This window comes from Haemaphysalis longicornis, unplaced genomic scaffold (assembly GCF_048455015.1).
Source record: "Haemaphysalis longicornis isolate Haplotype H1 unplaced genomic scaffold, Haemaphysalis longicornis Haplotype H1 scaffold_168, whole genome shotgun sequence".
Taxonomy (NCBI): domain Eukaryota; kingdom Metazoa; phylum Arthropoda; class Arachnida; order Ixodida; family Ixodidae; genus Haemaphysalis; species Haemaphysalis longicornis.
In genome coordinates, this window is record NW_027526274.1 from 191923 (window position 1) to 264011 (window position 72089).

A 72089-nucleotide genomic window follows, 5' to 3' on the forward strand; every position below is an offset into this window, starting at 1 on the left:
CAGTGTGCAGTGTGCAGTGTGCAAAATCTACCTGACACTACGTACTGCACACCGTGTATCACTTCCCGAAAATCTACCTGACGGGTGTCCGCGCGTACGACGGGACGGCGCGTTCACGATATCTGCACTTCAATAGGCGCGTCGTGATCGCGACCGGAACAAAAGCTTGACGCGGTACCAGGTGCACTTGCAAGTAGAAATTAAATGACATATTCACATCGGCACAGCTGTCGCAACTCGCAGCATCCTTTTCGAGTTCCGCAAGACCACAGCGCAGCAAAGCGAAGCAGCAATCTTCGCAATCGGACGACAAGGCAGGCGCTGCCTTTCCTCCATGACTGGCGGACGGCGGGCGGGCCGTTGCTAGGACGCCGTTGCTAACGCGACTTCCAATGGCCGCCGAAAACACGTGACTTCCTCCACACTTTTGCTAATGCACGGGGATAGCTGGGGGCCTCTCCTAAGCTTTTTTTAGATGCAGAGCATCTGATTCACTCGCCTTGTCCCTCCGGCGTCGTCGTCGTTGTTGTCGGCGTTGTCCACCCCTCTGCCATTCTCCTCGCCGCGCGAGCTGCGCTCTCCGCCGCTCTCCGCCGCTCACCCCCTCTCCTCTCCGATAACGAACACTCTCTCGCGAGGGGCATTGGATTGGATTTGATTTGATTGGATTGGATTGGATTGGATTGGCTTGGCTTGGCTTGGCTTGGCTTGGATTCGGTTGGATTGGATTTGGATTGGATTGGATTAAAGTGGATTGTGTTGGATTGTGTTGCGTCATAGCCGCGGCACGTTGCGTCATAGCCTCTGCAGACGCGCTGGGGCCGGCGCATGTGCAGTACTCTCTCTTCCGAAGTTTCCTCTCCTTCGGGCGCGCTGCGCATATAACCGGTGTGCCGTTCTCCGGCGAAGCAACATCCACGCTTGGCTCAAACACCTAGAGTCCACGCCGCTTTACAAGTACGCCAACGTCGTCATCGACTCAAACCAGCTTACGCAGTCCCCTCAACGTTATTTGCGCTATAAAACGCGTTCCCTTCGCCGCTCCGCCTATGCGTCGCATCTACACAGGGGTTCCCGCGAGGGGAGGTGGGAGTTTTTTCCTCCATGGCGCCACTGCCGGATGCGGCCATTTTGAACTGGCTTGCCAGGCGCGTCGCTGCACTGGCATTATCTATACTTGACAGAGGGCGCTAGTAGTTGGTCAAAAAAACTAAAAAGCAGTTTTCAACTCAAAATATGGCAGGCAGCTAAGCCCTTCCACGATAATGGCTCGATGGTTCACTTGAGCTTCGACCACGCGTTTATTGATAAAGTTCGGTACAACTGGGACGACAATACTGACACCCTCGTCAGGGTTCCTTCTCGCCCTCTAAAAGCCCCATCCAACTCTGCTACTGTAACCCCCTGACGCTTAAGTAACATACAAGAGCCATTGCGCGTCCTTAATGTTAATGCCCAGACCCGCCGCGGTGGCTCAGTGGCTAAGGCGTTGCGCTGCTGAGCACGAGGTCACGGGTTCGATTCCCGGCCGCGGCGGCCGCTTTTCTGATGGCGGCGAAAAGCAAAAACGCCCGTGTGTACGAGATTTCGGCGCACGATAAAGATCCCCAGGTGGTCGAAATTAATCCGGAGTCCTCCACTACGGCGCGCCTCATCGCCTGCGTTGCGTCGGCGCGTTAAACCCTAGAATCAATCAATCAATTAATGTTAGTGCCCAGAGCTTAGTTAATAAATTTCCAAATTTTCTTTCACTTGTCGCCACACAATCACCTCATATTGTTGGCGTGACTGAGTCATGGTTACACGATAACGTTTACGACAGCGAGGTAACACCACCAGGTTTCACTGTTCTTAGAACTGATCGGCGACGTGGGAGAGGGGGCGGTGTTGCACGTTATTTTTACGGTCTGACCTTCCATTTTCAGTTCTCTCCAGCCCGCCTGACACAGAATCCGTTTGGTGCAACGTCTTTTTCGGGAACTTTTCTATTACCTTTGGTGTTATCTATCGTCCGCCGTCATCGAACGTTGCTCAGATGCTCGCCTTAACTACGTTCATGCACGAGCGTATCTCGTCTTCAAACTTGATCTGTCTCGGCGATTTCAACGCTCCCGGTATTCTGTGGCCTTCTTTATCTCTCACCGGTTATGACGTGGAAATAAGCAAAGTTCTTTTAGGTTTTTCTTTGTCTTTTGGTTTGAAACAAATAGTCGAAGCAAACACGAGAGGTGCCGCAGTTTTGGATTTAGTATTTGTTAGTCCCCATTTATTAGATAATGGCTATGAATGCGAGGTTACTGATGGCATTTCAGATCACATGGCTGTTCTCGTTTCCATACCCGTTCCGGTTCGCAACAATTGCTTTGTTTATTCTACATTTCCTGATTTTTCACGCGCCGACGATTCCTCCATTAACGATTATTTAAGCGATTCTTTTGACGATTTTGAAGAACTCAGTTTATCGAATGATGTCAATTCCTTGGTGACTTCTTTCGAAAATATTGTTGCAACCTATCTACAGCGCTTTGCCCCGCTTAAAACAAAAAAAGAAAAATCCTCGCCTCCCTTGGATCTCGCGTGATATGCTTTACCTGTCGCGTCGTGTTGCGAGGTTAAGGCGAGCAAAACGAAAAGGTGATCCCCTTAAAAACGCCGAATTTATCGAAGCTAAAGAAAAGCTCCGCCTCAAAATGAATTCATCCAAAGATTTTTACTTTCAGGTTACATTACAAGGTTTACTGAAAACTAACCCTAGAAAATTTTGGAGTTCAATTATACCCTCTTCAGCCTCTACTAATACTATCCTAGTTAACAATGTCCCGTGTAGTGACCAAATAACTATCGCCACTGCCTTAAATGAGTACTTCCAGTCAGTATTCATAACAGACAACTTCGAAATACCCGATTTCCCACACGAGTCGTATTACTCAATTGGCGATATAACCGTGTCTGTGGAGGGGGTTCTAAATTTAATTTTGCACCTAGACAATAAGAAATCCTGCGGTCCTGATGAAATTAACAATGCTTTTCTGGTTAGATATTGTTTTTGGACGAGCCGGTACTTGACTGTAATTTTTAATAAATCTTGATCTACTGCGACTGTACCGTTAGTATGGAAATTAGCAAAAATATTTCCCATGTTTAAATCCGGCAACAAGCAGTCACCTTTGAACTATCGTCCGATTTAATTAACGTCTCAATCATGTAAACTTCTCGAACATATAATTTTCAGTCATATTATGGAGTTTCTTGAAGGTAATAACATTTTGTGTAACGTCCAGCATGGTTTTCGTCGCGGCTTTAGTACAATAACTCAGCTTGTTGAATTTACCTATGACATTGCCCACGCTAAATCAAATTGACGCAATTTTTATATACTTATCTAAGGCTTTCGACACCGTTACCCACTCAAAACTTCTTCATAAACTTCGCGTTATACTTAACAACCCGGCCTTAGTTGATTGGATTGCTAGCTTTTTACATGATCGCTCCCAGTATGTTTCGTTTAACTCCACAAACTCGTCGGTAGTACACGTGTCATCCGGAGTTCCCCAGGGTTCGGTCCTGGGGCCACTTTTGTTCTTATTGTATGTAAATGATCTGCCTAATCATATATCCACAAACATCCGCGTCTATGCTGATGATTGCGTGTTATACAATGTAATTAACAAGAATGATGATCATATTTTACTAAATGATTCTTTTGCTCAATTTTGCAGGTGGTGCCAGACATGGCAAATGAATATTAACTTTACGAAAACAGTCACTTTCTCTTTCAGTACACGCAATTCCGTTTCTTTGTTTAATTATTCTTTCAACGGCTCTTCCCTACAGCGGGTGAACGAATATAAGTACCTGGGCGTCATCTTCACGCCTACCTTGTCTTGGTCAAGGCCCATTGATTATACATGCAAAGCTGTAAAAAAGTTAGGCTACCTAAACCGTACATTGCGGGAAGCTCCACTCGAAATGAAATTAATAACATATAAAACGCTCATCCGACCCATCTTAGAATATCCCTGTGCCATCTGGAATCCTTATAAAGTATCTGAAATTAACACACTCTAATCTGTTCAGAAAAAATCCATTCGTTTTATTTTTCGCCGCTTCGATTGGAGCTTTTCGCCGTCATCCCACCTTGCTACACTAGAATTACCACCGCTGTCGGAGCGCCGTGAACGGGAATGTCTTAAACTTTTACATATTCTTACGAATACTCCGCGCTACTCATTACAGAACAGCTATTTGTCGCCCGATAAACTTAAACCTACTAGAAATAGCCACAAACTCAACCTTGCAACTTTTCATCCACGAACTAATCTATTTAGGTACAGCTTCTTCCCGCGAACAATTGAAAAATGGAATCTACTACCAGGTGAAATTAGGGCATTGCCTTTGGAAAAATTTCTGCAGAATTTAAATTGATTGCGTTATGTCAGTTTTGCATAATTTCAATGTCTTGCTGTACTTATTATCTATTATGTCTATACTTTATGAATAAGTGAATTTCAATGTGTTGTGTTTTTATCTGCGTTATTCTGTGCAGAAAATTGTTTTGCATTCTATGTACCAACCCACTCCTGCGATAGCCCAATTGGGCTGCAGTATGTATAAATAAATAAATAAATAAATAAATAAATAAATAAATAAATAAATAAATAAATAAATAAATAGCTAGTCTGCAACCAGCTGTATTAAGAAGTTGCTTGGCAGCCATTGCATAGCTGATGTTTCAGCCAAGGCAATCCAAAGACGCTGTGCATGTTTTTACCAAATTTGTGCTTCAAAGCCGCGCACGAAAAAATGTCTTTGTTGGGCTTCACACTCTCAAGATTGCAACATTGGGTGCTGCTCTTTCATTCAGTAATGGTAGCATCGCAAAAGCCAGCATCGAAATAATTCGGATTGAACCCTGAGTGCAGCAGTGCCAACAAGAGGCTAAAAGAGGTTGACTCTGTTATCAAAGATACTTTGCGAACAGAGCTGCACAACAGCCGACTAAATAGACAGGGCAGGACAGACGACTGGCTGAAAAGCGAAAACATGATTTCTACCGTGATTACGAAGCTGGTGCTTACTAAATAAATGACTTGACTGGTGTTTGTGGCAAAAAAGTTGTTTTTCATTTCATTTCTTATTTTAAACTCAATTGCCTCAAAACTATTTTTACGTAGGTAGCATTATTTCCTGTATTTTCCAGGATAACCGGCTGATCATTTTTTCATTTCACCTCTATGTTGTGACGTCTACTGTGCCAGAATTGAAAATGTGCACCCAATGGTTTTCTTGTTACAAATTTTTTCAATATGTACAGTAAGCCAAAATTTAGATACTGGTGCAAAAACAATTATAAAAATTGTAATTTTAGTCTGATTTCAATAATTCTGGTACAGTTAAAACAGCCCCAAATTTAAAAGAAAATTATACACGCATTATGCAGATGCCTTTGGTAGATGCCGAGAAAAATGAACCTCGAAATCGCCAAAAATGCATGGGGGAGTGACCTTAAATCGCCTTTATTCTTCACAGGGGTAAGAAAGATGAGAACAGGGCTGCTTTCGGAATAGGTCCCTTAGTTACAGCACTCTTCACTCAGCACAAAGGAAAAACTAAACACAAAGTTTCGTTTCAGGCTGCTATAAAAGAACCATTGCCTCGTTCATAATTTTGTAATGAAAAGGGAAATAGGTGACATCGGTGCCAGAGCAAGGTGCTGTAAGGTCCACCTATGGGGTCAGTGGCCAGGCGCCCAGGCCACGCATGTGAAAGGAAAGATCCGCGGTGCTCGGTCTAGCGGCACAGCACTGCCGACACTACGCCGTGGTCGACGCCAATACGACACGGCGCGTTCGGGAGCTGGCCTGTCTGGACGGAGGAATGCCGCGGGGATAGTCCCCCTTTGGGAATGCAGATGGCCCCGCTAAGTTCTTAGGATTGTTGACATATCGAACAACGGAGGGGGGGATCGTCGTCTGACCGCGCGGCGCGGCTGCTTATCCGTGGGTCACCATTATTAGACAGATTTAGTTGGGCGTTCCGGGCGTTAGCGTATTGCTGGGCGTAAAGCGGAGCGTACGCTCGTCGCGACGCGCCCATGGATAGTTTTAGTACAGCGTTTTTCGTAGCGTGCGCTAACGCTTGTGGCGTCACCTGTTGAACCCAACGCGAAGTACCCAAATTTAACGTTTTTTACATGGCTAACCAAGGCAAACTGTAGCTGGGCGGTGTTTCTTTTTTTTTTAATGCGTTGACGCTGGTTTCGATTGTAAAAATCTTGCAAGTACGATAAAAAATACCCTCTTACCTTGATTCAGTATTAGGGGAAAATATGATACACCCGTCGCGATTGTTTTGCTCAACCGCGCGACGCCGAAGTTTTGAAGCAACACGCAGTGCTCGGGATACTCACTTTATTCAGCTCTGAAATATGGCAGGACCATGCGACAAATACAACTGAGCATGGCATGCGACGCTAATGCGACGCGCAAAATGAAACAGCGGTTAGGCTGGCACGGCGGTTTGGTGATACACTTCACCCGGGTGTAGCAACTCAATAAGATACACGATGCGTTCCTATTACTCACTTCCTCTTATTCGTGGAGTCCAACTACAAATCCTTCACGTTTCACACGGTAGCGCAACGTCCCCGGCTCGCACCCGAGGGCGCGACGACGGCGCAGGCGAAAATTCTTGAATTCCCTAAATGGAGGGCGCCGATCTGCACCAACACTGCGCGCATTCCACCGCTGCGACACGTACACAAACACCGCCGCCCGCTTCGGGAGCCATCCAGGTTGTCCTTGGTCGCTCATTTCTGGTCTGCATGCCTGTTGGAACTGAAACGTTGCCGCCTAACGAGAAAAACACGCGACGGTCCGTGTTTTCAATCGGGGAACCTCCTGCCACGACCGGCCGCCGAGCCCAAAAACGTTGGCCGAGCCGACATCGCCTAGGCAGCAGCCATTTTGAAAGCAAGGGGCCTCCCAGCAGGTCCGCAGCGCCCCGCAAGCGCCCCGGAGCATACGCTCCCAGCCGTTGCGTGCGTAGCACCGCATCGCCGGGGCGTTTACGTAGCGTACTGCGCATGCGCAGTCGCGAGCCGCCCCGCCGGGGCGTACGCTCGTCCGGAGCGCGCGCCCAACTAAATCTGTCTATTACGCGCCCACGTCGCCACGTCGCCACGGCGTATAGCCGCCGCCCTTCATCCCCCACCCCTCGCCGCCGTGTGCTTTCTCGCCCACGGGCCGGCTTTTCACCCGAAGGTGGTGGCGCCTTAATGAATACTCCGAAGATGGCGGAGTGACAGCTGTCTACGTCAATTTGGGCCCTCCCTAACGCGTGTACGAAAGCTAGACGGGCGTGCCGGAGAGAGAGAAAGTAATACCTAAGTGTTATAAGGCCGAACTTGGCCGAAAAACAGCGTTCTTGTCTGAGCTCTCAGCTGGGCAGTTCTCGGTGAGACAAGGAGTCTCAACCACTGAAGCTAGGTTGGGATTTGTGAGCCCCCTAAGCGAGAGGTAGACTGGAGGATAGCGTCGGAAGTTTAGGGTACAGCTGTGTATCGGGTAGCTTTCCACTCAGCTTTCCACTTGTCAAGCCCAGAACGCTTGGCCTTTTTGTGGGCGCTGTCCTTAAGTTTAAGCGAACTTCGAAGTTCTTTAGAGAACCCTGGGGAAATTTGAAATGAACAGGCTTGTAAAGAGGGGTGTACTTTTTCATGCCACTCCTGACAAGGTCGGTAAAACGTCGAACCTGTTCGTCAACATCATTGCCATCAGACACTTGACCATTCGGCGGATGAATAAAAGTGATACAGCCCAGCATAATCTCCACGCTTGAAAGCATATCGCGAGAGTTCACAATCGTCAACACCACCATCGCGATGCTGGGCAGTGACCGAGACAGAGACAATAAGAGGGGGCGTGTAACTTGTCCGGGTGCACAAGAGATATTTCAGAGGCACACACTTGTACGTTTTTTAAGTTTGAGAAGCACACATCTAGAACATTACCACAAGAGTTTTCTATGCGGCAAAACTCCTGCATGGAGGTGAACGATTGAAAATCTAATAACATACTGCATTTCTGAGCTGCATAATTGTTGTTGTGCTCAAAGGAAAGGCTGTTCCAGCGAATACCTGGGGTGTTGAAGTCCCCAAGTATAATGAGCTTATGATTGGAGTGTGCATTTGAGACATTTTTTATGGATGTGAGTGTTCGATTAAATTCAGACGGTAATAATAATAATAATAATAATAATAATAATAATAATAATAATAATAATAATAATAATCAATCAATCAACCAACCTTTATTTTCGGTGCCCAGGAACAACCCTAAGGTCTTGGTGATGGCACACCATATACAAAAGATTATTAAAAGAAACGTAGAACAGCCCGGCACAACACACAAAATCCTCGATATGACAAAAAAATAACGATGTGCTGGTGCGGAAAGAAACGTGCATATCTCAGAAAAATATATAAAAAAGCATTGTTTAGTCTGAACGAGAATGAGACACTTTGAGATACACACGCGCCGACACACCCACATGGCCCGCGCACCTATGCAAACAAGGCAAGTGTAAGACAACAAGACATTATTAAAACTCTGTACACTGAAACATGTAAACCGGAAAAAGATATTAGCTAAAAATCACGCCACAATGAAGGTGTTGAGTAGTGTTTTCTTTGTCGAAAACAATACGGAAAACCGCAGGCGTGAACTTGCCTTTAGATATTAGCGAGTTCCCGCTCGACTGCGCGTAACTTAACTGGCGCCGCGCGCGCAGGAGATCTCCAAAGAACGATGCGAACAGTGTGGGGTTCACTTGAAGCTCTGTTTTATTATACGCACAGGTATACACTACAGAAAGGGGGTAAGGGCACGAACAAAGAGGAGAGTCTCGGTGCCTCAAATGGCGATGGTTGGCGTCGGTTCGTCTGCAAGCGCGCACACATATAAACACACGTCGCTCGCTGGCGCCGCACCGTCCGGGGGTCTGTGGCACTTCGGATGCGCCGCATGGTGTAAACAGCGGCCGCTTTTCGTTCCGATCCTCGTCTTCGGTTAATTGATCCGGGGCCTCCAAAGTCCTCCCGAGCTCTTCCGCGTCGGCGACGTGTTAACTTTAGACACGCCTTCTGAGAACGGAGGAATTCTTAACATCCTCCCCCCCAATGAGTCTCTGCTCATTCTTATTACAGCTCTAGAGGGTAAAGCGCTTGAACTGGCCGCCGCAATTCTTTCTTGTTAGGAAGAACTATTCTGCAGGCCCGAGCCTTTCCGTCTCGTCCGGGAAACGTCTCGACCACCCTGCAAAGTTTCCACAGCTGGCGAGGTGTTTTATCTTCGCCGAGCAAGACAATGTCTCCCTCCTTGACGCTCTTCTGCGGGAGCCCCGCTGCGAAGTTCGCCGAACGTAGCTCCAGCAGATATTCGCGTCTCCATCGTCTCCAGAACAAATCCATAAGGGCGCTGCGTCGCTGCGATTGCCTTGTGACTGTACTTTTCGTAGATGTCGTTACGATATTACCGCCGGGAGAGGGCAAACTTGTAAGCCTACGTCCGATGAGTAAGTGCGACGGGGTCAAAGGCGTGAGTTCTTCCGCCTGAGAGTGCACGTAGGTGAGCGGACGAGAATTGACAACCGCTTCCGCCTGAGTGAGAATGGTTACTATGCTATCGTAGTCGAGTGCACTTCTTCCAAGAACCTTTCGGAGAACGTTCTTGACTGTACGTACCATTCTCTCCTAGAAACCACCCCACCATGCTGCTCTTTTCACTATGAATTTCCAAGTTATTCGATGGTCACTTAGGTATGTCGGAGTGTCGCTTCCCTTGATGGCGTGGAAGATTTTGTTCATGTCCGCTGAGGCTCGCTTGAATGTGAGAGCGTTGCCCCAGTACACAGTTTTCGGTATTCCTCTTCTCGCAATAAATCTCCTCAACGCCATAAGAAATGTCTCAGTAGTGAGGTCTCTTACCAGCTCTAGGTGTACCGCCCTGGTTGTAGCGCAAGTAAAGAGCGCTATATAAGACTTCCGCATGCTTCCTTGGTCCGTGTAAAATATGGGGCCCGCGTAGTCTACACCCGTAACCTCAAAGGCGTCCGCCTGAGTCACCCTGTCAGCTGGTAGCGGGGCCTGAGCTTCCGCTGCAGGTCGACAACTCTGTCTTTGACACGGCACGCAGCGTCTTATGGCTGATTTCACGGCTTGTCTTGCACGAATGATCCAGTAGTTCTCACGGAGGTGGGATAACGTATCTCGTACTCCTGCGTGTAGAAGCCGCTTGTGTTCCCCGCGAATCAGAAGGCCAGTGTAAGGGTGCCTCGCAGACAGAATGATCGGATGTATTGTTCTCTCTTGCTCTGTACTGTTTTGCAGCCGACCTCCAACCCGTAGCAGTCCCTCGTTGTCTAGGAACGGGTTCAAATCTTTTATCGGGGATTTTCGGTCGAGCGGCTTGGATGCACTGAGGGTCCGTACTTCATTTCCGAATGTTTCCATCTGTGAAATCCTCAGCCAGTACCTCTCCGTCTCGGTCATCTCTTCGGCTGACAGGCTCCCCATCCTCTTCTCCGAAGAGGTTCGGCAGTTAGAGGAAGCGCTTGATCCACGCTGTTGTCCGAAGCACTCTAGTGAGGGAACTCTTTTCGCTTAGGTTTATCAGAACAGCTGGTTCGCCGTCTGTTATGGTGTTTAGCACCGGCGTTCTGATTTCTTCTTGCCAGAGTTGGGGATCAGCAAGGCAGGGTTCGAAGGCGGGGTACGTTTTGCTTTTGTTGAGCCACTCTGGCCCTTCCCACCATTGCTTAGCATTCACCAAAACTGATGGTAAGATTCCCCTGGTTAATATGTCTGCGGAGTTTTCCTTTCCGGGACAGTGCTTCCACACTGCGGGATTGGTCAGTTGTTGTATCTCTTGGACTCGGTTTGAAACAAAAGGCTTCCATTTGGAGGCGGAACTTTTGATCCAGCTTAAGGCTATCGTTGAGTCTGTCCAGCAGTGAACTGTCATGCCTTCAATTCCCAACTGTTTCGTCAGGTTTTTTGCCAGCCGTGCGCCGATAACGGCTCCCATCAATTCCAGTCGCGGTAGTGACAGGCGCTTGAGAGGAGCCACTCTCGCTTCAGCCATCAACAATGTCACCGTGGTGCATCCTTTTCTGTCCTTGCTTTAACATAAGCAACAGCGCCGTATGCCTTTGGGCTGGCATCACAGAACACATGGAGCTCCACTTCTGTGCACACATGGCTGAGGTCACGAGCGAGCAGCCTAGGTGTTGCGATCTGCCTCAGCATAGACAGCTGGTGCCACCACTTGTCCCACGTCTCAGCTATATCGGGCGGGAGACTTTCGTCCCAGTCTGTCCCTCGTTCCCACAGGCTCTGAAACATTACTTTCGCAGTAGTCGAAATTGGCGCGAGGAAGCCAAAGGGGTCAAACACGCGTGCAGATGCCTGCAGAAGAAATCGCTTCGTGTCCTGTCGCTTGCTCAAAAAGTCAATCAGCGTGTTCATCTCAAACACAAAATCGTCACTTTCTGGCCTCCACTCGACTCCAAGAATTTTTGTCATCGTCACGTCGGAAAATCCGCTTTGGGTGCGATCTGTTTCCGACAATGCCTCTTCGAGCTTGAATTCGTTCGATTTCCATTTACGGAGGTTCATGCCAGCTAGCTGCATGATTTCCTGTGATTCACCACAAATCTTTTCCGCCTCCTCCAGGTTGTCAGCTCCCGTTACAAGATCGTCCACGTACAAGTGGTCACGTAGCATCTCTGATGTTGCAGGAAACAAGTTATGCACAGAGTCGAGATGGTGCTTTAAGGTAGCTGCGAGCAGAAATGGACTAGAGGTAACTCCAAAGGGCACTCTTGTCATTCGATACTCCTTGATCGAAGGAAGAACTTCTCCCCGTCTGGGAACGCTTTCGTACCAAAGGAAGCGTAGTGCATCGCGATCCATTTCCGCAAGCCCAACCTGGAGAAAGGCCTTCTCAATGTCAGCCATGATGGCCACATTGTGCATCCTGAACCTAATGAGGATATCCGATAGGTTCGGATTTAGGTTCGTCCCAGCAGATAGTACCTCATTTAAAGACCTCGGACCTGGTGCGCTTGACGAAGCATCAAAAACTACTCTTAATGTGGTAGTTTCACTGCTCGGGCGCGTTACGCCGCGATGTGGCATGTAATAAACAGGCCCCCTCGGGGACTCACCCGCTTCGGGAACTTCCTCAGCGTGTCCGTTAAGGAGGTAGTCCCGCATCGCCCTGTCGTAGGCTTCAGCCGTGCCTTCACTGCGCAAAAGCTTTGTAGTCAGAGAGGAGAGCCTCGCAAGAGCCGTCGTCTTGTTATCCGCAAGCTCGTGTATGTTTTCTTGCCAGGGAAGGGCAACGCAGTAGCGACCGTCCTTGCAAGCGACGTTTTCTTTGAAGTCCTGTAGCACTTGCTTCTCGGTGTGGGTGTTATCTGGCTTGTCCGTAATGCCTATGTGCTCCAGTTCCCAGAATGATTTTAGCTGCTTGGAAAGATTGTCGTCATCCAGGTCGGCGCTTACCGTTACGCGCAAGACCCCGGTGCTGGCGTGATAGGCGACAGCGGATGACGAAGTTGACGCACTTCCCTGCAACGTCCATCCGAAAACCGTCTCCACGGCGACGAGCCCGCTTTGTAGGCGCTTGATGTTACCGGTGGCCACCTCCCAGTAATAATCGGCTCCTAGGAGGAGTCCTACTTCGTCGAGACGGGACCCATCGACCGAGCAGTCGGCGACCTCCATTCCTTGTTCATTAAGGTATGCCACGGTGGTCATTTCAGGAGCTGGTATCACGTCGCAGCAAATATGAGGGACCTCCAACGCCTCCACTCGGACTTCGTTTCCTCTGTGTTGGTTGCGCAGCCACAGCTCGACGCGGCGGCATTTTCTTTGCTCAGTGGGCCTCTCGTTGCCAAAGGTCATAATTGTCAGTTTTTCCTCTCCCAGGACGCGGAGTTTTAGCCGTCGCGATAGTTCTTGTTTCACAAATGTGCGCTGACTTCCGCCGTCGAGAAGGAGCCTCACTTTGGATCGCTCGTGAGGTTCCTCTGCCCAAACTTGAGCAGTTTGCAGCATAATGCGGACAGCGCCAACCGTTGCTGCTACCTGAAGTGACAACTCTGCGGTAGGCGCTGGCGGGGCCGCAACCTGGCTCGATGGCTCCTGGGCGGGTCTCTTGTTGAGGCCGCAAAGAGCAGTGGCGTGTCGAGCTGAGCACTTCGCGCAAGTGAGCCATTTTGCCGTACGACATTCAGCTGCTCGATGGTTTCGTTTGGTGCATTTGAAGCAACGTCTCTCTTGTTTCAGTATTTTGCTCTTTTGTTCAAGAGAAACACCCGCCTGGCAGTCAGCTGTCAGGTGATCACGTGCTTTCCAAAGGCGCATGCATTTTCCTTCTTATCCGCGAACGCTGACAGGACTGACGACGATGCCTGCTTTTGGTCGTTTCCAATGCGGTTCTGTTTGTTTCGTGGCGAATGAGACTCTTGAAACCGACAAGTACCGTACTCTGCTCTCTCTCTGCTCTCGATTTCATTTCGCAGGAAGTCTAGAAAACTCAGTAGCTCATCCACGGTTCCATCACTGCGAGCTGTCTTCCTGCGACTGTACTCCAAGCGAAGCTCCTTTGGAATGCTCTTTCGGAGGACCGTGAGCAGCAGCACTCCGTAGCCGCTCGGCGGCACGCCCAACGCCTCCAAAGTTCGGACACCAGCCTGAATTTCATCGTACAGCATCCTCAGCCTCCCTGTTTCCTCGACGTTCAGCACGGGTCGAATCGACAGCAACCGCGACATATGATCCTCGATGATCACTTCATCTTTGCCGAACCTCTCCAAAAGGGTTTTGACCGCGATCTCGTAGTTTCTGTCTGTCAACGTAAGGCCTTCGATTGCAGCGGCAGCTCGTATTGTCAGATAGCTTGAGAGATACTTAAATTTGTCAATGGCTGGAAGCGCTGAATTCTTGTGGATTGTCGACTCGAATTCGTTCCAGAATTTCGGCCATGAGCGCACGTCTCCGTTGAATTTTGCATTTTCGAGCTTCGGAAGTCTGGTGGTTGCCTCCTGTGATTGAAAAGACGTCGTACTTGACGCGGGAGCCGAGGACTGTGTGTTGCTCGTTGAACTGGTGTTAACGTGCGATGAAACCGCCGGGACAATGTCGCTAGCTGTTCCCATTTTGATAGCTCTTTTGAGGATTGTTTTCATCGAGCTTATTTTTGTGCTGTACGCACTACAGCTGGCCAATTCTTCATCAAGCTGGTCGATGTCTATCTTCTTTTCGACGTTCTCGTTAGCTACTCTAAGCTCTTCAGATTGTTGGATAAGCAAGTCAAACAATTCTTCCAGCTCACCGATCGCTGCTGGTGACGCTTGCAGTAGCTCGTTGGCGGTTGCCATGGTCTTGTCGATGCTGTTGCGAATTGCTGCTTGCTTTCTCTGGCGTCGATCCATGATGCTCTCGGTGTCGCTTGGTCGACTTCTCCCGGGTTTCGGCACCAAGCTGTTGAGTAGTGTTTTCTTTGTCGAAAACAGTACGGAAAACCGCAGGCGTGAACTTGCCTTCAGATATTAGCGAGTTCCCGCTCGACTGCGCGTAACTTAACTGGTGCCGCACGCGCAGGAGATCTCCAAAGAACGATGCGAACAGTGTGGGGTTCACTTGAAGCTCTGTTTTATTATACGCACAGGTATACACTACAGAAAGAGGGTAAGGGCACGAACGAAGAGGAGAGTCTCGGTGCCTCAAATGGCGATGGTTGGCGTCGGTTCGTCTGCAAGCGCGCACACATATAAACACACGTCGCTCGCTGGCGCCGCACCGTCCGGGGGTCTGTGGCACTTCGGATGCGCCGCATGGTGTAAACAGCGGCCGCTTTTCGTTCCGATCCTCGTCTTCGGTTACTTGATCCGGGGCCTCCAAAGTCCTCCCGAGCTCTTCCCCGTCAGCGACGTGTAAACTTTAGACACGCCTTCTGAGAACGGAGGAATTCTTAACAGAAGGCATAAAACTTACATACACAAGTGAATCATCGAAAAAATTAGCATACATACATGATAAACCTAACCCCGGCAGCGTAAAGTGTGTGAGTTGAATTAAGTTACATACTGGAGCGAGCAAACTACTGCTGGTTTGTCAAGCTACGCATTTCCTTACAAAAAGCTGGAAAGGGACGATGGAATACGTCCAAACTTTCTGCGTGCATATTTTATAGGTGCTGAATGCGTCCAACGGGACTCTTGACACGCGCGGGGACATGAAACGGTCTAGGTGCCCTGGTGTTGCCTGTCGGGGTTCTGAAATTTATGGCACCCAACAGCTCTGTACAATCAATGAGGCTGTGGACCAGTTTGTACAAGAATAAAAGGTCAGCCTTGGCCCTCAGGCTGTGTAGTGGGTCCATTACAAGCAAGCTGGCGGCATCAACACCAGGATAATCTTTAGCCTTCGCAGTAGCGTACCTATGTTTTAGAATTGAGAGAAATTTAGTTTGCACTCGCTCAATGGCCGCCGCGTTGGACCGACACGTTGCATTCCAGACCACGGATGCGCATTACAATAGAGGGCGACACATTGAGGTATAGAGCTGAAGAAATGTGTCTGGATAGTTGAATTCTCTGGAGACACGACATGTTGCACCTAGTGTTCGCAAAGCACGATGGGTAATCTCATTAGTATGGGCTGTAAAGGTGAGCTTAAAGTCAAACAAAACTCCCAAGTTTTTGATTTGACATACCCGATTCAGATCTTCTTCACTTATACGATAGGTGAAATTGATATGATCTGTTTTGCGGGTATACGACACCACTTTGGTTTTTGCACTGTTAAGTATCAACTTAATTCGGTTGCACCAGTCCGAAAACGCGGCGATATCACATTGCAGTTGTGCATAGTCTGAGATGTTGCCAACCACTTTGAATATTTTAATATCGTCTGCGTATAGCAAGAACGATGAGTACTGAATTGTTGTAGAAACATCGTTGACAAAGACTGAAAACAAAAGAGGTCCAAGGACAGAGCCTTGAGGCACCCCGCTGGTGGCTGAGTACGTTCCGGAGTGTAGCCCGTTACAGTGAACGTAGCAGTGACGACTGGTAAGGTAGTCACGTAGCAGATCTAGCAACAGATCAGGAATGTCAAGGTGGGAAAGTTTTTTACACAACAATGAATGGGAAACCACATCGAACGCCTTGCTAAGGTCACAGTATACCACGTCAATTTGGCCTCTGTCTTCCACTGCCTTTGACGCATGTTCCATAAAAGAAACTATGTTTGTAGTGGTCGAGCGGCCACGATAAAACCATGTTGATTTGGAATAATTTCATATCTTACTCTGGATGTAATGAGGGAATGAATTGTAGGTTCAAAAATTTTAGAAAGAAGAAGGACTGCACAGGAGGGAAATAGGTCTATAATTTTTTTGCATCTGTTTTCGACCCGGATTTGTGTACAGGTACAACTTTAGCAATTTTCCAACAATTAGGAAATGTGCCAGTACTAATACAGTTGTTAAACACACATACAAGCACTGGAGCAAGGATAGGACTGAAAGCCTTGAGTAGAGCCATGGGAATGCCATCTGGGCCACAGGCTAGCGAGGGCTTCGCGTCTCGTAGGCTTTTCATCACGATTTCCTCCCCTACAAATGCCGTGCTCGGTGCCGTACCGCGACAATTGGACATCGGAGCTGGCGGAACGTCGCAGGTATCTCTATACACCGTTTTAAACTGCTGAGCGAACGCGGCAGGGACGTCAGCAATGATTACTCCATCGGAGTTAAGAAGATTAATAATATCAATAATAATAATAATAATAATAAAATAATAATAATATAGCACTAATAATAATAATAATATTCACTATCATTACCATCATGAGGGGTGTGAAAATATATTTGCCATGAGCGCCGTCCTCTCTAGTTACGACACTGACTAACGCCTTCAGGCAGCTCATCCGCTCGGCCCCGGTGGCGGGGACGTCGGAACAACGCCTCCTACGGCCTTTGTGGTGTTTTGACGTCCGCACAAAACCATGAGGTCATTCCGTGATTCCGTCATAGGCGCCCTCCGTGCTGGAAGCCCGGGAATTCGAAACGGACGATTTTTAGGCCGTTCAGTGTAATTAATTATCGCGCGATCAATTCTCTAAAGTGCTCTTTCGGGTGGGCCAGCCCGTTAGGCAGTGATAAAATCAATAAAAAAGGAACAAAAGTTTTGGTGTCAGTAATCCTCAATAAACACGGCGTAATTATTGCATGCACCACGCGCCGCCATCAACAATTGAAGTTCAGCAGACAGCTACATGTGATATTATGTTTCAAGGTGAACCATCCTATAATGAATCGCTTTTTCTTCTGTATTTTATCTAGTACCTGTTTGGCAACGTCTACGTGGCCGAATGTGGTACACAAGACTTGCAACTCCAAAGACTGCCGGTGGAAGGACCAAAAAGTGGCATCGACAACTCTGGTAAGCACATAAAGAAATGGAAAATGCATTTGATTGGTATCTTTGCAAAGCTCACAAAACCACTTGACATCGCGGTTACTCATGATGCTTTATTTTTCATAGGCTACCTGGAGGACCATTTACCCGAAGAAGGGGGAGATTTCCCTGCGGATGTTCTGGGTACACAAGTGACCAGGCTGAAAATATGTAATATATGACACGACAATATAGTTTTAAATTTATAATCTCCCCCTGTGTTTCTGCTTTAGGGCAAAAAGCCCACACAGAAGAGTTGTTTTATTCAAAGATGCTGATGGTCTTTCGGTGTCTGCTGCAAATGACCTCCGGTGGGAATGGTGTACTTAAAAATTCCGTTTTGTAATGTCCGCTACTGCAAAACTTAGCCAAATAAAAGGATTTTTGGCTTGGAGTGGAGAGGAATGCAGCATGAAAAATAGGATTTCTGGCTGAAGCGTAGTACGAAATCCAGGCAGACAAAACATTTATGGCTGGGAATGGTGCAGAATGCAGCAAGAAAACAATCTATTTGCGGCTAGAAAGTGGTGCGTTAAACCAGCAAGAATAAAGCAATTTCCAGCTGGTAAGCTACACCATTCTTGCTGTAATAATAGCATTTCCAGAAAGAAAGGGGAATTTCCAGTTGTAAGTGCGCATTGTTCCAGCAGGAAATGGTGCGATTTCCAGCCAGAAGACGTGTCGTTTCCGGCAGGACACAAGCCTCAAAATTTCCATTTCCAGCCACTGCTTCCGGTTGACACCTGACTCCAGTGTAGGCTGGAAACTATTTCAGGCTGGAAAAGTTTCATAACACAGCCGGGTCTGGAAATAATTTCCATCTGGGACTTGTGAAGACCGGTAGTAGGCCTCCCGTTATCGTCGCTTCCCGCGCCATCCGGAGTGACAACAGCCCGGGGTATCTCGGGGAGTGGCTCGTCAGCGCGGGGAGGCGGCATGCGATCCGGTAGACGTTTCCACAAAGCATCATTTGAACTCTGCTCAGTCGCTGACAGGAACTAGCGAACGAACCAGAGCAGTTGGAAAACGAACGCCACCATGACGACCATTTCACGTTCTTTCTCCAACAACGTGACGACCCTGTTGACTTCTGGGGCCAGCGAAGTTGTTCAGACGACCACCGCAGTTCAGACTACAGTAGAAATCGAGCTCGGCACAGGAAGCACGAATGACAACACCTTCGCGGTGCTACGCTTAGTAGACTACCCGCGGCCGGTGTTGAACGGTGGCTTCGTTGCCCTCGTCTTCATGGCCTTCTTCGGCGTTATCTCGAACGCCGTGTCCATCGCCGCGCTGCTCCGGTCCTCGAAACTGCTGAAGAACGCCACTACAGCGCTCGTGATCAACCTGTGCTTCACCGACCTGGTATTTTCCACAGTGAACATCCCGCTTGCCGCGAGCGTGTTCTGGCACGCCCGCTGGGTGTACAGCGACGGCCTGTGCGTCGCACACGGCGTGAGCCGCTTCTTTAACACGGGCGCCTCCCTCTTCACCGTCATGGCCATCAGCATCAACCGCTACGTGGCGATCGTGAAGCCGGGCCTCTACGCTCGGGCCTTCACCGAGGGCAACAACCTGCTGGTGGTGACAGGGACGTGGCTGGCGAGTCTGTCGCTGATCTTCTTGCCTACGGCGGGCGTGTGGGGCCAGTTTGGCTGGAACGGCGAAGTCGGCACTTGCACCGTGGTGCCCAAAAACGGGCGCAGCAGCAAGGTGTTCATACTCACTGTGTCGTACTTCCTGCCGGCCACGTCGTTCGTGATCTGCTACAGCCGCATCTACTGGATCGTGCGCGAGACGCAGCGCAACCTGCGCCAGTACTGCTCCAACCCCAAGTCTGCCGCCTTCGTGGCGCGCCTGTTTGCCCAGCGCCAGGACGGGGGCACCGTGTCCGCGGAGAAGGTGCAGCGCCAGCAGAGGCGCATCGCCGAGGACTGGCGCCTGCTGAAGACGGTGTTCGTCCTCTTCGCCGGATTCATGCTCTACCTGCCGGTGTCCGTGCTCAAGGCCTTCCGCCTCCTGGACGACTACCCGGGCATCCAGGTGTTCGCGTACCTCGCCTACTACTTCTCAGTATGCGTGACGCCAGTCATCTACATCTGCATGAGCAGGGAGTACCGGCAGGCCTACAAGGAGCTCTGGCCCTGCGGCAAGACCAGCAAACTGTCCGAGAGCACGTGAAGCCAAGAGACACCCGTGTGATTATGATCCTTTTTTTCGGTGTTGCTCGGCATTATCGCTGCCACTTTCCGGCGACCCCAGGGCGTGTGAGACATGCAGAACATGTCTGTTTCTATTAATCTCACTATCGCTATTGCTTATCCCGCACACTTGTAATTGAAGCTACTCCTAAAGTAGCAAGAAAACATCAGAAGAACGTTATTTTTTTGTTTGGTCTTAATGTTAGAGCGATGTTCTTAAAGCACTTTTTTATGTTTAAAGGGACGGACAACCGATTTTTGTCGCGTATGTGTTCGCTAGCTGATATGAAAGCCAGCGTTTTATATAGCCCGGTAACCACAAGCAATATATGAACAAATTGGCGGAAATAATTTTACCTTGGCAGCAAACTTTCTGAAATTGGAAGGGTTGCGGTTCGTACTGTCGAAACTTCACACTACAATATGGGTCCCGGTCACGCGACAAGCAAACCTTGCAGCTACTGTAACTGCTGTAACGTTTATTCACTCATATTAAACCTTTGAACACATGTATCAGTATAAGTTTCAATTCTATATGTATTTTTATACATTATTTTGAAAAATTTTAAGACACGCGTCGCTGAGTTGCTCTCAGTGTGGCTAACTGAGCCTCCATGCCCGGAATCAACGGCAGCGTTCAGTAAACCGACCCCGTGGGGAAGCTTTGACGATTCTACCTGAGTCAGGGGCGTTTGTTCTGCCAAAATTTTTGATTTCAGTTTCCCAATACGCCTACGGCAGCTTTTTTTAAAAAAAGGTCGCGTCCGTGGAGAATCGAAATTCTGACATCCACAGCGTGAAGCCAGATTCTACCCATCGTCTATCCTAACAGATGGCGCATTCGTGCATATTAGACTGTTGAATTAAAAAAAAAACATATAAACGAAAAAGAAAGCCAGTGATTCACACTTTTTTAGCTGGGGACAAGTTTTTAAATATCGTTTTTCATTTCTGACACAGTCAGAAGTATGTTGCCACGTTACTGCATGTCATGGTTGCCAGCATTATTTTTGGGAGGACACATACGCTCGTAGATCTAAAAGTTTTGATTTGAGAAGTTCTAGGGCGTTATCAGAAAAACAGTTTTTCGTTAAGGTGCTTTAAGATGATGCGCTTTCATTTGGGATAGAGTATCTATACTCGACAGAAATCGGTTGTCGGTCTCTTTAACTAATGATAAAAAAATGCTGCATTAATGTTTTGGCAACCGTTATTTAAACGTCTAGAAAACATTTCTATAATATATTACTTAAGTTTGTGTTACATTTCACAAACTTTGCCGCGAACAAACTAATAACGTTAAAAAAAACATTAAAAAACAAAAAAAAATGTTACATGAAATTTCGCCAAAGGTAATTCGAACAGTAATAAAGCATTTCTACAACATATCAATTCTGTTGGAATTACGTTTATCTAACGTTGCAGAAACACGCTGAACCCTTGCAAAAAGGCGTCAACCGTGTGCACCAATGGTAACACTGCGCGCACCAGCCATGGTGAAGAAAAGTTTGAGTCTTCTCTCGCCTGCTCGCTCTCCGTCAGGTAGTATGGCAAGTTCTGGTGATATAGCTTTCCTAATCACCGGGTGGGAGAACATTTATCTCCTACCTCCGCTGAGGAAGGAAAAGCTCGTCAAGTTTTACTCGAGCAGGTCGGCAGCCGAAAGAAGCTTCGAAAGTTGTAACTTCAGCGTCGAATCGTACGTGCTTCCGTCGACGGGGAAGACTGACAGCTCCCAGCGAAGGTAAGGCTTTTTTTCTTCGCCTTTGCGACTGTCTTCCAGCCGCTGCCGCATAACTGCTTGTGAAAGATTGTTTAGCAGCATCGCGAGCTAGAATGGTGACCCGTCCTGCCACCTTTTTTTTTTCTCGTCGTGTTCACAGCGCGACAACTGAAGCATTCCTACGCGTGCCACAGGAAAATTCGTAGACCGTGAGCAGCCGAACGCCTGAGGGAAACACTGCGAGAGTTACTGCGCTTCCGTGCAATCGGGGAGATAAACTCCGGGGCGTGTTTTTGCCGTGCAAACATATGTACGTGACTACACGAGCGGGAGAGTCACGCGGAACTAGAATAGCTGCTTTTTGCTTCTGGCTGATATGTGAAAAAAACCCTAGTCGAGCCTTCCGTTTCGCATGCATCAGCCCTGATATGAGGCGAGGAAACGCGGTATTGCAGCGTGAAAGCACGAGCACTAGATCCGCCATAACTGCGGCCTTTCATCTGTTCCGTCGGAACTTGGTTAGTGGCGGAGGATCATGCAGGTGAAGCAGGGAAATAAGAATTCAAAAGCAGAGGGGGGAACAAATGAAGAGGAGAAGGAGCAGGTGAACGTTTGAGCGAAAAAGAAAAGATAGAGATGGCAGTTTAGGTGGTGAGGCATTAAATGCCAACTGCACTCAAATTTCACCCTGCCTAAATGCCTTCGAAATGTGTAGTAGGTACCATGAGAACTACTGCAACGCGACCTGTAGCTCTGTGCAATGCGTGGTTATTCAGTTTCAGGCACTCATAATAACGCCCTTGCAGACGACAAAGCACCTGCCGGCGTGTCACGCAAACAGCCATTTAGCGGAAGTGACATGCCAGGCATGCCAGCCGTCCAGGCCGATCGGCCTGCCTGGCCTGCCTCACAGCGGGAGAATAGGCCTCCTGCGCTGCCCAGAGGGCGCTGCGCAAGCGTCCTCCGTAGAGTTCCTGTATATAGCTCCCGCAGGGAGCTATATACAGGAACTCTAGTCCTCCGGGCAGTACTTCCGGGTAGTACAAAGCTGCGTGGGTCCCATAGGATCCCGTGTTGACTGAAGCATAATGAGCTCGATGCTCCCGATTATTTTGCGACGTAGTCATCAGCTCATCCCCGACGCGTCCGATCTATTTCAGCGATCAAGTTGGCATTAGGGAAAAAGCTTTGCAGCGCTAAACACGTTTACAGCGCCGACGAAAGTGCCGGGACCGTGACGGCGTCTGCTACTCGCAGGTTCACCGATCGATGGTCGTACGAAGTGAAATTTTAAGTAAAATTTCTAGTTTAAGGTAATAGTCTAGGTGACAAAGACTTCTCAAAAACAGCCGATCAAAAAAGAAGAGTGACGCAATCGGAAGATGATCGCGCTTTAAAAAGCCAGCGAGTCCGGCGGACCGCAGGCTCGCCTGCTGCGGTGCGCCGCTCTTTTGCGTACCTGCACACTATGCTTGCACTTTCATTAAACAGTGCTCGTTTGCGTCGCCGTTACGAATACATGGTGCAGCGTTAGCTTGCCGTTTTGTTGCGTGTCTCAGTGACAAAATGCCGCGACCGTGAGAAGCGCGAAATCTGTTTTGCGATTCCGAAATTAGTGGCCGTAAAACAAAGTGGTCGGGCGAACTAAGAGGCCGCTCGCTTTCCTTGTTTGCTCTCAGTTTACTTAATTATGCTCTTGCAGCATACATTCCCAGTTCGCACTTCATAGCTCAGAATGAGGGTCAGCAACGGCCGAATTCCATGCAGCCGACACGGCGGAGGGCTGGAGGGCAAATCGGAGGGAGGAGGAGGGGGAGGAGGAGGAGGATGAGGAGGAGGAGGAGGAGGAGGAGGAGGAGGGGCTTTGAATGCAAAGAGAAAAAAATTCAGCGAATTTCTAATAATATTTGACAATAATCTGGCGAAGTGTGAAGATGGGGGTGGGGGGGGGGGATTCAACTGGAGGACGCCAATTCTCTCTTCTTGTCTCGCTGTCTAACTCCATTTGAAGTCAAAACTGTCGTGTCGGCGTTCAGATTCGACGACCCCTGCTCTAGAAAACCAACACAGTCAGTGATGATCGTATGTAAATATTCGGGGCCCCGCGCCGTGTATGCGGCTGTGTTATGTTATGCGTGTTATGTGATGTTATAGAAGTACACATCTCTGCAGGCAGTGGGCGTGTGATTTGGTGCGTGCTTTGCGTCCTTTAATAGCGCCTAATGTGTTTATTTAAAAAGCGCTATTGCCCCACCTACTCGCTAGTATACATCTACCCTGCCGTTCGTAAATCGTGCGGCGTAAAACGTTACGCAAGAATCATTTAGTTTGCGAAAATACGAAACAAAATTTCCACTCGTTTCAAAGGCGGTGTCAGGCCAGCAGTGTCAGCTGAGTTGGCTGCGCAATTCTTGCGTTCGTTTGCATGCTCCCGATGAAGCAACCTTTTGCAGTTACCTCACGATGTAAGATGAGCAGCGTTCCGTGTTTCTGCTACTCGTGAACTTTCCTTTGTCGACCGCACGCAAGAAGAAAAAAACTAACTGTCGTCAAACAGTTAAACCACCTGACCTGGCGATACTGTCCCACGCCGCGACCACCGCGACAGCTCGCTCAAAAGAAAGCCGACAAATCGGCTTCTTTTAGCGGATATTATTTTGTTTAGCATCTGCAGCTACTTTAAGGGCTATTTCATACAGTATGCAGTCATTTAAACACGCCACAAAGCGCCACAACCAACTTTCACTCTGGCTTGTAATTGGAAACACTTGAAGGGCGGCGAGGGTCGTCTGCTTTTGTACTACCCAGAGGCGTCGGCCGCTAGGGGCGCTGCATGTCGCCAAAACTCCAGCACAGGAGGCCTATCCCGGAAACTCGCATTTCGCGCCGCCGGTACGCCTGGCTTTCATGGCTCCGAAGAGGCTTCGTTAACCGTACGCTTCTTTGCTCAGGAGTAGCGTCAGCGAATTAAACGCCAAATATTATATATTGGTTCTCTAACACACACTAACAATTATCTGAAAAAGCAACTTTATACCTCAAACTAGAGTCAGGAACTCAATGGCTAATGCGTGTTGGTCCACTGTGCAGTGCATAAACAGAGCTCCTTAATGGGCATTTGTAATGCACACTGCAGCTACCTGGATTCAGACTCTTGCATATAGGTGACTGCCAGTTGCTCAAGGTAGCACAGATCACCCACATCCGATTAGCCAACGAAATAGGAACTGGACGATCACATGTGTGGTAGCACCTGATACGCTGGATCCGCCTTTCCACATGTATTCGAAGTGCATAAATGTCCTGGGTTTCTTGGGTCTCCTCGGCTATGAATTTCTCGCGCCGAAAGAAGGGTGGAAGGCTCAGCTTCGCACCTATTTCCTCCACAAGGTCATCAATTCGGAAGTCCTTGTCAGCCATAATGAAGTCTCCTTCCTCGAAACTCTCGCTCCAGAAAACCACTTCGTATCACACATTCCCTGTGTGATGTGAATAACGTAAAGAGCTCATAAACAAACGCACCGTACCCATGAGGAGCCACTCCAACCAGTTCCTTAAATGTGTGTGTTGATTTTTAATTATAGTTTAGGCAAGACTGCTTCACAAATGACGATGGCTCTTCGCACCTTATTTCTGTCGCACCAAGCAAGATGCGCGCGGAGGCGTACTTCTCCACAAAAGCCCGAGGCAACAGCTGTCCGCGACAGCCATAAGTGAGTGAGTGAGCTTCAAATAAAGAATGGTGCGCGCAGGCACCAGATGGGGTGGTTCCCTATTCGCGGGAGCCATTTGTGTCCAGTAATTCTTCTCCTCGAGCCACCAGCTGTTGCTGAATGGCGAGGTCAGAGCTGGACAGTGAGGTCTCCCATTGCTCGAGCGGGTTAGAATTGGAGGAAGGGGGATGGGGGTAGGGGGTGTCTTGAGTTTTTTGCACTCCCCAATAATGTGCGCGAGAGTGCCGTCTCTCCGGCAGAACGGACATCAGCCATAAAGTCAGCTCTCCCAGCTGGAGGTTTTTAAAATGCACACAAACGAAAAATAGCCTAGACACTGTGTTTGTGGCAAAAGCACACAAATGTCCAAGATGTTTGTGAAAGACGCCAAGCTGGAGCTTTATGAAAACCATGAACAACCGGTTCTGTATGCTGACTTTTTGTGGTCCGCCCCTATAACCTTTGTTCTGTGGGGTGCTGGTGTTCTGGTTACGTATTATATTTTTGCCTTTGTCGCCAGTGTCCAGGCACTCGAACAAGTCTACTAAAGTCTCGTAGTCAGGCAGTCTAGTGTAAAATTGAATGTCGTCATTACTTTGCTGAAATTTTTTTATTCCTAATGGCTCAAACTCCTCCTTCAACTTTTGGAAGCAATGGTGGGCAGTGACTAGCTCATCTTGAAGCATGTTGAACTCCAGGCGCTTTGCTTTGATCTTATCTCTTACATCTGCTAACTCTGACTGGACATTAGCGAGTTCAGCACGTGCCTGGCTTAGCTGGAAGGCCTGCTTTGCCAGTGCCTGTTTAGTGCTCACTACGTCCACCCTAAGCTTCTCCTCCCGCTCTTTGGTTGCGGTTAGCTGAGCCTCAAGCACCAACAACAGCATCTTTTTTGAAATCGAGTGTGTGTTCGGGTGTGCGTTGTGTATTTTTTTTTGCACTCGCAGTGGCTGGCAGAAGTGCGCGGCTTAGACAGATTCTCGTCGTCTTCTAAAACAACCTCCTGTAGTGGAAGCTGGTTCTCACCAGGAGTGCCTGTTTCGCGGAATTCAAAGTCGATGGGAGGCTGGCCGTCAGACTGTGTATGAACTTGTTTCTTCGACTTGGGAGTAGGAATAGTTCACTGACGTGGCATTCTTCTAGGGGGCGTGGCGGTGTGGAATGGGAAAAAATGGGTAGTATTTCGGCTGGCGTACCCGCAAAGTTTTCGGCCGGTGTACCATGGTTGCCAGTCCAGGAATGACCTATCCGCTAAAAGAGCGATGGCAGGTGGTCGCCAGTTTATGTGACACCTTCGCCTAATGTACAAAGCTTTTTTTTTCTTTTTTCTCTCTTCCGTTTTGCCCCCTCCGTCCCTCGCTTTCTTTGTGTCGTCCCGTCGCGGCCGATTCCTCTGTGCCCGACTCGCCGCACCAAATACGTGGGCGTTTGAGGCGTGCATGCGCGGCATTCGCTTTGTTTACTGTGTTGCTTTTTTTAAATCACATTCGCGCGTACGGAAGAGACATGCGTGCGTTTCCAGCAGCGGCTATGTTGATTAGCTCGCATCATGCTTTCGCGGGTACTACAAACGTATTAGTGCCCGTAAAGGCCGCGGATCTGTCAGCCTGTTCTGGCTACAAACCCCTCCGCGCTGGCGCCGCGGCGCGGGCTCGGGCCCGGGTTCGTTCTCGTTTTTCGCTTCACCCCCCGGGGGAGGTTGCGCGCATGTTGGCGTTAAGGTTCCATGCACGAAATTCATATGAATTTATTACGTATGTTCTTGTTCTCAATTCTGCGTTATTTTAGGCCAGCGGGTGGTTATGCGGCCTTGGCAGAACCCGGCTCTGTATGGTCGGAGCTGACACGCTTAATCGTTATAATAGCGCAAATGGAGATTGTAAATCGAGAGAGGTAAAAGGAGATAGATAATAGTGTAAATAGTCCAACCGAATTTTAAAAACCCAAGAATGAAAAGAAAAAAAAATACGAAAATGAGCTAACCCAATAAAAAGTGCGCATATTTTACACAGCTCCCACAATACAGACAAATAGGGGATCTTACCTACTGGCTGAGGTCGTCATGACATTCACAGTCACACTGGCGGCTCGGTTCTCGCAGCGAATCTCTTCCACGTAAAGGATGAGGCCTCCCGATCCGGGGTTTATCCAGAATTTAGATTTTAGGGGGGGGTAGAAATTGTCCTGGGGTGTGTGTATAAATCCCCTGGGCAGGGTGCTTGTGGTAGTGCAATCTTTTTGGGGAGGGTGTCGATATCCTGGGGGGTGTAAGGGGGCCTTGAGGGGGTGCTATAAATGCCTGCTCCCCATCAGCCCCTCAATCCCTCCTCACCCACTCGCACAACACGTTTCCTCGGTTTCCTGGCTTCAAAGGCATCGCTATTAGTAGAGGAAAGGAAGAAAGACGAGCACCTGTCCACCCACCCGCCGAAGGGGGTTTCACGCCCACGCCTATTAGTGTTTCGTGCTAGCCCGCGCATTCCACCTATCTCGCCAGGGCTTTGTACGGGAAAACAAAAAATCCAGTAGAAGATGCCAATGATGCCAGTTTTTTTCTTTTTTTTGCCTGTTACCACCTGCAACGGGGAAAAGAAAGTATTTCGGGCCCAATAATCTTTAGTGCCTGCCCTAAGCAGCGCTAGTATTAAACCAAAAGTGTAAAACATGGTTATATTAGTCCTCTTCGGTAAGATGACATGTCATCACCCCGCTTCAAAGGGGAAACCAATAGCAATCATCATCATCATCATCATGCCTGCTGTGGTTATTGCACTTTTAGAAGTTTTCTTACTTTCGAAGTACACAATGCAACTACACTTACGAGGTCATATCGCGGATCGGCTACGTGCTATTTTTTTTAGTAAACATGTGCAGTGACGTATGCAGGGGTGAGGAGGGGGCGGCTTCAGTGCGTGGTCTGAATTCTAGCGCCGCATGAGAGCGGCGAAGTCACGCGTCAGCCGCTGCGTCGACGTGCGTTGGTGGGCACGTTTGTACTAACTCTGCCATTCTCTTAAAGTTATTTTTGACCGTTTATGAGGAGTTATTTCCGATTGCCTAAATGCAGTAATATAACCCTAGATCTGCCATAAAAATACACTTGCCTTACCTTATTCATTGCTACGAATGCTTGCGGGCCAATTTTGAATTCCTGCAAATAGTGTTTCGCGTTATCACCGTCAAATCTGAACAAATAAGAGAGCTTAATAAACAAAGCACACGCCGAACAATTTATTTCCTTGCAACTTGGTGCCCTACCTCGATGTTATGTACGGGCTGCTTCATACAAGCGTAAGCAAAACACATTTCAGCGCTGCCTTGCTACAGAGGCTAGGGTCAAACGTCAGTTGTAGATTGAGAGGCAAGCTACTCTGGCACCCATTGTTTACTCTGCAAAAAAGAAAGCTGATCAAACGCTCACAGCAAAAAAAAAGGAAAAAAAGTTTTGCAAGATTCCAACATGGACTTTCAAAACGAAAGCGCAACCAGCCCAACTCTCCATCTTTCGACCACGCCAGGACAGATAGCGGAGGTGAAGGAATCGGTGTACTAAGATAGGCTGCCAACGAATATTGTCGGGTATGTTTTGTTTTGGCCGTATTGAAGAAATTTGGGCAGTGATAAGGCTTGTTTCTTACACACCGACCTCGAAGGCGAGGCCAATTATGCTAGTGCTACAAGCGATGCAACCGAAGCTCCCTTAATTGGGCCACGAAAAGCTATCGCACTTCCTCGGTCTCCCCTACACAAGCCGCGAATGGGAGGAATGCGCCGGTAGAATCCTGGCGCTGCTAACGCTAGCGCGTCACGCACCGATCTTGCAGACAGGGCCCTTCATGCTAATGCTACAAGCGATGCAGTCAAAAATCCATTTTTTAGCTCCCAAAAAAGCTATCGCAAATTCCCGATCTACTTGATAAATTCCAAACTAGCCGCAAATGAATGATCGCTTTAGATCAGAAATGGCTTGCAATGTGTCTCAATGGCCGATTACCGCAGGTTAAAAATAAATGGGTTGTTTTCTGCTAATAGGAATGACCCCAACCACGAGACGGACAGAAAACCCGGACGCTGCCGCCCGCATTCACATGCTTTCTGGCGCTGCGTCGATGCCGATATCTGGCGAGCATAGACACCGGCTTCGCTCGCGCGTCATTTCGCGTCGTCATGCATTTTTGGGGATGCATTTTGGCGACAGGCGCGTCGACGCGGGACAACGTCGGCACGCGAAAACGCTGAAAGTGCTCTGCATGTGGTTGGGCCTTAACACTCCAAAGACAGTTATTTGTGACCACCACAAATACTTGCACAGCGCAGCGACTTATACAGTCACGACAAAAGCCAACGAACTCTACTGCTAGAGTGGCCATTCATGCACTAGTTTTGGCTTGCACTCTATGAGGTGTAGACGGAGACGAGTCCATCCGTCACCGGAAGACTTCTCATTCGAACACTGTTAATTTTTCACACTTCGTGAAAACCGATGTATGTAAATTTTGACGCCACCTTAACTAAAAAAACAGAACAAACACTTGATTTCATTCACATCGGTGAAAAAGCCGCCCGGGACAAATTGAAAATAGCAAATTAATTTACCGAGGACAATTTTTTATCCCGTTTACTAATAGACTGATTCCCTCCCTATAACTTCCACTGCCCCCAACGAAGTGGACTCGGTCAGATACTTCCCCATTTATATTAATCACGTAACAATCTGTGTCAACCAGGACGTAAATATTCGCCTACTTGCAGATAACTAACTGCTTTTCTAAATGATGCACACTTCAAACGATAATGCCTAGCATAAAATTTTTGGCTTATAGTCTCTGACCAGATCTCGCTTTCATTGCGCTTCCGTGGCCTGGAACCCGCATACAAAAAAAACAAGATATGTTAACAAATGTCAGCAAATTCTAAGCCAAGCGGTTGCGCTTATCTATAACTTCTATCGAAGAGTCAACCTTCCCCCTCGCCCACACACACACACAGTCATGCAGAACAAAACAATCCCAACTCTCAAATCATGAATGAAAGCTAGAGGTTTCGATTCCTTTCCGATACAGCAAAACCCCTCTAATTTGGCCGCCTTTAAATCACAATGTCGGTTAATTCGGACTCCGAATCTTGTCCAGTCCAAAATTCTTTGTAGTTAAATTTCTCATTAATTTCGTTCATATTTGGCCGAAATTTGGTTACTTTAGACTCCCGCCGAATTCAGTTTGGGAACCAGCAGCGCCTTCCGCTATGGCCGCGTGTCAGCTATTTCGGATTCGCAGCAGAAATCGAACGCGCACCTAAAATCTTCGAGATCGGAAGGGGGTTCGTACGAGGTTGTGTACATCTCAGACGCACAAAGAAAAAACACGTGGCACTGGTGACTGGTCCAGATCGAAGTGAAAGGCAGAATTCCCATCGCTGTGGCCATCAGTCTGGCCGACAACGGTTACGGAAAAAATTATCCCGGAACAAATGGCCTTGTAACAAATAGTTCCGTAACTCATTGTTCCGAAACAACTGGTCCCGACTTCAAAAAAGGAAAAAATGGTTCCACCACTACTTTCCCTTTGCATGAGCGCCTGTATGAGAGAAGGAGGGAGAGGGTAAGTGTATTTATATTTAAATGTTTGTATTTGTGGACAGCCTATTTTGCATCTGTCTAGACATAATATATTTGCTACAGCTGAATTTACTTGAGGTAAATATTGCATACAAATTTGTCATCGTACGTTTATCTTCTCCCGTGCTTCCTTTGCCTGTGTTCCTTTATATATTAAAGCTTGAGAAGCGAGTCCCGCATGAGCCTGGGCAGGGAGCCAATTTACAGTGACATTATTATTTAGGGTACGTGAAGTATCAAAAATGTGAATGGGCCGGTACCGCTGAATATTAGACAACGGAAAGCTGCACTAGTGGATCACGCTCGCCGATTTATCGCTACTTCAGAAAAGATTTTTACCCGATGAATGGTTTATTGCGTTTAAGCTGAGTTACGGTTCTCTCCATCTGAAATGCTTCATTGTCTGCAGTTCGGATCAAGTGAAGTGGCACTAATCAAGAATTTGTACCTTGACAATTTTGCAACTTGCTGCCTAAATACTTTTGGTTTTCTCCGAAAATATGCAATGTAACTATTATTATGCCTCCTATCTTGCTGCAAGGTTTAGAAGACTGGTTGCTGGAATGCTTTGTTTAGTTTGCCGGCGTGAGCAGGTGGGCTCATAGAAACTGGTCACCCACCATCAACAACAAACATGTTTTCACGCGTGTTTCTGACGGCTTTACTTCCCAGAAATTGCGAGAACCAAAGACAGTCACTTCTCATGGTTCAATGAAAAGCGAACGATTGATGCAAGTTGATGTGCCGCCGCCAGACTGGCCGATTTACGACGCCCTTAAAATGCAGAGATCAAAGAGGAAGGACGGGGGACGAGGTGTAAGTAACTGGCTTCGGTAGAATATTTCTTTTGCTCGAGCTGGCCCTCGTTGCCCTCTTTAGAAGAAATTGACATGGTGCTGAATGTCGTGACAGTCACGTTGGACCGATGGCCCAGCCGATGCTGCACAAGCTTTATAGTCGCGATCAGGCATGCCCATGTTTCGGAACTCCTCCTGTCACCGAACCCCTCTTACTCGCGGCGTCTCGCGACACGTGCTCCTTCTAGGAACACGTCCGGACTGAAAAATTATCTTTCCGAGCAGGAAGGAGACTGAACCTATCTAGTAACATTGGGGAGAGTGGAGTGTGGCCGTGCCTGTATTAGTGGCGGGGACAGGGAAAACTTCCGAGGGCGGCACGCACCCGTGACTAACGCCTAGTAGTATTGAAGTTCTTGCTCGTAAGAAACTGATGAACCTTCGTTCTGAGGCCTGCTTTTAAGTATTCTGTAGATTATAAAGCCGACTTCTTTTCACCAGACTTCTTTTTCCCCTGTTTTCCTTTCAATTTCCCCCTTGGTATGCCGTGACGAACGGTTAAATAAAAAAAGTTGAAAACCGTAAATTTGCCGAAGAACAGAGGGTGGTTGAGCAAAAATGTCGAGGAAATATCTTTGAATGGTGAAAGCAATAGAAGGTAAACTACTCATGATTTATGTCCCACGCCTGCGTTACCATCTGCATATTCAAACTCATAATGAGCACAATTGCGCTCTCCCGCGGTTGGGAGAAATAAAATTTCATTATTTTAATTTGATTATTCTTTACCGAGTACGCCATAACTGGGACCTTGCAACGCATTGCATTCGTGCAAAAAAATATAGGTAGCGAATGTAACGGTTTCTTTATTATAATAGCGTAAAATTGTAGGGCGGAATTTTGATAAATACAATACAAAAGAAATAGGAAACATTGCAAACAACTAAACAAAAAAATTCATCTTCGAACATCTACAACAAGCGAAGAATGAAATGAAAAGCTGGAAAATAACGACGAAAACACACAAAACGACACAAACTGTGTTACACAATGCATTTGCATTTGCACAAAAATGCATGCTAAAATAACTGATGGCTTACTGACAGTTTTTGTTAGAGAAGGCGATACAAGTCTCCAGCAAGATGCAACAAATTTAAATAAAGAGCCAACGTAAGTGTTTGTGGAATCATTTGCCGGAAGAGGTGCCCGAGACCATTTGTTCCGGAACCATTTGTTCCGGGGCCATAGGTTCCGGGACCATAGGTTCCGGGACCATTTGTTCCGACTTTGAAGTTCGGACCATTTGTTTCGGGACTATAAGTTCCGGGAACATAAGTTTCGTGACCATTTGTTCCGGGGCCGTTTGTACCGTTTTTGCTTCAGCAAACGACAATCACCGACTTGAAAAAATAGAAGTTTGGTGATGTTGAAAGCATTTTTAAGTTGTTATGACTATACTCGCGATGATTCGGTCTTTCTCTCCGGTACCGGGAAATCCGCATCAGGGGGTTTACTGTATTTGTAAGGGCAAAATGCGCCTAGACACATCGACTTATCTTACCCCCATTTCACCGCGACGTATAAGGCCACATACCACCATTTTAAGATTTGCCCCATTGCTCGCGCACACAAATACTCGCGAATATTATTTTTTCGCGATAGCAATATCCCAGGCAGCACGGAAAGTGCGGACCAAGACAGGCCCATCTATGGCCGCTTTCTGGCATGTCCGGCGAGCATCCAGGTTCTGGCCGCCACTGTTAAGCCGTTAAACAGCCAAAATTCGGCTTCCAGCACTTCGGCATTTCTCCGGCCGCCCGTCTTCAGACACACAGCGGCAGGTATCTGGCTGCCAGATATTCAATTTACTTTCGGCGCCCGATGTACAGAAAAAGAACAGCCAACGGAACGCCATAGGGCATCCGTTTTCCCTTTGAGAAACGGTGTTCAGCCGAAGCGCGGCACGCGACCGGCCACCAAATATTCGTATTCTTGTATCAGTTGGTGTTCGGAAGGAGAGCGGCCGGAGTGCGGCTGCCATGCATTCGCGGTCAACGCGGTGAACCACGCGTCCGGTGCAGAATATTCGTTTTCTTCGGGCAATCCGTGTTCTAAAGGAGACCGGCCTACGTACGGCCCCAGAATGTACGTTTTTGATTCGGTTAGCGATCTTCGGCCGAATGTATGCAAGCGAACGGCCACAAAATATTTGGCAACCAGTGTTCAGCTGGAGATCAGCCGATGTAAAGTCTCAAGTTATCCGTCGTTACTTCAGTAAGCGGTGTACAGCCGAACAACGGCACGCGTCTGGGAGCCGAGAACCCATGCACGAATTCTAGAAACTGGCGTTTTGAAAAAGCCGTTAGGGAATCGAGCGATTCAGACGCGTTTTTCATCCGCTCGGTGTTTCTACGCTTTAAAGGAACTAACTTCGTTTATCAAGCAGTAGTGAGTGGTAATAGGTGAACCGGCAAGGGGCAAGGACACGCGGGACCTTACCAGTTAATATTTTAGGCCATTGGAATACCATTTATTGCCACAAGAAGACTGTGCCGCATCGACGGGTCAGCGAAGCCTCGCCAGCCGCAGCGCCACCACGCCTCGCCCGCCGGCCTCTTCGACGCACCAGCTCGACGGTATTCGCCCCCTCAACAAACAGACAGCATTGTAGACATCGACGCGGCATAGTTGTCCGACTGGATACGGCCGTGGTTCGGAAATTAACTGGCCTACAAGGGCGTCGAGCAAGCTGCCACCACGCAGGAGCTTAACCAGCGCATTATGAAGGACTCCCCACCAAAGAAAGGCAAGGGCGCGCAAAAGCGCAAGTTACCGCCAGTTCTGGTGTTGTGACACTAATAATGCAAAAACACAATGTTGAATTATATTGATCACATCTAAGCTTGGGAATTTTGTAGGCTAAACATCGTGTCCTGCACTACGTTACTTCGTCTGATTTTTCGACTGCCTGAATAAAAGCAAGCGTTATTTAAAATTTCCGATAAATACAGAGACTTGTCAATGACGAAGCCTGGATTTTCAGTTAGTTTCGGTGTATGAAGGTGAGCTCAGCTACACTTGCGATATGACGCGTTTGCTCAAAAATAATGTACAGCATCCTAGCAAGCACGGATTTCGTCAAGGTTTTTTTTCTCAACTCAGCTTGTTGAGTTCACGTAAGATTTAGCTCTAGAAATTGATAAGGGTAAGGTGGTTGACTGTCTTTTCTTGGATTTCAAAACGGCATTCGACGTTGTTCTATGTGAAATTGTTAGTAAAGTGCGAGGCTACAAACTGAATGAATCGGTTACTGCACGGCTAACCCAGTACCCCTCTCTCAGACAACAGACGGTCGTTCTCAACGGTTGTTCTTTCGGATATGTTCCCAAGGACTCAGGGATTCCCGAGGGCTTAGTTGCGGGCCCTCTTTTGTTTCTGTTATATATAAATGATATTACTATTGGCCTCAAATCTTTGTTCAAAATGTTCGTGAATGACTGTGTAGTTTACATTACTGTAGAGCATGAACATGATTCTGAATACCTGAAGCATCATTCGAATGTAATAGCATCCTAGTGTGCCGATTCAGAAATGTCGTTGAATGTTAGAACGTTTGTTCACGTCCCCTTTACAATAAAACGTTCATACTAGTCGAATACGTATAGCGTAAATGACGCTGCTTTAAGAACAGTCAGGGAACATAAATAACTAGGAGTTTATATAACGAGTGGTTTGAGGTGAACTAGTTACCGTTAATGCATAAAAGTTAAGACTGGACGTATTTTGGGTTTTCTGAGACAACATTTCAGCGAACCTGGATGTAACTCAAAAGAACAACCGTATTTCACCAGTCTTGTGCGCTCAATGTGGGAGTACGCATGTGTTTGCTCGGATAAGTACACCAAACAGCTGGTCGATACGCTCGAAAACGTACAGAATGGCAGTGCGATTATTTTTAGGTTATTGTGGTCGTCAACATAGTGTGAGAGAAAGCAAAAGTCAGCTTAAAAGCAGACGTAAAAAAACGCAGACGAAACCGCAGTTTGAAATTTTTAATAATATCCATCATTCGAAAACCGGAATCGATAAGGAGAATCGTATACAAGCGCCATTCTACATTTATTTATTTATTTATTTATTTATTTATTTATTTATTTATTTATTTATTTATTTATTTATTTATTTATTTATTTATTTATTTATTCATTCATCTATTTATTTATTTATTTATTTATTTCAGGTACCCTCATAGCCGAGAGGGCATTATTGAGGGAAGTGGTACTTCTGGATGTTCAAAGATGTTCAAATTGTACAAACATTGTATACATATGAAACAATGTACAAAAAACACTAAACAAATAAGTATCTAGCCGTGCGCAGATATATACAATACTATATCCCTAAGTGGGATCACAATCGTGAAGTAAATTGTTTACGTTTTTTTTTAAGTTGACACCTTGCGCAATTCATTTTTTCTAGATCAATACGAGTGTAGAATTATCTTCCACCTACGATTGTATTCATTGTTTCAATGACGATATTCACAGCGCTTTGTTGAATTATTTTGTTATTTGGTCTCAAATTTGATGCTTTCTTTTATGCATCCCCTGCTGTAGTGCATGCAAAGGGGAAGCAGGTATAAAATAAATAAATAAAGTAAACAGAGACCCGGTGAAAAGTGCTTCTTTTTGGCATCCTTTGGCACATGGGAACAGCAGGGTGCAAAAAGTATTTACCCGGAGTGTCAATTGCCGAAACCAAAAAGGACTAACACGCAGCGATTGGCGCTCCTGAAAGTGTGAAAACGTGGGCACTGGAACGGTTAGAGTGCAAAGATCGGCTGGTGCTGTTTTCGAGGCGCGTGCGAAAAAGGCCATGTTACACTCTAAACCTCGAGGGAGTTGTGTATACATGGTGCTGAACCGCAAGTTCACCTCCGATAGGTCGAGAGCCTTACTCATTGAAACTCTACCAATGAAATATTGATTGTTTTATTTGTGGCCGTAGGCAAGGCTTGCTGTATGCATATTACCGTTGCTATGTTATTGGTTTGAAACAAATTATGAAACTCTTGTCTTACGCCATAAAAACAAAGTGAGATAGAACTGCAGCCACCAGAAGCAAGGCGGCATTCGCAACACGTCAACATTTTTCTTACGAAGTACGACATCAGAGAGAAATTAAGTTCCTTGAACTATTAAGTGCTATGCACGTAACTGATGAAAACAACATTAGAAACAGATTGAAAATGAAGGTACTTTGTTCGATCTCTGCTAGAATCAGCGATGTGAAAGCTCATCAAAAAAGCAATGGACAAAACCTAGACATACTTTGTGTGTGAAGGAGATTATATGAAATCTTGCTGAATGTTTTGTAGAGTACGAAAAAGCGTTGTAAAGGCATTCGTGGTGGTTTTATATAAGCATGAACTGGTCAAGCAACTGTTGTAACAAAAGTTGGCTCAGTCAGATCAAGGAAGTGTTCGAGAAAATTGTCCTAAAAGAAATTGATTAAAATCGACACTTTCATCTTTGTGAAATACAACCCACTAAAGTAAGCTCCCTCCACACCCTCCCCCTTTTTTACGGCTGCGCGCACAGGAGATATCAGGACCTGGGCAATACAGCTATTCCAGCGATAGCAATGAAATTAATATTTTCTGTACCCGACGGTAAAAGTGGCACAGCAATTATAGGAACGAAAAGTTGTAACCAGGGTATAATAAATTAATTTTGCTGTCAACTGAGACTGATCAATAAGCTGGGCTGCGCTGGAGGCTGGATGGGTGGTAGCGTTGCGCGGGCTCGTCTTTATGTGGGAGCAGTGGACCCAAAATGGTGGGTTTGTGCTGCCGCACAGTGCGGCTGAGTCATCGGCTAGCGCTACATGCAGTGGTCTCCCAGCGGCCTCGATACACTTAACGTACTGTGGCTGAACTCCAATGCCCGTAGCATGGCTGAACTTGAAGTTCCGACATCTTTAAAAAGGCTGGAGGCCGATGGTCGCATCTCGGCTTTCCTCCGGTTGCCGTACATCGGCCGCACACGGGTTGCTTCTGAATGGCCGGAGCCCAACGGTGGGAATTTGGCCGTATGAACGTAAGCCGGTCGACTGGCCGACGGAGACTGGTCGTTGGATCGCCATAGGAGTACGGCCGTATACGGCCAAAAGGCCCACATTTGAACACGGCCCGAACAGGTCTGCCGGAAAAAGGCCGGATAGAAAATCTCTGGCCAAAGTACATCGGCTTAAGTTAGGCCGAACGGTCCTGTGCTGCCTGGGATCCCGCTGGAATAGTCTTCCGGCCGCCCCACGTACTTCTCATAATCGTCATGCAGGAATTGATCACATTTACCAAATTTAGTAATTTTTCTCTTTGTCGTGTTTTTTTTCTTTGTGTGTGTGTTTGTGTGTGTGTGTGTTTGCACGGCCGCTGGATCAAAGCGCACAAGGTGCGACCTGCTGCGTACGCCGGAAACAGCGGGAGAGCATTGGCCTGCCACCGCGGCGCCACCGGTCAAGGACAGTGAACAGCGGCGGAGTAGCGGTGCACGCGCGAATTCCCGTGATGTTTTAATGGCGCTCGCGACTCTTCGTGCTGCAAGCGGACACTTTGAATTTGTTATCCCCTCAGTGCTTTGTTCTACGCCACAACGGGACCTATCCCCTTTTGGCAAATGGTTTATCGCTACTAAGGGAGACGGAGTGGCCTCGACTAAACCAGCCCGCCTCTGCGACAGTCAACTTTAAATTCATGCTTATGACAGGTTTGCCCCGTCCTCAGGCCTCAGGATTAATACACGTATTTCATATTATTTTACAAAACGACTTGAAAGAACTTTCACAGACCCCTTTCGTGGTATATAAATGTAGCACAACGTTTTACCTTCTCGTTAAAATCACTTTTGAATAAAGGCCACGATTTTATGTTTCCCTTTATCCGCTGGCGCGACAGTGGATTACATAAGCTTTCAATTCATTCTACTGTATTTTAGGAGCTGTACTAACTATAAATTAGCATCCTTCTGCATATTTTTCGTTCGACGTCTGCTGAATGGGAAATTATGTCTTCTTTCTTGTGCATGTGGAAATAATGAAAATGCTGGGTATTGTGCTTACAATGAAACGTGCGTTTATTAACTGAAGCTCTACAATCTGTAAAAGATCAGTAAATTTTCTAATACAGCAGAACAATTTTGCTTGCATTAAAAGGTAAAAAAAAGTGGAGGTGCCATGGTCCTCAAAGACGTACAACTTTTCTGGAGAGGGGTTTGTGTGCCAGACTTACTAGTCGTTGCACAGTGGCACTCACATTCCCTGCCCAGTTAGCTAGTAGTGGTCGAAGCAGCTTTTTTAAAAAAAAACATCACCGAGGTGGTTCGTGTGCTGAGGTCTGCTCGAACCACACCGTAGTGCAGGGCAGGTAACAAAATGTGGGAGGAGGGCTGAGTGAAGAAGTTTACACAAATTTCCTTTTCTTCGAACTTCAGTGTCTTTCATCACTTCACTGACAAAGTCGCATGTGAGTTTGCACATTTTCACGATCATCATGTTGGGATACCGAAGTTGTCCGTTATCAATTTTCCTTACTGAATCGTAGATGCTGCCACACGGTTTCGGCTCTCGCAGGAGAACCTTGCATGATTCACAGGGCAACTGCAAATAACAAAATCCAGCCAAGTAAAATTTGCCCCAAAAGTACTATGCGACGAAGTATGTAGGCTGCTTTGCTTATTTCGCTTAGCTAAAGAAAAATATTATCGAAATTTCGTAACAGTGGGGAATGGAACATCCTGCCGCAAAAAGAGTGGTATACACGTATATCTGGTGTGGACCTTTACAGTGGTCGCACACCTGCGGGGCGGGACCCGCGTCCTGATTCGGGCCGGAACCCTGTCTGCGGGCTGACCTGAGTTTTTCCTCACTCGAGGTCCGCCTGGAACTCTGCCCTTCGTTTTTAGTGCCGAAAGGGAGGGCAAAAGGAGAAAAATATGAGAAAGAGGGAGAACTGCTGGTTCACATATTATGGTTAACATTCGAGGAAAGCGAAAGTGAAGTGAACATTGTTTACGACTGGCTGACGCGCTAGCGCCGCGTTCGAAAGAATGCAGTAAATAGTGCCAAGCTTAAAAATAACCGTCCTTACCTTCTCCTCAAATGCACGCGCGATGTAGCCGACCAGTTATGATAGGCGTGCTAGTTCGAGGTCATCCGGCACAGCGAGCGAAACATTTAAAACTTCCAGCTCACAGGAAAACCACTTAGCACCGAGGATGACCGCAAGTGGCACGGCCGCGGTGTTGGCTTCTCGGGCTTTGAGTTTTAGAGGTGCATTTGTTTCGGAGCTATGGGGAGCGTTTCCACTCTTTGCAGCTTGGAGGATTCCAACCTGGGGAAAAAATGTGTAGGTTACATGGGTGTGCTCTCCAACGGGCACCAAATATACCTTTAATAGCTTTTCGGCTCTGAAGACCGCGGTTCTTGCATTAACTCTGTCGTTGCCTCTGTTAAACTGTCGAAAGCAACTGGAGAGGGACTCCACGGGGTCGCTGTTCAAGGCACGGGTCAAGACGTAGCGAAAGCTGGAAAAAAGTTTGTTTGATACCTAAGTGAATACGCATATACGTAACTGCGATAAAAGCTATAAAGGAGAGTTCACGCTGGTCACTTACAAAAAAAAAACGAGCCGCTGGGATTCCCGTCGTCTTTGAACCAGCTGAAGGCTGCAGTTTGTGGAGAGTCAACCCCAACGTATTGGCGTCAGAAGTCGTGGCAACGGCACAAGAAAAGGTTTTAACCCATCGCCTAAACAAGGATGGAAGTCTTATTGTGACTGTGTCGTCCCTTGCGCTGTCAACCGACTTCTTCACGTATCCTCCCTTGCTGGCATGACAGTCGAGGCGCTCGTGCCTCGTTCATACATGGCGACGTATGGGAAAATCCAAGACGTGCCCCTGGAGTACACGGATGAGGCACTAGCGAGTTACCTGAGCGATCAAGGTGTGGTATCTGCCCGTCGCCAAGTCACCTACTCACGCGATGAAAATCAAGTCGTCGGTGAGACTCGCCGACGCTCTGTCATCTTGGAGTTTAAGCCGGGTTCCCCTCTGCCTGCTAGGGTGTTCCTTGGTTTTTACAGCTTCCCCGTGGCAGAATACATCGGATCTGCCACACAGTGCTTCAAGTGCCAGAAACATGGCCACATCGCCAAGAATTGCAGAGGAAAGCTTCGCTGCAAAATATGCTCTGGTGACCACTCCCACAAGGACTGCACTTCGCGCAACCAACCCCGCTGCGCGAACTGTAACGGCCCACATCCCGCGTCGTTTGGTGCTTGCCCGAAGAAAAAGGCAGCTACTCTTGCACGCAGTGTCGAGCAAATACAAGGGAAAGCTCCTGCACGACGTTAGCCGCCGTCGAACCCTGAAGTCGTACTTTCAACTGTTATTGTGCCTTCAAGTGACCCTCCGCTTAATGGTGAAGTTCCCACAAACAAGTCCTATGCGCAAGCTACACGGGATCAATCTTCCAGCAAAGCTTCTCAGGTCACACCTGACGCGCGCCCACAGGACGCAGCCTCCCCACCGACTCGACGTCCCCGCAAAGAACAGGAACGGACGACAGGTAAGCCCACGCAGGCCGATATCACCGGTATGCTGATCCCAATGCTGTTCGCAGCAATCAGGGCTCTACTACGTGCCCATCCCTCGTATGGACATATCCCTGAAGTTGAAGCCGTCTTGTCCCTGGAACCTCTCATGGCTGCGTCTTCAACTTCGCGATATGGGTCCGGATTACACAGAAGCTGACTTCATCGGACACCCCTTCCCCGAAACCGCTCATCAACGAAAATCTCAAGACCTGTACAATTTTCCAATGGAACGCTCGCGGTCTACGCTCAAAACTTGCCGATTTTCGCCCACTTGTGCGTACATATCGATTTCCATTTATTGTAATATCTGAGTCTCGTGTTGAGAGTGACTTTAGGTTAAAAAACTACAATTTGCTGCATTCTCAACGCTCGAACGGCATCAGTCGTCTTTTTATTGGTGTCCGCAATGATTTGCCAGTAGCCAGAGTCGCTGTGCCTGCTCATGAATCTGAAGAATATGTTTGTGCCAAAACCATGATTGGAAGACAGCAATTTACTTTTATTGCTCCCTACATAGAGCCAGGCAATGGCTTTGACGCCTCGAGGCTACAAAGCATTCTCACTAGCACGGCCCCGCCTTACCTAATCTGCGGTGACTTCAACGCGCACCATGAGATCTGGGGTAGCGCACATTCAAGTTCCCGTGGAACGAAATTAGCGGAGCTGCTTATCAGAAACTATATTGGGCCCATTAATGATGGCAGCATCACATACATGAAAAACGCGACAGTGAGCAGCTGTATTGACGTTTCTTTCGTATCAAGCTGCATCGCTCAAAAATTTTCCTGGTGCACAGACCTGGAAACGAGGGGGAGCGACCACTCCCCAGTTCTACTATCCTATCTCGAGAAAGATGCAGTCCGATTGGGAAGAAAGGTAAAGTGCACAAACTGGGATGCTTATGAACAGAGCGTGGACCTGAGGATCACTGCAGCGACTTCAGATGACGACCTCATTCCCTTCATGGCTCGATGTCTCAGGGAATCAACGTGTGTCACACGAAGGCGTTCAAACATCAAGACAGATGGGGAGTATGAGCGTTTACGAGCCATTCGGAGGCGTGCGGAGCGGAAGGTGCGTCGCACCAAAACTTTAGAAGACCTGCAACAAGCTCGCAGGGCATATAGACATGTAAGACGCAATCTGGAAAAGTTGAGCAGGCAGCAATGGAAAGATTTTTGTGCAAAATTAGATGTTCACAAGCCGTCATCGCACATTTGGCGCGTTGTAAAGGGAATGCGTACCCATATACCGCAGCTACACCCATTCAGCGCGCTGTCGTTGCACGAAAACATTTCCCAGAAAGAAGCAGCTAACGAATACTGCAAGCTCCTGTCTGCAAGCTCATCTACTCAGATACGCGCACACTCCAACCCTTTTGCGCCACCGGCAGCCGCCTTACCTGCCTTGGACCCGCCATTCTCGATACAGGAGCTCAATGCAGCGATTTCCTACGTCAAGAAACGGTCTTCTCCTGGTTACGACGGAATCCCTTGTGAGGCAATCTCGCATCTATCCCAGCACTCCCGCCTGCGTCTTCTGGAGTATTACAACGCAAAGTGGCTGCATGGTACCATCCCGTCTGATTGGAAATTAGCGAAAATCATTTCTATCTTAAAGCCTGGAAAATCACCAACACGTTACGACTTGTTTCGACCGATAGCCTTACTTAGCTGTGTTGGGAAATTAATGGAAAAGATGATCTTCAAAATTAACAGATGTATAGCGCAAAAAAGACGAAGGACAAAGAATGCACGAGGACGAAGCGCTATATCCTATAGCGCTTCGTCCTCGTGAATTCTTTGTCCTTCGTCTTTTTTGCGCTATACATCTGTTAATAATGATCGACCAACTAGCCCAACAACGTACTTTACTAGATCTTCAAAAGGATGACTTGGTACATGGAAACTAAAAAACTGTACCCACCTCAAATGAATGGATTTCGACAGAACCGATCGGGTATTGACAGCATTATTACCCTAGTATTGTCTTTGGAAGAAGAACTAAATTGCGGACACACACCAATTGCGGTGTTTTTAGATATTAAATCAGCCTTCGACTCCGTATATCACGATGCAATTCTAGCATCCCTTCTTTCACTTGGCTTAGGCGGAAGATTATACGCATGGATTTCAAGCTATCTTGAAGGAAGAAAACTTTTCATGTGCACAGAAGAAGGGCCTACACCGTGTTATGAAGTAAGAAGAGGGGTACCTCAAGGAGCTGTATTAAGTCCTTTACTATTCAATATCGTGCTCATTCACCTGAAGCGTGTTCTCCCCCGTAGGTTCAAGATAACTCTGTACGCGGACGATATCTGCATTTGGAGTGCTTCGAGATCACGTCTAGTTACGCAACAGAAGCTCCAGACGTTACTAGCAAAAATATCAGAACACCTACAGCCTAAAGGACTTCATCTCTCCCCATAAAAAAGCAGCGCTATGGCCTAAGAGCATGGATAGATATCCTTTAATCCTCGGTGGCCGGCCCTTGAAATACGTCCGTACCCAAAGGTATCTTGGTGTTACAATCGACAGAAACCTCTCCTGGGCTCCGGAAGTAAAGAGACTACGTATGCGAATTTCCACGACATCCCAAATTATTGGATATCTTGCTGGCACACGCTGGGGCAGCGATTGTCGTTCCATGGTGCTCCTCTCCAAGGCGTATGTTGACGGCGTGTTGCTCTACAGCCTCCCTGTCCTGCAGCAGCTGTCCCCTACAAGAAAAAGACAGCTTGAAGCGGCGAGGAATAACTGTCTCAGGAAGTGCCTCGGCCTTCCTAAAGGATCGTCGCGTTCTGGGACAATTGCTGAACCCGGCTGCCTGCCCTTAGACGTGTTACGACTTCAAGAAACACTACGAATTCATTTGAGGCACAGGTTACATACAAGAACGCATTCGTTGGCTCATATCGCAGATCGAAGCAATTCCAGCTTTGGGCAAGCAATCAGGGCTAATAAAGCTCAAATTCCAACTAAAGCACCGCAGACAATGCCCCTGGGATTCCCGCCCTGGACTCTGTCGCCCCTTCGGATAAAAACACTTATACGTGGAATTGATTCAAAAAAGCAAATGCCTCAAACCAGCCTACTTCAGATGACACTCGCACACATTAACAAATTTTACACTGCAACGATTCACATTTTTACTGATGGGTCGGCAACATCTGAGTGCAGTTCATCAGGAATTTTTATTCCATCAACTGGGAAAACCCTGTCATACCGCCTTGAGCGACCGACTTCGTCCACGTCGGCTGAGCTTCATGGGATAAAAGAAGCCATCCGATACATTCTTCGCCAGCCGTCGACACAGTGGACCATTTTTTGCGATTCGAAGGCAGCTCTTCAGACCCTGCAACGCGCTAGCTGTTTCAGCCTTCATGAACATGCCCAGCGAGAAGTGAAGTATCTCCACCATCTCGCATTCGTCTCTGGACATCGTGTGACTCTACAGTGGCTCCCAGGCCACTGTGGCATATTGGGTAACCAGAAAGCGGATGAGGCTGCCCGCAGGGGCCTAGAATTGAGAACACGGAGAAGGATTTTTTTCACGAAAAATGATGCCTCAGCTATGACTAAGGCAGTAGTTTTGGCTGAGAGAAACCGCTTATGGTCCCTTCCGGAGTTTCATCAGGCCTTTCTATATTGCATAGACCCGTACATGAGAATGAGGCTGCCGGAACGACTACCTCGCCGACTGGAGACACTGTACCATCGACTGCGCCTTAATGCAGCGTTTACAAATTCGTTCCTTCATCGTATAGGCCAGACTTCCAACCCATACTGTGACAACTGTGGCTCACCCGAAACCATCGAACATATACTACTAGAGTGCTCTGCTTATGCTGAATCAAGGGCCCGTTTACAGCAAAGAATTGAATGTCTCCAACCTGGACCAATAACACTAAGCGTGATGCTTGGACCATTCCACTCACCATCCTCCCAGCGCAAAGCCCTGTCTGCATTATTTGAGTACCTCGAGGACATTGGCGTCGCTACAACACTGTAGCCATCTCCATAGCGTGTGCAGTCAAGTTTTTTACTCAGCGCCCTTAAACAGGACTCTATTCATTTTTAATTTTTATTCTTTTTTTATTATCTTTTGTCTCCTACTCTTCTTCTTCCCCCTTCTTCCTTTGTTTCCTTCTCCCCCCTTCCCCGCAGAGTAGCATATCAGCGAATTCATGCTGGCAAACCTCTCTGCTTTCTCTGTAATAAAGAGTCTCTCTCTATATATATAAAGGTGAAAAAAGGAAAACCTACTTGTTGTCTTATAGATGTTGAATCAATGCCACAGTTGACCTCGTGGTCATTATCGTTGCCTCGCATGTTTCTTTCGTCATTTTCTTTTTTGTTGTGCCACCAGAAAGCTAGATTTCCTCGATATACGTGACGAAGTCTACTTCTAGCCACGAAAGACGGTCGTCGTCGATCAAGTAGAATGGTTCTTCACTTTGACAGCGCGGCTTCAAAGCGCCAATATTGTGAAGGTCATACCACTTCGACACCATTTTCATGAATGTGATGGTGGGCAAACAGTCCTGCCATTCTGTCGCATCAGGGTAGCATTGCGGGTTTTCTTGTAGGAACTCAAGCGTCGCTATTACAACTGGGGAAAAAACTTGGGTAGCCCTTGCCACTTCCATCTTTTCTAGGTTGTACGGTTCAACGTGTGACTGTGTTAGGAACCTCACTGGCTTTACGAGTAGCTGTGACTGAATGCTGAGTAGCCTCTTCAAGTACCGTCCACATTGAATTAGATTATCTCCATCCATCATCTCTCTTTCCACAAGATTATTTCTGAGGTTCTTGATGAGGTGATTCGGATCAAACGACAAAAAAAGAGGATCACCTTGTCTCAATGGATGTGGCACTACATGCACAAGCGTTCTGGGCTCGGAAAGGCTCTTGAAGAGCGCAACATTTGACTGGTGATTGTCGGTAACGATCCTTGTCAACGGAAACCCACATCATCGACTGCCTTCATAACATTCATTGTCATAGAACGAAGTTGCTCACTTCTGAGGCATCGGGTAAAGAAGTTCCCAACTGGTATTACATAGGCAGTTGATAGCACTCGCAGGATGAAGAACAATAACCTGTTCGCCACTTCAGGTGTTGCACATAATTGCTGTTCAGGACCCATGTCAACGAGGCCGAAAACCTTATCAAGTTGGCGATCATACATAACTTTCTGCTGTATCGCCATTTCATCTATGATTAGGGAGCAGAAAATTTCTTGTTCGACTTGTAGCGCTTGAAACTCCGCGCGGAGGCGTTCTGCTATGAGTGATGTGACGCCTATTTGATCTGTTGAGTGCCCGATGTACTTCTGTAGTGTGGCACGACAAGGCAACTTGAACTGGCCTCTTGTTCTTACATACTCGTAACCTTTGTTGGAACACGCTTTCCAGAGCACGCACTCGCTCAGAATTGATTCACTGTACGCTGGCTTCTTGGAAGCGAAATTCGACACTTGATTCTTGATAAATTCGGCGGTTCTATGGCCTTCGTCTGCGGCCCTGAAGAAAAGGGCTGAGGAAAAAATGTTTTGAAGAACGACTTAGAAATACTGATGGCCGGAAATTGGCGGCCAGAATGTTACGGCCTCCCTTTACCCCCAATTCAACGGGTCAGCTTCAAAAAACTAAAAAAATACCTTGAGTAGTAGCACCACTATTAAACGTTCATAATATGATTAGACTCTACTTAATGGAGTACTCACATGAAACATCAAAGCTGCGATAACTAGCGAAAATTTTCCTTTGTATCTAAAGATGTGGATAGCAACTGTTCAGTATAACATATTTTAAATCAATTCTAATCACTGGATGCGTCAGAAAGCTCAGAATGAATACCCTGTTGAGACTGCCGTAAGCAAAACGCTTGGAGTGCCTCGCCATGCATTTCGCCCCAATCTGCCGACATCAGGGCTAAAGTGACTTAACCAACACATCGGCTGCTGATGGCGCATTCTGCACAGCCTTGTGTATCCTGTCACAGTTTCGAACTGATATCGTGCGGCCTAGGCGCGTGCGACCAAGGCCAGCTTGAGCGTGCTCACTGACTCTAGCGCGCACGTCCAGTCTGACCATGATGCAACGAGAACAGTGACATCAAGACTGCCACTCTCTCATGGCTGCCCTCTTGGTGTTCGTTTTGTCGAAGCCGAAACTGCCACGACTAAACAAGACTCAAAATAATTATTTACCCTGCGGTCGACCATCCAATGTTCCCTTCTATTGTTTAATTCTAATGGCAGATCCGGAGCACTTTCGGAGCAACTTTTCTGCTCTGTCTGGAGCAGACGCATTCTGATGGCAGATCGGGAGCAACCAAATACTGTTCCAATGGCAGATCGGGACCGCCGTCGCAGCCGACATCGCTCCGTGGAGCAAGAAAAGTTGCTCCGCCGAAATCTGCGGAGTCGGCCGGAACTCACTAGGGCGCTTACTTTTGCCGCGTGAGGTCGCCAACGTCGCCGACGTCTGCGCTTCCGGTGAGTGCTGGCCTTGGGACGCTCTGTCTAGAGTGAACTAGAATAAGGGAGTGTCCCGAGCGGTGGCGCTGAGCCACTCCGGTTGGCGTCGACACCGCGAGGTGGCGCGACTGCGCCTTGTCGCAGCTGCACTGGCGCAGTGAGACTACGCGGCTGGCCTTGCTCTGTCCTGTTCTCGCGTTCTCTTTCGGCTTTCTAAGGAATTCAGAAGTTAAGCAAGATTCTACACGGCCAAACGTGATTTTTGCTTTAGTTACTGCTGCTCCAGGTCGAGCACAAGAACTGTGGCCTCGATGTGGTGAGCCGTTATGGTTGCAGGCACCTTAGTTCCGCTATCGGAGATTTTGATTCACCTCGAGCTTTATATCTGGTGCGGGCGCTTCTGAATGTCAATGCACTGTCACTTGTGTTCTCCGCAACACGCCGAATATTGCCTGACGAACGATAATTACTTACTTTTCGCGAGCTGGCAGGTGTTCAGCATGGACTGTTAGTCCCTGCACAGGGCAGAGCATCGCGGTTCTAAAAACACGTCATTGCTCGTATAGCAGAATTTAAAAGCGACAATTTTTTTAGCCGGGGTGTTGCAGTCAACTCTGATGTATTATTCAGCGCATGTGCGCAAAAAAGCGCGTTGACCCCCCCCCCCCCCCCCCCTCACCCCCAATCTTCTAAAAGGAAGCACAAAAACGAAACTAACTGCTGCTTGCCTGCCAATATGGTATGGAGTCTTTACTATTTTTCAGAGATCAGAGGTGCTATCATGGCGAAATACAAATTAGTTTGTAGTTATTTCTTTATAAAAAGGAACAGTAACTAATGTTCACTCCTACATGCAATGCTACATGTTAGGCAAAGTTGTGTACAGCTAATGGCCCAGCTTCACCTTTTTCAAACCCGATTGCAATTTTATAATATACATACAGTGAACGAGATAGAACAGTTCACTCTCCTCTGTCTGGCCAACAACAGACCGAGGGCGTGACGTCACAGCCAAAAGTCACGTGATCAAGACATTTTTGTCACTTCCTGGAACATGGGCTTTTTTTTTACTTTTATCGCGAAGGCACTGCGCAATGCATTAAGAAGCTATGCGCTGCGGTAAGGTGTTTTTTATCACTATTGCTCAGGTGCGTACGCCTTTCCGCAGCGGTAGGTTCGCTTTGGCGTTTGTTCGATGCCCGAGTTCCTGTCAACATAGCCGCTGTGGACAGTGCTTACACGATTGTTAAGTGTAGCGTCGAGCTGTTGGTTGATGAACGCGCCGCGTATCTGCTTCAAGCGTGTTGCTCATGTTGCCTGTTCGACAGTCACTGACTCCACCATAACTCCGCTGTAGTACCAGTACCAGGCCCATAAAAAGTTTGGATTACCGATCGACCACCGCTAACTAGCGCCGCTTTCACCGCTAGCGCTGACAGGCTTTGCCGCAATGCACCTGTGACGTGCGGCTAAAGGACAGGAGGAAGGAGTTGAAAAAATATGAGCGCTACAAGAACAACGGACGAGAAAGGCAAGCAGCTGGCGTATTTGTCATCTGTTCTTTTCATACGCTGTTGATGTAGCGCTCATATTTTGTTTATTTTGTCAATATCATACACCAACTCAACAAAACACATTTCGGAGAAACAGGTGCTTTAGGAGAGCACTTTAATTTGAAAATATTTGTTCCTATCAATAGTTACTCTAATAAAACAGCTTTAAAAGCAGAATTTCATATCCTCGCAGCCCTGGTCTCTACAGAAGCTCCTATAATGAATACAACTAGGAGGGTTGCGGGCTTTTAGTTGAGACATTTTGTAGTGGTATCAAGTATTATTTCATTTCGTACCGAGTGCCTATAGCATAGCAGAAAAAAAAGGAAGCAGCAGCACTAACTCGGACAACCTGTTTTGATACCACAGTTGAAGTAAGGTCAAGTGGCAGGCTTTATCCACCATGCACAAGAACGGAACCGATGGCTGTTTATTAAGTGGGTGGCCTCCCCTGGTTTACTTGGCTTCCTTTGCATTCTGGCTGCCTGTTTGTGAAATCTACCAGTGGGTATTCTAATTCCTGTGTGCTGGTAGTGTTGTTCCTCATACAACAGTATTGTAGTAATGATGTACACTGTCTGACCTTTGAATAAACTCAAGATGCAGGTTGCATACATAGGGCTGGGCGGCGGGTAAAAGATTTAATCCGATTAAGTGGCTAGCTTTAATCTATTAATTAATCAATTAATCGGTAGTGTTGGTTTCGAAAGAAAAATGGCCAAAAATAATATTTTAATGGAATCCATAAAATAATAATAAGAATAATAAGAAGAAAATTAATAATTATAAAATGCTTCTCCATCCTAGCAGTTTTAATTGATATCATCTCTGAGCATACTTGCATTGTTTTCTGTTGTAACGTCAGGCAGGTTATTTGAAAGCAAATATGGTCCTCGGCATGCACACACTTTCAACGCGGTACTACTGTTTCGGTTTGCTCACAAGACATCGACCGACTAAAAAATTAATCGCAACTAAAGCATTCATCGGAAAGGTGATCGATCAATCGCCCACACCTAATACATAGTCCATTCAAAAGCACCACATAATATTCAATGAGCCGCAATTTGTGCCTTTTGTAATTTGCACTGGGGACAAAAATTAAAATTTGCCACAATGTGCTGCAGCCTCCTCAAACACGTCAGACACAGGAATGTAAAAGGGATCACCAGCACTTTCTTTTCTGTGGATGTGTTGGTAATAACTGAATTGTTTTTGTACCACCTTCAGCAGTTATAAGAACACAGTGCATTCCCATTAGGTGAAGCAGAAACCACTGAATGAAGATATTTACTTTCCCTAAGGGCACTGCATGCAGTTTTTCTCTTCTAATAAAGCCTTTGCACTTTTTTGAGTGTTGGAGCCACACCACCATGCATGATAGTTTTCATATACAGTGCCGTTACCTAACTCTGTGCTTGTTATGTCGGCTCAGAAAAAACTTCACTGAAACAAACATTGAAGCCAACTTTTGTTCTGAGGCGTTGTTGCACCCAACACTGACTTTTTTACAGGAAATTCAATTGCGATAAAAAGTTGTGCCCAAACAGCCTCGTATCTTTTCCAATTTCTTTTGTGCATTATATACTACTCACTTTTTCTCCATAGTTGTTAACTCTGGATGGTTAGTGTTAGTCTCACTTGTAGCTTACGGCCTAATTATTAGGTGAAGCCATGCAGAATTTTAGTGGGTGATGTACTGGATCTGTCATGCAGCTGACCGACGTGAACTTTTGGGCGACTTCACACGTGTAAAGTGCAAAATTTGGATGAGACAAAGAAGGATGACATGACCAAGTGCTACTTCCAACTAGGATTTATTGGTAAAATACACTCGCATATATACAGGCAAAATTTTGACAAGACACAAAGGATGACAAGAACAAGTGCAACTAAGTATTACTCGTAAAGTACAATCGTGTATATACATAAACCATGCGAACATCAGTAAAAAAAGCAAATTCAAGCACACAAAACAGTTATGTACAGTCACATGATAATATTTGTGACGCAGCTCATGCCCTGATGTACAAAGTATAACTAGAGATCGGTACTTTATGCGAAATTCCCATTTGTTTCCTGGAGTCTCTGTAACCTTTGCTCAACATATAAGCACGAACTACAGGTATATAATTAATCAACGGTTGATAGTGCCTATAAGGGCCTATTTTTAGATTCGTGTCCATATTGGCTTTTTGCTGCCCTAAAATGCCTTTTCAGGCTTGCCGAGTCCGTTTTACGTATGCCCCAAAACATACCATCACAGTCAACTCTTTAGAACCTATACCTGCTATCAATGTGCAAAGACATTATGAAAATTCACAACTTAGTGACTCATGCATATGGATTTCTGTGGACAGGGGATCACATGTCTCCAGATTGAAAAAGTGTGAGGGCCACTCCAACTTCCTCCTCTCGGAAACAGTGCAAGGAAGGGAGCAGATGCATCGGCAACTTTGAGGGCAGAGATTTTTTAGTCTTAAGAAAGCAGAAGGACCTGAAGGCAGTAATTTGGCAAGGAGTCTGTTATGGTGAGGGGAAAATGTGGTTGGCAAAGTGGTTAGACGCATTCAGGCTGTGTCTTTGCAATAACCGGATAGAAATATTGAATATATTGACCATGAACATGCTGGAATACTCAAATCATCTTCCTGTCCCAGTGCGTTACTGCGCTGATTTAGCTAGTGTACACGTTTCTTCCTGCGTTGAGCATTTGCAGTTGTGACAGCACAATGCACAGCTGAGAGTTCCAAAGGCGATTGGAGTGACAATAGCATGAGTACAGGAGACTATTGGCATCTTGATGGGGATGGCTTGCATAGGTCACTTTTCCTTCTCTCAGTGGAATGGCTGCTTCTATGGGCAACCCAAAGTCGCTCTCGGAAATAGTAGTCATGGGTGTATAACGCCATGGGAAAAGGTGTTTTGGTCAGGGAAGGCTCGCCATAAAAATAAGAATACAGCGCTATGACAACTCACAGCTGGATGAGCTTCGCTTTGCTGTGATTTATTAACTTTGTGATGATACTAAGCTGGGTGTGTTCCTTCACTAAGAAAACAGAGGGACAATAAAATACCACGACACTGCAATTGGCTGATCTATTAATATTATTGTCCTGTACCATCACTGGGTGCAATTAGGCCAGGTAGGGCAGTTACAACTGCAGGAGGTGCATATAAGACAGGCTCACCACTTGCTGTAGCTATAAGGCCTGCGACGTGCAGTTATCGAAATTTACATGCCTTCAGCTTCCCGCTGATTTATGATTTAAAGTTTGCTGTTTTCACCAGTTCGGCAATGTAAAATAGTATGTATGCAATATCTAATAGTATGTATGTAAGGCACTTGTATTTTGAAGCCCGCATTATACAGCTGCCTGCAAGAAATTGCCGCCCGTGCAAGCATCGCACTCAGCCATCAAGAGCGCAGACATCAAGGGCGATAGCAAGCTAAGTGCAATGGCTATTCTCGCCTTTACCATAAAACAAATTCTCCGTTAGTGGGACTGACCTCTTCAGCTTTCATTAAAGGCGTTCTCTCTCTCTCTCTGTCACCGTGGAATTCGTAGATGTACCGAAACACAGTGATCTCGACCACGTCTCGTTTGCGTTTTTACCTGTCACTGCAATTCAGAAATTTAACAGATTCAGAAATTTCAGATTCAGATTCAGATTCAGAAATTTAACAGAAGTTAAATTTCTGAATCTCATATCGTATCATGCATAATCACAACCTGGCCCTCTACACCAGCCATCCTCATTGTCTTTATTTGTTTTTACTTCTGGTGCTATTCACTTTTAATATTGACTTTAATCTGTGGTAGCTAACATTTTTTTCGCGCTCTTTGCCCCAGTTGGCCTTGCGCCATTAAAATGCAACCATTATCATCGTCACTGCAATAACAAGCCGAATGTGGTACGTTCCACATCACTGAATTCACTGCATCACAGCACGGCATATCCTTGCTTGGTGGACTCTTTTGCTGCATGTTGTTGCTGACGGCAACGTGACTTGTTTTCTTGTAGGATATGGGGGCGCACAACTAGTGGTGTCACACTTCGTCCTCGATTCTTTAGGGAAAAGATCGGTGCCGTCGTGTTGTCGCCGTTTCACCGGCGAGGGCTCCAGGTGACGGCTTCATTCGTGAGCTGGCTAAAAGAAACTGACAACGCGACGCCGAGGGACACTTCGACGATACACTTACTTGATTTAAGTCACCGGCCACGACAACTTATCACGCGGGTATCATCTACGTGGAAAGAAACCAACTCGGGCACAGAAAAAATTCCCAGGGGCAAAATGGCGCAATAACAACAATAAAAAAAGAACGGCGAAGCGACCGGACCGCTCACACAATGCCTTTGGCAATCGCCTAAACATGCTTTGGCTGAAGCCTTGGGTAAAACTCCTTACCTCAGTGCATGGCTTCTTAATGCTATGCACAGTCCCTTTGTGATAAAAATAAAAACAAACAAAAATCCACGGCCCAGGAAGTGACGAAAACGTCTTTGCCACGTGACTTTTGACTGTGACGTCACGACCTCGATCTGTTGGCCGGACAGAGCGTCCCGCTCGCCTTCTGTGCCTTCTCCAGCCGCGCAGACCAGGATGAACGCGCCCGCGGGAACCCGACGATGTCTTGAAGGCGCGACGCAAAGAATGTTGGTGATTTCCTGTTCCCGTCACGGTTTGGCACTTTGCTCCGGCAAGAGCGGCTGCACTCCAAAGGCAGCTTCGGAGTACCTTCTCTTCGCGGAGTCGGCGCGTTCCGCTGTGGAGCACAGTGACCGCTACGGATCTGCCATTGGAATTCAACATTGATTTCTGGGTTGGTAGGCACCCATAGCAGTGAGAAACGTAACACGAAAATTTCGTACCAGTACTTGTTAATATATTTATATAGACACGTGAACTGCATGCTAACGGCCCTTTTGGCCAGTTGTTACCCCCATCTATCCACCATTCCTTAGCTGAGCATGAAAGACTTGTATAATAGTGTGTAAAGTTTAGATTTAACAAGTTTACAAGCTGAGTGATTCGCATTGAACTTTTAACACGAAAGTGTTTTATTACAGGGTACACCAATATTTCACGACGTCATATCCGTCAAGGAAATGACATCGCCAGAAAAAGTTTGACGCGTCTGCGCCGGGATTTGAGCCACGAACTGTTTCGCCCCAACGGGAGTTACGAAACGCGCTCGCGACTGCGCTATGAACAGATTCTTCAATGGAATGACAAACGCGCCTTATATCATTTCCTTCAGATGGTGCTGCCGTTTAAGAGAGGCGAAGCGAAGTAGTGCATGATGACGCTAATGAGCGCCGACAGTTAGTGCCTCGACGCCAGCCCGTACGTGTACGGAGGACGTGCAGGGTAAGGGCGTAAGCTGCGGTGAAGCTTGTGGGGCAACGACGCTGACTTGCAACGTCACGCTCAGGACACTGTCCGCTGCCCCTTTCGCTGCAACGGGCCGTGTTCACCAAACGATTCGCTGACAACCCGTTTGGTTTCGTTCTCACAGACTGTTTGCGATCACCTGTGGTTTCAGTCCAATTTACGCAATGCTCCGGCGCGTGCAATCTAATGTCTAACGTTTATGCGTTTGAACGATATGATACAAACTTGCGATGTGCAAGTTCATATCGATGCACAATAAACATTCAAGTGCTCCTGTGAAGGAACATTTCACTTTCGTGTTTTGCTGGTTCCTATTGAAAAGGGATCAACCACATTTTTTTGCGATCTTTCTTGACAAGGATTTAACCTATAACCACTCCTCACTCGCTTGGCTCATGTACAATGTTTAAGCTTCACGCACATACTGTACTTGGTACAGCTTTATTTACTAACGTGAAGCTTCCAGCCTCTCCTTGATGTGTCTGTAGTCCACCCAAAATGCACTGCCGGAAAGTCAACTATTTCAGATGATGACGACCGCGCGTGGAGTGAAAAAAAACATTAAAACGCTTCCTGTGATCTGAACCACGGAGAAAGTTTATCTTGCTCTGTGATCTGAATCAAACCTGACTCCTCGTGTTATGAAGCGGACGCCTGTCCCATCGCGCCATTCAAGCACAGTCGAAGCAAATTGAATTTGTATGGATGTGCAAAACTACGCAGAAAATGCCCACCTCCGTCTAACAGCGGCCATGGTTGTGCTCTGTGGAAGGTCATGCATTGCCTGGATCAGTAAAGATCTAGACAGTGCAATTGCAGTGCAACAAACAGTCCCAATAAGAAACGGGTGCTCGGTACTGGACTGGTTAATTTGGTGTTCGGCTTGGTTTTGGAAAGCTTCACGTTCCATTTTTTGTTGTTTCAACAGATGGTTAGTTGATTTTTTATTAGGTCTTCCCATCAGTAACTAGGGGCCCTATTCTCGACTGCGCGAATTCCCAGGCAATTCGCCATGTTTTTTTTTTTTTTTGCGTAAGCACAACGTAAGCAATCAGTGACGTATTGCATGTATAGCTATGACAACAATCAGTGTAATCTGACGCTTCACTCATAAAGATGACTACTAAGGTACCAAATATTGCCAATAAAAGATAGAAAAACCCTTGGCCTGTATTATAAAAATTTAGACGGTAGCTGAGGTGGGCAAGGGAACACATTTCTACAGGTCAAAATTGGCCTCAACACCACAAGGCGAACGAGTAACGTTGATCCAAAAGTGAGCGAAAGGGGGATGTTGGGCTCATTTACTCTATGGTTGAGCTAAAGAACATCACACAGTCTTTTTTACCGCATCTAGTTATTTCTTTCAATCGCTTTTAGTAACATAGTTAAGCTGTCTGCTTCATTACAAGCTTTGTAGCGTTATCACCTTCCCGCACTCCACCGCCGCCACACTATCCTCTGCTGTTATGTTACAAGTTCATGGCGTGATCACATAAAAAGACGGCCGCGACCATTGCTCGTATGACACATCAGAGTAGCGAAGCGCTACGCCTGATAACTTCGGAGCGTACCGATGTCGCCGATTCACTCATCCGTCAAGCTCGACTTCAATCAGCGCTGTCTGTAATGAACAAATTTTTCTCTTGAGTTCGACCATGTGACCTAGCAGCTTACTAAGAGGAGCCAGAACAACTACCATGCATTGGGTTCTCTTTGTCATGAGAGGCCTGTGTTGCGGTTCCGCCAAACAAATAATTTTTATCTTATTGCCAAACATAAAAGCAAAATACTGCAAGTTATTTGTATGCTCCGTGATCGTTGAATTGTAAAAAGTCAAAACTAGTCTTTGTTTCCATATAAAACATGCTCTAAACCACGCGTCATGCGAAACTGCGCCTGCTGCGCATTCGCAGACATTTCGGGGCGCCGAAGCTCGGGAAAATTTTTCGCCCTATTTCGCGGCAAAAGCAGGCGCCATTTTCAAGTGGTTACGTACCATTAAGTCACTTTTACGCAGGCTGAAATTGCCAGTGTGTGACGCAATCGTTCCTGCCAACTGTTTAAATTACGTCGTGCCTTCTCAGCCAATCACATAGAGGGTGTGTATTACAAGCAGTATTGTTGTTGAATAGCAAGGACAGGCTTACGTTGTCATGTCCGGTGCATTTAGTCTAGGTTTTTATTTCCGGCCAAGAATTATGCGCTTTCAGTAAAGAGAAATAAGTCAAACTTTAGAACTTGTGCCCGTAAACGTCATGAAACGTCAAGATGACGACAGCACACACAACCGCTTTGTCACCCGGAATCACGTGACCAAAACTGAAAGCCAATCAGAAAAGACTTCCCAATTCCCCGCTAATTTGTGCAGTCGAGACTAGGGCACTAGGTCCCAGCTACATATTTGGTTGTCACACTACCAGGGTGGCCTGCGAGCAGACGCAGGCTGTGTGCTGGTAATTTCGAGTGGACCAGAAAAAGAGCCACCTCTGGAGGCATTCACCTGCTTTCCATGGGTACTCAGAAAGGATGTATACCAAGGTTTGCCCTCTAGGGCCTTTTTTTTCAGTGGACGCCCTTCCTACGCAGATGCTGCAGGAACAAGATTGAATACTGTGTCAGCACAACCGAAAGTTGGGTGAGCCAAGAATACATCTTTGAAAAAGAAAATGCGTAAAAGATGGCGACGCGAAATAAGAACACACTGGACAGCCCACTACAACACACAGCAAATCGTACTGTGTTATTTTCGCAAAAGCAAAAGTGGACAACCTCTGCCGCATTGTTAATAACAAGGATCATCCAAAAAGGGAGGAACGAGTGCTCTGTTAACCATGGGCACTGTAAACCATACGATTTGCATGGTCTAAAGAATTTAGTTGCATTGTAAGTCCTTGTATGAGGGCCAGGCAGGACGCTGTCTAAGCGTCTATCTGAGTGAGTATTTGTCCACGATAACGAATTCAATGAGCGCAAATCTTCCTGCGCACTATAAAAAGTGTGGGTGTCACCCTTTGTTTGATGAGACTGCGGTGTTGTACAGGCATAATGATCAGATAGTCATGGAACTGGTTGAGGCCTTCATTATCAGTGAACATAGTGACAAGTGCGTCAGCAAATTGTCTATCACTCTACACAGGCAGGAACACGCGCTGATCGGCACCATATTTCTCTAATCTATGATTTGTTTTCGTGTATAAATTTTGTTTTTCAGTAAAATAGCAGTTGCGAGTAAGTGCTTGTGTGTGTCCCTCCTGTCTGAACACGTTATTTGTGGGCTTTCAAATTTTTAATGGCTGTATGCCCTGCCACATACTATTTGTCGCATGTGCAGCTTCTTTCCCTCACTTTCAATGTACACTTTACCGACAGTTGCTCCTGGTGCTTCCTTATAATGGGCCCAAAATACCGCGTAACCTTCACAGCACCTCGGATGCTGATTCCGCCGCCGTCATTTTTATACCTTTTCTCTCTCGCTCTTCCTTCTTTTTTCTGGCTCCCGGTTCAACGCTTTTCTTTTTGCCATCATATCCTTACGTTCTCTGTACCGAAGCGATCGTGCGTTTCCCATTCATCTCCCCCAACGCAATGCAACTTACTTGCACGAAGAGCTAGAACTCTGATGCGCCCACACGGCATACTCGCGAGATTGACGCGCCTATCAAACACATGCATACATACCTTCGAGGCACTGCACCTCACACATCCAAGACTGCGCTTCGGGAAGTACACACCACTGGTTCGATCAGGCTTGAGCAATGTTACTGGCTCCTACACAAAAGGAACAACAATGAAACGCTTCAAATTTCGAACGGAATGTATGGGAACATAGCATCGTAATTTGAATTAGCGTGTGCTGCATACTTCGACGAGAAACGAGGACAGTGGGAATAAAAACCACACGTACGTTGCATACACGAAGCAGGTTTTGGTTTGCGCGCCAACGTCTGGTTTTCGTTTTCCATTTTGTCGGTTTCTCATCCGCTGAATGCAACGCACGCTCAATTTGATTCAAGATTATGCAAAAATTGTTAAAGGGGTCCTGAAATACCTTCCGCCGATGCATGGATGTACATGTAACCAAATAAGACAATGTATTATCAATCTCCTCCCGCAAGAATTTTGTTAAAGCGATGAGTATAAGCTGAGAAATCGTAAATCAAAAACCGCACATTATCGTCGCGCCGCGTTTCCTCCTCTTTTCAACTGTTGACGGCGCGCGAGCACTCCCTCGCATTAAGCTGCGCTAGTCAGCGGTGACGTACTTCCGCATTACGCTCCTCCGACTGCCGTCTGCTACGGGCAAATTTTGTTGTCACCATGAATTCCGCACTCCGCTCAAGGATGGATAAGCGAACGAAAAATCTGGCCGCACGTGTGCGGTGACCTGGCCTTGCCCTTTCGCGGTGTGCGTTGCTGCAGTGCAGCACGTGACTTTTAATCGGCGGCGAACTCGCAGCCGCTGGGGAAGATCTTGCGCTCGGTCCCTTTCAAGCACCGCCCACTGTTTATCCAAAAAGCGCCGTATCAGATGTGGCCCCGCTGGTGCCGGGTCATATTTTGCGGTGGTGGTAATTCCTGCCGGCGCCATGTGAAAAAGACATTTTAAACCGATACAGAACCCGTGCACAAAATGCTTCAATCATGTGACCAGTTCAGCTTGGGGCGACGCGTGGTGGAGAGCGGCAACGTTGGCAAAACATGCTCCGGCGCGGCTCTGAGCTTTCTAGCGCTGGAGCGAGCGACTTTCTTTGACGATCTCAAACATCGGTTGCCTTGGCAACAAGGCACAAACCGCCCCAGAGGTCAGTTACGCTTGCGTGACCCGGTTCAGCTCGGGGCCCCACCTCGCGACATGTGGGCACTGCAGACGTACCGCTCACTCTCATTAGGAAGTGTGAGATGCGTTTGGCATTACAGGAGGCGATGGTGTGTGTGTTGTGGACGCCTTTGTTTCGCGATGAAATGCGACGTTGTGCTTCTGCAGGTGGATAGTGCTTCCCATGGTCTGGATTATCTTTCTCGAGCGACGTACGACTCAACCTCGCATGGGGTATGTGCAGTGTGCGTGGCTAAAAGCCATCTCGGCTTGAGCGCCAGAGTTAAGTGACTTGCTGTTCGTCCCCGCAAACCGCGCGCGAGGTGAGTGCCGAATTTACGACGGGCAGGAGGAGGCAACCCATCGTCTGTAAATCGCGGTTCAGACTTGCAACGCATGTTGTGACGTTGTGTTCGTTCGAAACGCATCTCTGGATTATTTTGAATGGAAAAAAATGTATCCGTCAAACCCGGGCATTCGGCTCAGGCCGTTCTCTGCGATTGCACGAAAGAAGTGCCACGGGGCTTCAACGCTTTCTTTATGGAACGTACTCCGGCAAGAGAATATTCATGTCGTGTTATGGCCGTGTTGCATTCAATACGAACGGCTAAGCGTTTGTTTACACTTGTTTCGTTTGTCGTAAAATGTCCAAGCACTCCGCCACTACGCTGGCAGATCAGCCGGCGAGTCGACGCTGAGCAGACGACTCATCTCTTTGCCGGAAGTGCGTGAAAAAGCCGCCCAATAGCAGGATGTCTAGCTCATGACGAACATCGGGGAATCGATGATGTAGACATGTGAAGCTGGCGGCGTCCAAAAACACGAAGAAAAGGGTGAGAAAAAAGAGACAAACTTTGCATCAAAAGTGTGAGCTTTCCGCTGCGCGTAAAAGAGTAATACTTGGCCCAGATGACCTTGACGACCCAATCTAACGATTGCGCTACTTCATTTAGTGTGCTCAAAATGCCTTTCAGGGCCCCTTTAACATTACAGTATCATTGGGAACGAGAATCACAGCTAGGAGACCGAGGCGGCCACGCAAGCAAAGATAATTCACGCAACTTTAGGTACACAGTACAGTGGTGTAAACACAAAAACTACAACAAACATAAGATAACGATGTTACTGACCTTGCTTGGAAAATAAGCGCACAGGGATCCGGCGCTGGAGTTTTGGCGACATACAGCGCCCCTAGTGACCGACCCCCCTGGGTAGTACAAAAGCAGACGACCCTCACCGCCCTCCATGTGTTTTCAATCACAAGCCAGCGCGAAAGTTGGTTGTACATAATTTAATTCCATTGCGGTGCGCTTAAGTAACTGCATACTGAATAAAATCCCCTTAAAGCAGTTGCACAGGCTAAACAAATAATATCCGCTACAACAAGCCCATTTATCGGATTTCTTTTGAGCGAGCTGTCGCGATCTTAGCGACGTGGTACAGTATCCCCAAGTCGGGTGGTCTAACTTCCTGACGACGATTACCGTTCCTTTTTGTTGCGTACTGCTGACAAAGAAACAGTTCGCAAGTATACAATAGCACAGAATGCTGCTACTGTAAATGGTTGCTTCAGCGGAAGCGTATGCAAGACGACTCGAGAAGCGCAGCCGACTCAGCTGACACTGCTGGCCTGGCACTACCTTGAAAACGTGAGGAAATTTATTTTGTATTTTCGCAAACCAAAAGATTCTTGCTTAACATTTTACACCATACGATTTACAAACGGCAGGGTACATGTATACTAGCGAGTAGGTCAGGCAATAACGTCAAATAAACAAATTAAGTGCAATAAAGGATGCAAACGAACCACCAAATCGCATGTCCGCTATTGCAGGGATGTGTCATTCTATATTTAAATACCATAACACAGCCACATACATGGTGTGCGGCCCAAATATATGCATGCGATCGTCACTGTGTTGGTTTTATCTGCTGCAGGGGTAGGCAACCTACAGCCTGCGGGCCGAATGTGGCACGCAAGGCTGATTATGCGGCTACCAGCACGTCGTCAGAACCCGCCCTCCCCTGTCACCAACAATCTAGACGCCGACGCACCAGTTTTCACTTTTAAAGAGCCATGAAGACAAAATACATGTTTGTTTGATTCGAAAGATTTCAACCATCCACCGCCGGCGTCGGCGACGGCGTCGGCGTCCGCAGTGCTCCTCTATAAAGAAACAGCATCCGGCGCCAGGTTTCGATCCGCGGACTTTGCGGCCGCAGCGCGACGCTCTACCGACCAAGCCACGGACGCGACGTGATATCAGCGTTAGTGACGCGCCTTATATCTTTAACGGATTCAAACTACGTCGTCAGCGGCGTGCGTTGGCGACTCAGCGGCGTTATAGCGGCTTGATAACTGCGTGGTGTACACGTGATACTACAAACCCGATGGAAGAGATGGAAGAGAAGGCGGCGAGGCGGTGGGCTGCGGGGGCCGAGCGCAAGCGCCGTTAGCGGGCCGACAACCGTGCATTCGCACTTTCACATTCTCCCCCTCGGGGAAATGCGGTTTTTAAATGCAGAGCATTTCAGTAACTCACGATGTCACCCGCGTTGGCGTCCGTAGTCCGTACGCTCACTGCGCATGCGCGTCGAGTCGAGACGAAAGCGAACACATCTCTCGAGGGGCATTGGATTGGATTCGAACACTCTCTCGCGAGGGGCATTGGATTGGATTCGATTGGATTGGCTTGGATTGGATTGGCTTGGCTTGGCTTGGCTTGGCTTGGATTTGATTTGGATTGGATTGGATTAAAGTGGATTGTGTTGTATTGTGTTGCGTCATAGCCGCGGCACGTTGCGTCATAGCCGCGGCAGACGCGCTTGGGCCGGCGCATGTGCAGTACTCTCTCTTCCGCGGTTTCCTCTCCTTCGGGCGCGCTGCGCATATAACCGGTGTGCCGTTCTCCGGCCAAGCAACATCCGCGGTTGGCTCAAACACCTACAGTCCACGCCGCTTTACAAGTACGCCAACGTCGTCGACTGGGACCGGCTTACGCAGTCCCCTCAACGTATACAAGCGGCGGAGCGTGCGTTCGGGATTCAGTCAAGGGCGTATTTGCATGGCTTACGCTTGACGTGACGCTTTGCTTGACTCGAGTAGATGCGACGCATTTACTCGAGTTCCCCCCGTGGGAAGATGCGGGCGGCTTTTTTTTATCCTTCAACATTCTTTTTTCGGCGGTCGCTCGCTATGGGGTCGGGTTGAAAAAGCAAAAATGAGGATGTGAGGTCCCGGCGGGAAGCGCGGCCGCAGTTGCACTGTTTCTACGGCATGTGTTGATTGGCGCAGTTATTTTAAAGACGATAGTCTTTCTTGGGTTACTTAAACCCAGAAATTTTGGTCTGTCTGCATGTCTGTCCGTCTGTCTGTCTGTGACTCGATTCAGCCACCCGGCCAAAGCAGAACAATGCCTGCGCAATAGTCTTATATAGTCACAGCTACATCTACCCGTCTATGTCCGGTGTAATGTTCATACTTGTCAACATTGTTGAAGAAGAACAAGACATTACGCAAATATGAGAACAAATTAATATAGAAGTAATATTTGCAGTGTTCCTTTATAAAAAAATCAAACATGCTTGATTTTGCGAAATAAATACTTCATCAACTGCAGAAAAAGAATTCACTCCGCTGTCGCCTGCTGTCACCCGCGCCACTATAGCTTCTGGTGGCATTTTAAGAAATCAACCGGCAACAGTTACGCAAGGTTCCACTGATAGGTTCCACGTTCTGCTTGCAACGCACGTGGAGTCGGGAAACACGGTTCTATAAACGTTGAAGTAGGGCGCCTCGATTAACGCGCGTCTTCGCCGTACGGCAGCATTCGCATCGAGACACCCGGTTTGGAGCAGTGGAACGCGGGAAATTTGAAATGATTTAAGCAAACCTTTGGCATCTTTACCTTGGGAGGAGCGCGGCGCAAGAGGAACAACATGAGCGGTGAGCGGGAAAGCGAAGGGAGGCATTTACTTCGCAAAAGCTGATAAAGACTCTCGTCTTTTGACGGCATTTGCAACGAAAGGAGCAGATACGTGGCCAATTTTTTGTTTACAAATACGCGGCCTGGGTACGCGTAGCTGCTTCGTTCAACTTGCACCGTTCAAGTTCTTTTAGGGGAGTCGGGGGGGGGGGGGGGGGGCTGCTAACAATGCATGCACTACGCGCACCCAAGGCGCCCTAATTCCGTTATTCAGCAGTTTCCGTAGACGAATGTCACGCTATGTAGTCATTTCGCGAGCCGAACAGCTCATTTCAACAGTCGCGGTTAATTTGCGTCATTCGCGTCAAATCGACTGCATTGTTTGTGTCATCGAAATTATCCGCACCATGCCGCTGTGCGCATTCAAGCGATAATTTGGCTGATGTACGTGCGCCCACGTGGCTTTATTAGGCTCCGTTTTTAATCTTTTTGCTAAGGTTCGGTAGGACTATCGTCTCGTGCAGTCAATTTACACACATAGAGAGAGCGAGAGAGAGAAAGACTTCATTCAATGCCAGCAGAGGGGAGATCCCGGCTACGCAGAGCCGCTCCCTCCCCCCGACGCGTTTACGTCGCCCTCGGGACTAGGCCCCGCCGGCGTCGGCGAGAGCGGCGCGCGAAAGGTACTCGGGAACCCGCCCTTTCCCCCCCGTCGGCGCCTCTCTCCGCCTCTGCCTGGCGAGAGCAGCCTGGAGCTGCTGGACGGCGAAGGTTTGTGATGTCAGGTCCGGTGAGTTCGCGGCACTGACGATGGTGTCCGGCAACCGGCCGTAGAGGTCGGCTGCTTCTGCAGGATGCACTGCACAGTCCCACAGGATGTGTGCCAAAGTTGCGCGTTTGCGCTCAGATACACTGCACACATACACTCAGATACACTGCACACATACTCAGATACACTGCACACGACGGCGCTCGCTCTGCGCCGTCGTGTGGGCCTCACTTATTTCCTCGAGGGTGTTGTGCACCCCCAGCTCGAGTAGCCTGGCCGTGCTGGTGCTGCATAGCAAGCCCAGGGCCGTCTTGTAAGCCTTGCAGATGGCTGCGTTGATGCGGTCCCGCTCCTGCCGTAGCCAGTACTGGATCGCGCCGACGTAGGCGACGTGGTTCATCGCAAAAGATTGGAGCAGTCGGAGGAGGCTGGCCTCCTTCATTCCGCTGTGCCGCGTCGCCACACGTCGGACGAGTCTGGCCGCCGCGCCGATCTTGGTTACGAGGCGGTCGACCGTGGTCTTGTTGCTTCTGCCAGCCTCGAGGTACATGCCGACGACCCGGAGCGTGGCGACCCTGGGGATGATGGCGCCGTCCCTCGTTCTGACTCTGATGTTCGCCGAGTCCTCGGCCTCCCTTTTGCGGTACTTGCCCGGCGGCGGGACGATCAGCAGCTCCGACTTTTGCGGCGAGCACCGCAAGCCCGTACCGCCGAGGTGGTCTTCGATGGCGTCCACCGCCGTCTGCAGGGCGTCTTCGGCGTCTTCGATGTGGCCGTTGCTACCCCCGGGGACCCACAGCGTGATGTCGTCCGCGTAGATGGTCTGGCGGACCTGTGGGATCCCCGAGAGTCTGCGCGCCACCCCTATCATCACGAGGTTGAAGAGCAGCGGCGATATCACGGAGCCCTGAGGGGTTCCCGTGCTCCCGAGCTTCAGCAAGGCTTGGGAGTGGGCTAGTTGGTGTTTTAGCATCTTGAAGTGCAGAGGTGCGCTGCCTGACACGAAACGTAGGACAGGGTTAATACCACAAAAACCCTACCACAAATACCACGCCGTTTGCGCCTCACCTTGTCTGTTTTTGTGGTATTAACCCTGTCCTACGTTTTGTGTCAGGCAGCGCACCTCTGCACTTCAAGATGCTCCCGAGCTTCTTCGGCGGCAGCTGGAGGTCTCCCGCGTGTATGTCGACGGTCCGCTCCAAGAGAAAGTCTCGGATATAGTTGTAGGATCTTCTGCCCTGGCCGAGCCTGCCGACCTCTTCCAGGATGGCGGAATGTTTGACTTTGTCGAACGCGCTCTGCAAGTCCAACCCCAGCAAGGCCCTGTTGTCTTGGGTGCAGACGGACATGTCCACGATGTCGTGTTGTAGCTGGATCATGGCGTCTTGAGTGCTGAGCCTCTCCCGGAAACCCAACATGGTGTCGGGATAGAGCCCTTCCGTCTCGAGGTAGCGTTGCCATCTGTTGTTCAGCACGTGTTCGAGAATCTTCCCCATGCACGACGTTAGGGATATCGGGCGCAGATTCTCAATGCTGGGCGGCTTGCCCGGCTTCGGTATCAGCACTGTTCTCGCCGTTTTCCACTGGCGCGGCAGCGCTCCCACTCTCCAGCAGCGGTTGAAGTGCCCCGTCAGGGACGCGATGGCTCCGTCGCCGAGGTTCCGCAGGGCCTTGTTCGTCACCCGGTCTAGCCCGGCCACCGACTTGCAGTTGATAGTCTGCAGCACCGCCCTGACCTCCCACTCCTCGATGTCGCGGTCGAGAACGGGATTGTCCGCGCCCGCGTACTCTCCGTGGAGTTCGCTGGGGGTGCTCGGGAGGTACTTCGCGTCGATGCGCCTGCACGTCTCTTCCCTTCCCAGCGCTTTGGTGATCGTGTGCATGACTTGCGCGAGGCGATGCTGCTGGTAGCGCTTGATGCCGGTCTCGTCCAGGAGGTGATGAAGCAACCGCCACGTTCTCCCCTTGTGGAGCTGGCCGTCCGCTTCGTTACACACCGCGTGCCAGCGCTGGGTGCAGAGTTCTCTGCTGTACTTCTCGATCTCGCGTCCCAGCGTGGCTATCCGCTTGCGGAGACGGTGATTGTTTCTCCTTCCCCTCCATCACTTCTGCAGTGACTGCCGGGCCTCCAACATGTTTGCCAGGCGGCTGTCTATGCCGGGGTGTTCCTCGTCCGTTTCGAGCTCCGTCGTTGCGTCCGTTACGAGGCGGACGATGTCTTCGGTCCAGCTCTCGATGTCCGCGATGTCTTGCGTGGGCTCCTCCTCTGCGCGCGCGCGGAAGAGGTGCCAGTCTGTGATCTTTTGCTGGCAGCGACGCTCGTCCCGGGGTCGCGCGGACGTCGGCAGCTTGATCTCTATTACGAAGTGGTCGCTACCCATGTTCTGGCCTGTGTTCCGCCACTTTGCTCCGCCTCTGACCGAGTTGACGACGCGGACGAACGCGAGGTCCGGGTTCGTGTCTCTGGTGACCGAGGTGCCGATGCGAGTGGGGGACGAGGGGTCCGTGTGCAAGGTGAACCCCGCGTCGGCCGCCTCGTCCAGCAACTCCTTGCCCTTCAGCGTCGTGCGGGTGTACCCGAGCTCTTTGTGGGGGGCGTTAAAGTCTCCGCAAATCGCGATCGTGTCCTTTGGCACCATCACCAGGGCCGTGTGCAGAATGGTGCGGAATCTCTGCTGGCGATGCGCGGGATTGCTGTACACGTTCACCAAGAGGATGGACTCTTTCTTCTTCCCTAGCACCACTTCGGTTGCGCAGTATTCCGGTGCACTGCGGCCGAGGAAGCCCTCGTGCTTCACATACGGGATCCCTTTCTTCACGAAGGTGCAGATGCCCTGCGCCGCCCCCTTCCCGCAGTCTCGTGCACTCGGGGGGCTTGCGTGTGCTCTGTAACCCGCGAGGGACGGGGCGTCCTCCGTGTGCGTCTCTTGCACCATTATGATGTACGGGGGCCTCTCGGCGCCCTGTAGGATTTGTAGTACCGTTGCTTTCCGGCAGTGGAAGCCGTTGGCGTTCCATTGCCGAATTGTTAGCGTCGAGTTGGTCCGGGGTTGTCTGGTCATGGCGATGTCTTTGGGTTGACGGTTGGGCTGCGGTCTCCTACTGCCACGTCGTCGCCGCGGCCTAGCTTCCTGTATAAGAACTCTTGTAGCGCATCGGGGCGGCGCTCTACTGCCGCGAACCGGGCGTTCATGCGATGCTCGAGAGCGTCGACTCTCTTCTCTAAGCGGTCTATTATTTCGGTGCAGCGTCGTAACCGGACGGCAACACTTATTCCACCTTGTGTTCGTGCCTCTTGCTCGTCGTCTCTTGTTCGCGCCTCATCGCCTGCGTTGCGTCGGCGCGTTAAACCCCACAATCAATCAATCAATCAAGTCTCTTGTTTGCGGAGATTCCTCGTCTTCTTGGGCCTCCATGGCTGTCTCGGAAGATGGTGGTAGGCTTACGGTTGTATCCGTTGGTTGTGGGCTTGCCGGTGTTGGCGGCGTCGGTTGGGGTCGGTGTCGTGGCGTAAGCGACTGGGGAAGTGGGACCCGTCCCTGCTCCCCCTTTGGGTGGGCTGGTGCTTGCGGCTGTTGCTGCTGTGCGGCCAGGAGACGTTGCAGCTTCTCGTTGATATCGGCTAATTGCTGTCGCAGTTGCGCGTTTTCGTTTCGCAGCGACACGATTTCCGCGTTCATCCTCTTTTCTGGTGGGGATTGGTAACTCGTTCGCGACGTGGCGTCAATGTTCGCCGTCTCTCCGCGGCGTTTTGGAGCGGCCGCGGCGAGCAGGTGTCGCTTTGACTACAGCAGTCCACGCCACGCTCTCACGTTATCGTGACGCGTTTCTGCTGCGGCTCCTCCCCCTTGCGCTTTGATCGGCGGAACAGCTGGCGTCGCTTCGCGCGCGACTGCGGCTGCGCCCGCGTCGTCGTTCTCGGGGGCCTTCTCCCTGCGTTCCCACTGCCGGCGCTTCACCAGATACGGGGTCTTGAATTTGTTCGTGCAGCCCGGCGCGCCGGTTGAATGGGGCCCTCCGCACAGCCTTCAGTGCGATTTGCACGCTAGCTCGTGCCCCTCGCTTGGGTCGCGCGTGCCGCACGCGAGGCACACCCGTACGTGCGGTTGCGGGCACACGTCTCTTTGGTGTCCTAGCTTGCCGCAGGTAGTACACACTTCGCGGTGTTGTCTGTACAGGCTACACCGCAATAATACTGCGCTGTACTTGACCGTCGACGGCACCTTCAGGCCTTGAAAGAGGACAATGACCGCCGAGGAGTTACCGATGCGGTGTGCGTCCACCGCTAGCGGGTCGTACTCGTTGACGACGTTGGCTCTGATCTCCTCTAGGGTGTCTTCCCTAGCTATGCCATGTATCACCCCCTTGGCGGTGCCGTCGGGGGCCGCTTGGTACGCGTAGACCTCGTATTCCTGATCGCTCACGCGTAGCGCCTGTAGGTGTGAGTATTTCGCACTGTAAACGCAAACTAGCCGGAAATGGAGTTCTAATCAAGTAATGTGCCCTGGAAAGTACCTATAGCAAAAAATGTACTCCCTAGGCATGATCTAAAAATGTGGACGAACCTCCATGGTAGTACCGTTGCCCATCCGTGTAGCAAAAGGGAGGATTTAGAACGACTTAACACCATTTGTGAGATGGCGTTCGGTTCCTTGTAAACTACCACGTCCACAATAAACTCCCCATCGGAGGTAATCATCTCAAGCGGGCGGTCGCCATGTTAGTCTTGTGTTGCTTCCGTGTATCAGCACTTCAACCGTGGCCTAATGCCAATTAGAACGAGTAAGCAGGACGTGACGGTTGCATACAGCTACAAAACCGATACCGTACGTATACCCGTATAGATGCTTCAACCAGCGCGATCACAGGCAGACAGCGCGGCCGTGTTGTTTCAATCTGTTTGTTTTGGCGATAGGTGTTGTCAAACTCTGCTGCTAACGAAGAGACAGTTCTCGCCGTTGCAAACAATTGCAATGTTCATCTGTTTCGCTTGCTTGCTCATATATAGACGATTTAAATTCTCGTGCCAGCGCGCCAACGCAACCGACTGCAGCGACTCAACTTGCCCTGGCGGCACGACTTGCTGCCCGGATGTAAACAACCTCCGCGCAATCAATGCAGCGCGGCCGGTGACTTAGTGCTGCCGGAACTTCAAGCGCCTCGCCTTGGGCCATCATTTTTTCTTATGTGCGAAGGACTAGTAGTGCCATTTGGTGGAAAGATTTTTATGTGCCCCTGTCACACGACGAACGGCCGCTAACAGCATTTGGATACGGCGACAGTTGTGGACAGCTCGTTGGTAAGTGGTCTGTCATCAGTCAATGCGTTTGTCAAACGTTTGGATAGGCTTAACTGCGAAATACCCGTGCCGCACACAGCACGTACACGCACGGACAAGGAAAAAAGCGCTCACTCGTTTTATTTTACTTGTTTGTGGGTTTTGGGGTATGCATTCGCATTCTTTTGTAAGCCGGTTTGTAACAGGGCATTCGAGATAAAATCGCTTGTCGCGCGCGGCGTCGTTTCAAAGCAACGTGACGGTTACTTCATGCTGGCGAAAATCAGCGCAGTCAGACGGAAGCGAGAAGGAACGTAGAGAGGTCGGGAAAGAGGGCGCTCATATTTAAAAGAAAGCGTAATACAAGACGAGAAAAGGAACGCAACCCGCCTGCATTTCTCCGAACTTCAGGACAGAGCCGCACACGGGTACGTTGCCACAAACTCGAGCGTACGACGTCTAAAAGTACCGTATATTTTTTTCATTTTTTATTGTATAGGGCCTAATTCTTGTTAAGTCGTCCGATTCATTCAGTTCAGTTCTATTTGCCCCTAGAAAACGCTGGAATTTGTCGAACGAAGCGGCGGTAACGCGACCACTCGCCGGCAAGAAAATACCAAAATAAAAACTCCGCTGCTCAGCTTTCACCGAAGCTCAGTATTGTCGAGGGGGCGAGCGTAGCTTTGCCAGTGCTAATACGTGTCGACGATTCTAGAAGGAAGAAAGGCAAGTGGTGCGCTCGTCGGCGGCGGGCGCGTTGCGGGTTGTGCCCTTTATCTCCGCGAAGTGCGCAGTTATAAAAAAAAGAGACTAGCGCCGAAGCAAGTTTGCTACGTTTGGGCGTCGTTCACAGGTAGCCGAATCGCCTCCGACAGCGGTGCATCGTCTGGCCTGGTAGATGAATATTGCGGAACTCTGTCTCTCATATGTATCGAACTGTTCGTGTTCTTTTTATTTAACTGCTCTACTTTGTAATATCTATTTGTCAACGCTCCTGATTGTATGTTTTGTATTTGAACTGTTGCTGGCATTTGTATTCATTCTAAGTTACCTCTTACGTTCCTGTCCTCGTGCTTGTACCGTGTTTTGCCTGTCCAAATATAAGTCTTTGTGTTGTTTTCGTTCAAGGCTCTGACTCATTCTTACCGCTCTGGTCGGTAAGAATGAGTATTGAAATGAGTAAGAATTTTACGTGTGGGGAATTTTTTTTTTCTTTTTTCCTTTTTCAGACAGACGTTCCTTTGACTACCTGCCTGCATTCCATGAACGCGGAAGTTGGCCTCCACATCGATGGCCAGCGTGTCTTGACTGCATCATCTTTACTGGGAGGACTGTGTAGTCTGTTTGCATCGTTCTGGGTTTTGAACATACAATATCCCAAGAAGGCACACAGAGCTCTAACGTTTGTGGAACATGCCATTTTGGACCTTGCCAGCACCAAACCACGTGTGAAGGATTTAGAAATAATTAACTTTTATCACATGAATATCGCTCACTAATATTTTATTTGTTTTTAATCCTGTAATCATTGGATAGTAGTCAAAAAGAATTCCGTATTATGTTTCTGACTTTTTCTTTTTTTCTTTTTTTTACTAAAAAGAGGCTATTTGATGGGCCGTTCTGTATGCTGATAATACAGCTATCTTTTAGTGAAGCAATAACTTTAACAAACTAATTTAAGTTGAAACAATTATCTAAATAATGTTGGCAACAGGTGCGAAATGAATCAACTAAAAATTATCCGAAAAACATGAATTTCATGGCTTTTTGTTCTCACTCTAAAGAAGCTGTCGCGATAGCACCCATTCTGTTCTATATCATTGCAATTAACCCGTCAGACTCGGTCACTTTTCTTGGCGCATTTGTGTCTTTATCAAAACGCACTGGTATTTTGTGCAGCATTTTTTTTTTTCTTTATATTACTCATTTATCCATAGCCATCTCACTGCTGTCTGTCTCCTGCATCATTTATCTCTTGTGCCTTTACCACCTACAAAGTGCTCGTTACCTTTCAGTATCAAATCTCTGAACAGCTCTCGCTCATTTCACCACCAATTGAAAAATTTTTTTGTTGTTGTAAACCACTGCAACCATTTTTTTCTTCACTTTGTGTACTGAGTACTGATGCGTACTGATAAGTTCTGATAAGTACTGACGCGTTCTAGATCCTCTAGTATTATATAATGATTTCACTTACCATGCGGTTGTGTTTGTGCTGATCTGTTTTTCGTGTATTTCCAGTTCTTGCATTAATATTTTTTCTACAATTTGTTCAACTAGCACACTGCTCTCGCTCATTTCACCACCAACTGAAAACTTTTTTTGTTATTGTAAACCACTGGAACCATTTTTTTCACTTTGTGTACTGAGTACTCATGCGTACTGATAAGTTCTGATAAGTACCGACGCGTTCTCGATCCGCTAGTATTATATAATGATTTCACTTACCATGCGGTTGTGTTTGTGCCTATCTTTATTTTTCCGGTATTTCCAGTTCTTCTAGTAATATTGTTTCTACGGTTTATTCAACTAGCATCGTATTGCTGTCTTCCATTCCTAACTGGCGTGTTATTTAGCAATGTACCATTTGTGCTTTCTTATAGAAGGTCGCACTAAGTTTTTATTTCG

At 48.1% G+C, this 72089-nt stretch overlaps 2 pseudogenes; one reads left to right on the forward strand and one right to left on the reverse strand.

Moving 5' to 3' along the window:
• The first annotated feature begins 18567 nt into the window (after nt 1-18567).
• LOC144166312 (G-protein coupled receptor moody-like) lies at nt 18568-19731 on the forward strand (annotated as a pseudogene).
• A 19174-nt stretch (nt 19732-38905) lies between these two features.
• On the reverse strand, nt 38906-45577 carry LOC144166308 (uncharacterized; annotated as a pseudogene).
• Nucleotides 45578-72089: the final 26512 nt, after the last annotated feature.